General features: G+C 36.9%; 2 protein-coding genes, 1 long non-coding RNA gene and 1 other non-coding gene across 4 annotated transcripts; 1 reads left to right on the top strand and 3 right to left on the bottom strand.

Moving 5' to 3' along the window:
* Positions 1-17,796: 17,796 nt before the first annotated feature.
* On the bottom strand, positions 17,797-19,064 carry Rps20 (ribosomal protein S20). Its single transcript, XM_010611124.3, has 4 exons — positions 18,922-19,064; positions 18,622-18,721; positions 18,290-18,363; positions 17,797-18,017 (listed from the first exon to the last, which is right to left on the bottom strand). Exons 1-4 carry the CDS (start codon positions 18,922-18,924, stop codon positions 17,835-17,837), a joined length of 360 nt encoding a protein of 119 aa, XP_010609426.1. The 5' UTR covers positions 18,925-19,064; the 3' UTR covers positions 17,797-17,834.
* Positions 18,431-18,497, bottom strand: LOC117285069. The gene has a single exon (XR_004516078.1). It is a non-coding gene; the product is annotated as a small nucleolar RNA U54 (small nucleolar RNA).
* A 115-nt stretch (positions 19,065-19,179) lies between the features above and the next one.
* LOC104853223 lies at positions 19,180-20,000 on the top strand. Its single transcript, XR_777718.2, has 3 exons — positions 19,180-19,351; positions 19,590-19,683; positions 19,760-20,000. It is a non-coding gene; the product is annotated as an uncharacterized LOC104853223 (long non-coding RNA).
* A 31,469-nt stretch (positions 20,001-51,469) lies between these two features.
* Positions 51,470-52,543, bottom strand: Mos (MOS proto-oncogene, serine/threonine kinase). The gene has a single exon (XM_010611149.1). The coding sequence runs from the start codon at positions 52,541-52,543 to the stop codon at positions 51,470-51,472; it is 1,074 nt and encodes a 357-aa protein (XP_010609451.1).
* Positions 52,544-70,478: the final 17,935 nt, after the last annotated feature.

The following is a 70,478-nucleotide window of genomic DNA, read 5'->3' as shown; positions in this document are numbered from 1 at the left end:
AAACAAAAAAAAAAAAAAGAGAGATCCCTTAAGAATTGAGGGGCCAGGGATTTAGCTCAGTGGTGCTGCCACCTGCCTCACAAGTGCAAGGTCCTGTGTTTGATCCCCAGCCCCACCCAAAAAAAGAATTGAGTAAATGTATAGAGCTGGGGATTTAGTGCAGTGGTTCTGCTTGCCTCCCTTGCAAGCACAAGGACCCAAGTTCAATCCCTGGTACAAAACAAACAACTTTTAAAATGCTGTAATGACTTTCAGTGCCAAGTGTAGGCGAGTCAAGGTCACAGAGTTTTATAATTGAATGAGGTCTGGAGAGCACCTCACTGCAGGTGTGCTGCAGGTGTGATCCCACTATGACCAAATGCCCAAGCAGATTAATGACTACTGAGTTGTTTTATTCAATTTTCAAGGAAAACAGTCCCCCGCAGGGACCTCTTCAAACTTGAAATTAAATTATGTAATGATTTTACTTTCTTTAATAAATTTTATATCAATCCTGAATACTTGAGATTATTAAAAACATAGAAAGGTATGTTGTCAGCACTTGGGAAGCTGATACAGAAGGATCACTGGTTTGAGGACAGCCTGGGTAAGAGCCTGTATTAAACAAACAAAAATGCTGTGATGTAAGTGAAGTCTGGAACATAATAAATAGCTGCAGCATTCTTGAAGAAGCAGGGGAGGTGGACAGGGCAATAAGGGTCCTGTGGTCTGGTCTAATACACCACTCCCTACAAAGAGCCAGGAAATATGAGGATAGGATTCGTGTTCTTCCATCCCAACAAAGCAACAAATTGGAAGCAATGCTGTAACATTCTATTCAGGATTTAAAGGGATAGGACCTGGGGTTTGGGGTGTGAGACAAATTCACCTTCAGATTTTCTTATTATAATGTATTGTCAACTTCCACAGCAACATCAAACTTCAAGAAAAACAAGAAAAAAAGGAAGGAAGCAAAGCAGTCCTGCTCCATGCCAAAGGGCCTGTTCTCCTTGGCCAATGTGCAGGGTATCAATGGGTTCCCAATGAAGAAATTCAGACCTGAGGAGATGCAATAAATACATAATACAAGTGTCTTTAGTTATGTTGTCGCGGCTGCCTGGATGTCCTGAGTTGATTCAAAATGCTTCTTTCATGATTATTTTGATTTTGAAGATGTATTAGAGACTCTTGTAGTCTCTAGATTTTATCTGTTTAGTGCATGATGCAGGCCCAAGGAAAAAATATATTAAGAGACAGAACTAAGAAATCAGGGTGTCAGTACAACCATTGTCAGTGTAACCAACAAAGGTGCTGGCCAGTTTTAGGCACTGACTTTTATTGGTAATCAATTGGGGTAAACGCGACAAGTGGTTTTTATGGAAATTAATGTAAACAAGGCTCATAAAGGACAAGACAAAGCATTTTAAAATTAGGAACAGACTAGACAAAATATATGATTGTAATTAGAACATTGTCTTTTTAGGCTGAAGGTTTCAGCTGTGGGAATGGAATTTGGGTGTGAGTTATTTTGACCTTGGCATGTAAGCTTTAGCCAGACTCACTTCTATAAAAAAGCCAATTGTAGGGTTAATTCTTTATAGCCTGCCTTTGGCTTAATCAATAACATATTTCTCTACAAAGATGAGCCAGAAGTCACATAGTGCCAGACTCAGTCAATAATGTCAATGGGACACTCAGCCTGCCTTTCCAGTGGATGGTATTCAGCAATCACATTCACCATAATTTTTATTACCATCATAAAAATCCTAAAAAGGACTTCTAGAACTGCTTCAGAAGTGGCAAGAACAATGGGATAAGTGTTTCAAAGATGAGGGAAGTATTTTAAGGGGAAATAGTGGCAGTGTGTCTTTTATTGTAATTAATTTTTAACTTTTATGTATTTTTTTGTTCATTCCTAGTAGATGTAGCCAGTTTGATTTCCTGCCTTGGCTTTTCTGCCTATTTTAAGGAATGATGTCTTACACTGCTTTTTTAAAAAAACAGCTAATTGTTGAGCCAAAATTTTTAATTTCCAATGAATTGTAATGTGCCTGCCACCATGTAACCAGGAGCAAAGATGCAGAATGTGTTCATCATCTCCAAGATTCTCTGTGTTCCCACCTCTGCTCCAAGCAACAATTTATCTACCTTCTGTCAGTGTACTTTTATCAGTCCCAAAAGTCTGCCAAAAATGGAGTCCTGCAGCACAGATATGGCTTTTGGTAGTTAATTACCTCCTGGGCTTATTTGTCCACTCGTGGGTCCCTATTGGTCTCAGTCTGGCTGACAGCTGACCTCCTTCCAAAGTTAAAAATGAGCCCTTACTGTGCATCTAGAACAAACAGAGTGGGTTGAGAGACCTTGCATATTCCACAGAAGGGAATCACTCCCTTCTGGAAACAACTATGAGACTACCTGGAACAATTATAGGACAGCTGAACTTGAATGATTCTTCACACTAGCTGGCTTGTCAAAGATCTCCTTCCCAGCCAGGAATGAGGAGGCTGATGTGAGAAAAGACTGGTATGAGGCACAGAAAACCTCATCAAGACACAGTCATTCCCAAAGGCAGAAAGAGGTTCCACAAGCCATGATAGGGATTGTGTATGAAGAGGGGAGGGAAAAGCTCTGGCATGTGAGTTAGGTTTGTATGTTTTCCCAAAAATCTCACGTTAACCTTCAGTTCTTTTCAAGTAAAGCACTCTTTTAAAGATTTACCATGATGAAGGGTGGAACACAAATCTTCCGCAGGACTAAGTTCAGGAGGAGACTGAGGAGGTTGAGAAGAAAGGAATATTGCTGGCCAAAGGATAACACTTTGACACCCAGGCAAGTAGCCAGGCTGGGCCAAGAAGAAACTCCCTGGTCAGGGCTCCCACCCCTTCCTCTGAAAGTGAAGACATGCTGTGGGCTGAGATGGGGTAGCCCATGGGGGCCTGAGGTACCACACAAGGGTCTAGAGAGAACGACCCCTGACAAAGTCAGGTTATTCTTATTCTTACAGATCCCTCTTCTTTCAACAAGGAGTCCGTAGAGAGCCAAAACATAAGAAGATTGGCTTTTGCTTTTATTTTTTTATCTCCCTGTAAGGGAAGGGGATAGAAATCCACAATTGGCCCTCCACTCTCTATCAGAAACTATGTTAGCTATATTATAATGCATGCTGTCATCAAACAGAGAAAAACAAATAATAGACTTTTCGTTGTTGTTTGAGAAGAGCTGATACGGAAATGAAAAGGAACTTTAAAACATGTGAAAGAGTAAAGAAAGGGTGAGAAAACATAATAGTTTATCAGTGAAGCTAACCAAATTATATCAGGTGTGCTCTAGTGCTCTACTATCTTTTGGTCAAATCAATTCTATAGGATTAAATGATGAATAATATAATTTGTAGATCTAGCTAAGGAAGATGAAGGTTTTTCCAGGACCATTATAAGAAAAAGGGGTATTTAAGAGAGAGCCTTCCACAAAGGAAGATATTTGAGGCATTTGTGGGTGAGATAGAAAGGAGTATGGAGTGGGAACATCTATTGATATTATTTATTTCATGGAAATTAAAATTTATTGCAAACATTAGTGTTCTTGTACATAGAATAATGTTTATTATCTAGTATGTAAAATGGTAAGCCTCCTTACCAAACTCTCATTTGATGGGTTACTCATTTGTGGGCAGATCCACAGGATTCAGACTTGTGAAGGGTTAGGGAACCTGAGAGTTCTAAAATAAAAATTTCCCCTCTAGTAGTTTTCTTCCACAAGAAGGAAATATTTCTTCTTTGGCCCCTTCTTAGCCTAGTGAAGATCCCTTACTCCTGTCAAACAACATTTGAGCACAACTATTACATCACAAGAAAAAAGAATGCTGAACTCTGTTCTGTTTCCTTATTTGAATCGTTGTTGATGCAGATAATGAAAGGGGAACTGTCTTCCCCAGCTATTTCAGTGGGAACGTAAATTCCTTCCCTAAGCAATGCAGTGGGTCTTCCACTTGTTTGGAGGTCTCCGCTGTCATCCTTTTAACTCTCTGGAACATTAAGGTCATTTCTTCACTTTCACCTTTAATGATTTTATGCATCAGATCCAAATGCAAAATATAATCACATTTTTTTTTCCACTAAAGCCTGGTGCTGACAGGTGGGAAACAAGTTATACAGAATTAACTTTTTTCAGTCTAATATGTTATGCTAGTCAATCAGTAACATGAAATTACAAAGGATTCTTTTTTAATTGCAAAGGATTACAGAAATTTCACTGTATCACAATGCTACTGCAATAGCTTGGAACCCTTCTTTCTGCCTTAAAATAACTATAATTTGTCTAAAATTAATATAGTGACCCAGATTTTTTGATGAGTGTTAGCAAAGTGTATCTTTCTCTATCCTTTTACTTTTTATGTATTTGAAATGTTTTAAATAGTGTATTAATAGAAAATAGTAGGCACAACAAAGCCAATGCATTTGGGAGATGATTGCTGTTGACAAAATAGTGTATTAGTCACAGTTCTAAGAAGAAGGGTCATGCCATGCCATTGGAGGCCGTACAGGGAGGCAGTATGGTCAGTCAGGAGGCAGAGGGAGAGAAGGACTCTGGGGAGGCTTTACTTTTATTTCCATGAGAAAGAAAGAGTTAGGCATCTGGAGGACAGATTTCTCATAGCAGGTTATGTCCAATTCTTCTCCTCTACACCTTGGCACATTGCTGGCATTCATTTTGCACACCTACATGCTAAAAAGCACTGAACTCATTCTTACTATTTTTTTCAGAACATTTATCTTTTAGATCACTTAAGAAGAGAGTCCATTTTTTCCTTTTCTGATATTGCTCTTTGCTTTATATAGATGTTTTTAATCTACTTCTCTACCTGTAATCTATTTTCCTTCTTTCCTGACATTTTAATGTTTCCTTAGATTTTTCTTTAAAACGTCTTTTTCTGCTTTTTACTCCCCATTTCGCTTTTATAAACAAGGTCTCACTGTATATCGCAAGGTGAACTTGAACTCATGACTCTCCTGTCTCAGGCTTCTACATGTTGGGATTAAAGGCATGCACCACTAAGGAATAGAAAGCACTGCTTTCTACTGTATTTTTGGAAAATAATTTCACTGGCTATAAACTTCTGGGTTGATAGCTGTTTCTTGCAACAGTTTAAAGATTTCACTCCACTTGCCTGCAAAGTTTCTGAGATGTCAACTGTGATTCTTACCCTTATAAGTTATTACCCCTACTCCACCTCATTTTCCCCCAACTTCTTTGTTTTTTCTTTGTATTTCTACAGTGTATGATATGGTTAGCTATAGATTTCCTAGTATTTAATCTACTGGTTGCTCTCTGAAATTCATAGACTTACAGTTTGGTGCCCATCCCTAATTTTAGAAAATTTTCAAACGTTATTTCAACAATGTTTTGTGTTACATCCACATTATGCTTTTTATAATTATTCCATAGTGATTGAATGCCCTGGATTTTTTTTTTCATTTTGTAAAATTTTTTCCTCTTTGTACTTCAGTTTGAGAAATGCCTAAACATCTTCAAGTTCACGGATTCTTTTTTTAAATTACTTTTACATTTATTTATTTATTTATTTATTTATTTATTGATTGATTGATTGATTGATTGATTGGTTTTTGAGACAGGGTCTCACTATGTAGGTGAGACTGACCTGGAACTATGTAGCCTAGGCTGGTCTTGAACTCACAGCAATCCTCCTTCCTCTGACTCCCGAGTGCTGGGATTACAGGCATGCGCCACCATGCCGGGGTAAGCACACAGATTCTTTCCTCAATTGTCTAATGCACTGATGAACTCATCAAAGACAGTCTTCACTTACGTTACTGTGAATAAACTTCTGGCAATTCTGTTTCTTTTTAGAGTTACTTTCTACTATCTCCTTTTTTTTTTCATTAGAGAGTTTAACATATAAACTATAGTTATTTTTAATTTGCTCTCTGAAAACTCCATCTGTGATATATTGGATGACTTCGTCTTTATGTTTGTATTTCCTTGCTTTCTGGCATAACTAGCAATTTTTTGCTGAAATCTAGGAGTTTTATCAGGTAATAAGGTCTTGGGTGAATAAGCATTTGTATGAAGATTTATATTGTTTTTGCTAGGAGTTGAGCTCTTGCTGTTTAGTGTTTGTAACAGCTATAGATAGACAGTGGAAACTTCAAACTCTTCTGGTGTGTTCACCCCAGTTTTGAAGCTTCTCTTTGATCTGTTTTGCAGCTCTTTAAGCTCTGACCCATTATTACTGTTAATCTTGTGCTAGATTGCAATAGAGAAGGCATTCTCTAATTTTTAAATTAGGTAGGTCTGTCTTTTAGCTGTTGTCTAAGGTGTGGTCTTGAGAAGTGGTGAGCTTTCTGGGATCTTATTCTGAGAATCTGGTGGAGTTCCTCCAGGAAAAGGCTTCAGTGTGGGGTTCTCTCATGAGTGCAGCCCTGGCAGATTTTCAGAGACCCTAGAAAAACTGCCAAAGTTCTTAAATATTCCTATAAACTTGTGAAGCCTGTTACTCCAGGAATCTTTCTGGCTGCACTAACTCTTCAGATTTCAGGGTGATGGCTTGTCCAATGACTTAGTCCTCTGGTGAGTTCAAGAAAAATCTTTGATCCTCCATTTGTTCAGCTTTTTCTTGTTAGGAAAGGAGAACAGACTTTTAAGGTCCTACATGGAAGAGCAGAGAACTACTTTAAAATTGGCAAGATCACAACTACAAATTGGCTCTCAATTATATTAGGAAATAGAGAAAAACAATCAAAGTTTACTTTTCTGACTTCCATTGATTCTCATAAGAATTATCTGAAAGGGTAAAACATTTAAGAACTTGAGGAAAAATATCTATTAGAGGGCAGTCAATCCTCCAATAGCCTAGAAAGGGGGACAGCAAGGGTTAAAGGAAGAAAGACAACAGTCTTGCATAATTTCAAAGTACATGGGGGTCTGGGAGGTCAGTGCCTCAGAGCATGCAAAGGCAGAGACACTGAGCTAGTCATTATTTAGTGGTACACACAGTAATTGGAGAGAGCATCAGGTGATTTAGGGGGCAACAGTAATCCTATGTTGATGAGGATCTTATGTTATGAGAGCACTCTTACAATAGCAGGTGGGACAAGATGACTTACTAATAAGAAGTTCTTCATCCCCTAGGTGGAACTTTTTTATTACTTGTAGAGGCAGCAGGATGCCTTCAGTTGATGTACTCTTGCCCTCCAGCATCACAGTAGCAAGGGACCATTGAGGCCTCAACGTGTGACCAGAGGCAAAGTGGAATTATGCATCTACATGCCACAGCCAGCTCTCTGGCAAGGTGACATTGGGCCGTAGACATCTATAGTCATACTTTAATGATGAAATGATTTTCTCCAAAATTATATGGCTCTCAACAAATATATTAAAGCAGATTTAAGAATAAGGTAAAGGAGAAAAGAATTTACTAAGAGCAGTATAATCTTTGAATTGGCATCCAAAACTATGGAATTTTTCACAGCAAAAGAGATTTCACTTAATACTTGGAATAAAGAAATAAACATAAAATAGAATTGTCTCAGGCAAACCAGGACATGTGAGCAGCCTTACTGATAGCTAGATTCATATATAAAATAGAGGCCAAGATAAAATAAATCACACTGACTTTTAATGTTTTTGTAGTTTTGTGCATCTCGGATTGAAAATACTGTATACATTTATTTTAAAATGAAAAATACATTAGCATCTTTTATTTACTAGAACTTTCTAACATATCTCTAGTCAAAATTAAAACAAGAGGAAGATCTCTTATAATCTTATAACTACAGAGTATAACATCACTATTACTATCTTTTATATCCATAAGAGAAAGTTAGTATAAGTTATTGAATCATAGAATAACTCCTTTTCAATATAGTCACATAATTCTAGAATTTCAAATTTAAAAGGTAATTCAGAGATCATTTATACAACAGAATCTTAGTCCCAAAAAGGAAAAATTATTTCCTCAAAAATAAATACGAGGGAAGAATAGGCCTGGAACACATGTCTTGCAGCGCCAAGTCCTGCAACCTATGCAGCTGGCATTGAATAGATGTTTGTTGATAGACAGATTGCCAGAAATATACAGATGTAGATATAGGTATACAAAATCGCAACTTAAATGCTGCTCTTAAAAAACTTTTTCATTCATGCTGCCTTAGTGTAATGATCAAAATCTGCATTATTGTGCATATTTATTTTTCTATAAATAATACTAATAATTTATTTGAACAAATATAAACATGTTTTATAGAAAATAAGCGTATTTTATTAGGAATTAGAGAGATAACATCTCAGTCATCTTATGCTAAGAATCCAGTTAAAGTTTTCATTCTTCTCTACAGAAAAATCAGACATAAAAATATACCAAATTTTGGTCTCATTATTTTTTTTTTTTCTTCCAGTACCAGGGATGGAACTCAGGACCTTGTGGCTTGCCAGGCAGGCAGTGGAACCACTGAGCTAAATTCCCAGCCCCTTCTGTTTTCTTAGACAGGGTCTCACTGTGTAGCTCAGGCTGGCCTCTAACTCATGATGATCCTCCTGCCTCAGGCTCCTAAGTGCTGGGATTACAGGTGTGCACAACCATACCTGACTAAAACTTCAGGGTTTTGTTCTTGGTTTTCAATAGGATATTACCATATAGTCTGACTGCTGGGATTATAGGCATGAGTCACCTTACTGGACTCTCTAAATTAAAAGTGAATTTATTGGAGTTCATCAAAAGATTCTAGAGAAACTAAAATCCTGAGAGACCTTTGTAAATCTAGAACTTATGGTACAACAACATAAAAAATTGTAGAAAAGCATTATATGAGGAAGGTTGTGCACACTCTCTTTAGTAGGTATGTAGCCCCCCAGCTATCTTAGGGTACACATTCCAAGAATCCCCAGTGGATGAATGAAACCTTGTGTAGTACCAAACCCATACATACTATTCAGTATATATAGTTATATATATGATGCATATTATGTATATTGATTATATATAATTTTCTCTACAAATCCATAGTAAGATTTAAATTAGGCACAGTAAGAAATTTTAAAAATAACAATAGAGCACTTATAATAATATACTGTAATAACATTTTTGGTATCATTATTTTTGGACTTTGGGGCTATTAAGTAAAATGTAGGTCACTTGAACACAAACAATGCAATACCTCAACAGTAAATCTGGTACCTGAGAGGTATAAAGCAACTAACAGGAGGGTAGCACATACTGCATGGATTCCTTGTATCCACAAGGAATAAAGGGATGACTCAGATCCTGGGTAGAATGGAATGGGACAGCAAGAAATATTATCTTGCTATTCTGAAGGACACTCAACTTAAAAATTATGAGTTGTTTATTCCTGGAATTTTCTATTTAATATTTTTGGACTGCAGGTTACTCGACCACAAGAAAGAAATCATAGCTAAGGGATCCTTGGAAGGGCAGGTGGGCAAGTATGCATATATGATCTGAAAGGGACATAGATGGGTTCCTGTCCATGATAAATATACTGTTCTCTTCTATCCAGAGCTATACTAACCAGACCCTTGGCTTGCTTTTTCCAAAAAGTAGGTTTTCCACCCAGCACTGTGCCACTGGAGATGGTGGCTTTTAGGCTTTCCAGAGAGAAGAGAATATCTAGAACAGAATTTCTAGCTACTACATGAATAAAAGGTTTTTTCATGGTGTACAGTGAAATTAAGTGTGATCCTTTAACCCACAAAACTGTAACGAGTATACTTAATAAAGCAGGGAAGAGTATGATTAAACTTTAATTACTAAGGTTATTTTTCAGTATGTCCCTCATTGAGATATTTCTGTACTTAACTATTGTATATTCAGATAGTGCACATTAAACTTGTGAGATCACACTTAGAACTTGACCTATACAAATCACTATATCAATATATAGATGTTATAACATGCAAAGAACAATTGGAGATCAGAAAGGATGGGAAATGTTTGATTCTTCTTAGCTGCTTTTGTCTGGTATGAGCTTGCAGCCTGGCTCTAGCAATAGGTAGCTGTTTCTCCCTAGATTTCAGGCAAATTGGTTAAAGACCTCAGCTCCTTGATGAGTTCTAGAAAAATTGTGAACTTGCAGTTCATTCAAGTTTTCTTTTTTATGAGGGCACAAGGGACCCTTTCTGGCTCTTTATATCCCAAACTAGAAGTTTCTATTTAAATTTTTTAAATGGTATGACCTGATTTAAATATTTAAAAGATCACTTTACCTTCCCTGAAAAAAACAGAGTAAGCCTGGGAGCAGAGACAAGAGTTAAAACACAGAACAGAAAGGTGGCTACTGCAGTAGCCCACGTAGGAAGCGAAGCTGTTACAAAATCACAAAACTGTCTATCTTAAATGCTTTATGCAACAATTTCCTGATTTCATTTTCCAGTGTCAGCAAGATAGACTGAAATCCATTTTAAAAATGGAAACAAAGCTTTTATACATGGGGAGGGGACCTGACAAGAGGGGATGGGAAAAAAGGGGCAAGATATACCATGTACAGGTGTAAATTCCCTAAGATAACTGTTACCATTACATATGCCTAAAATGTACCAATAAATGTTTTGCTATATTACCTTTTGTTTTTCTGACACCAGGGATTGAATTCAGAACCTTGTACTTTTGAGACAGGTGAATGTTTTGCTATATTTAAAAAAATAATTTTTATGTACAAACACAAAATGTTTAAAACACTGAATTTTAATAATCATAGTCAAGCCAAGCATAGGACATGCTTATAATCCAAGCTACTTAGGAGGCTGAGGCAGGAGAATTGCAAGTTTCAGGCTAGCCTGGACAATTCAGTGAGATCCTATTTCAAGGCTTAAAAATGCATGATAGTGCATGCCTATAATCCTAGTACTTGGGAGGCTGAGGCAGGACTGTTATGAGTTCAAGGCCAGCCTAAACTATATAAGCAGACCTATCTTTAAAAAAAAAAGTAAACAATCAAAAACTGAAATAACATAAAAAGAGCTGGAGATACAGTTCAAAAGTAGTGTGCTTGTCTAACATGTGAGGTCTTTGGTTCAGTTCTCAGGAACACCTTCCCCAGGAGTCAAATATGATTCATTATAATACCCAAAAGTGTACTTGGGGATTCACAATATACTGTTTTTTAAGGTTTATAATTCTTTATAAAATGATTTCAAATCACCAACTGGCTTTAAGTCTTACCTGCTAACAACTCATATTTAGACAAATCCTAACCTCTATTTCTCAGATTTAAAGCTCTTCCATTTCCTCTTCTCCTTTCCCTTAAGAGTTCAGCCATTGGCACTGTTGCAGTGTCAGAGCCTGAGCTGGTAAGCAGGATGAGGCCCCTGGGCACACGCATAGGTACCTGCATGGGGAGGCACTGCAGGTTGAGGAGGTGCAGCTGTGATAGGTCGGAAGTGTGACCTGCAGTGACTCCAGACAGTGCTGCATCATAGGGTGTACAGCCCAGTGGGAAGGTTGGCTTTCGGGAGGGTGTTATGTGTAGGAGTCAGCCCTGAGAAAGGAGTTGGGATCTAAGTGGTGTGTGACATATGGAACATCATTTTGGCAACTTATACCTAAAAATTTGTAAAACTGTTCTGTTTTGGGGGATTTTTTTGTACTGCTCTTGAAACTTTTGTTAAGTTTGAGATTGTTGCAAAATTTAAAAATCTAAAAAGAACTCTTTAAGGAATGTGTTATTGTGATTTGGATCAAAAAACATCCCCCCAAAAGGCTGAGATATTCAGAGGTGGGGCTTTCAGATCATGTAAGCACTGTAGTTACCAACGGTTTCATGCTGAACCCTTGACTCAAATCATTTCTGCTTTAAGTTGTAGTCATATTTTCTCTGTGATGGAAAGGTGACATTTACAATGTGCTTTTCAACACTATTTTCTGATACTGTGCTAACAATTACTGAATTATGATAAATGAGACTTAAGACCTCTTACAGCACTGGTTTCAACAGGATTTTCTGATACTGTGGTAACAATTGACTGAATTATGATAAATTAAGACTTCTTACACCACTGGTTTTTCTTTTTTGTAGTTCTGGCCTCAAACTACTGGCCATCCTCTTGCCTCATTCTGTGGAGTGCTGGAATTACAGGTGTGAGCCACCATTCCCAGCTCTTTCCTCAATTTTTAAGAGGTAATATACTCTTTGCTCCTGCAGGCTACCCTTAATTTAAAGCAAAGTTAACGGTATTTATCTTTGAAAAACTCAAGCTGTGAGTGTTCTTTTGGAAGTGAAAACATCTGCGATGAGACAATGTACTACGTGCTAAATCATAAGGGAACAACAAGTAATGAAAGCTTCAGGATTTAAAAATACCTCACATAGCTCATAGAAAATGAACAGATTTTAAAAAAAATTTGTTAGAAGTGTATCTTTCATGGAATATTTTATTAAGGTCTTCTTGTTGAGACTCAAAGAGTTCTTGTTTTCCTCATGCTTTGACTGAAATACTGTGAGGATGAAATAATAAAAATAAAAGGAAATATTTAGAATTTGTTTCATTGGGTGTTACCTTTCCCATGTTGTCTCTCTTGCTTCTAGGAGTTGCATGGATGGTAAAGTACTTCAGTTGTTACTGATGCCTAAGTATCTTCCAGGGATTCGAAGGTATTGACAAATTTATTAACTACCTACTTAGGTGCAAAAACAGTCAGTCATTCATGAACCTGTTTAATTTCTAAGCAGAAAAAAAGAATTGCTTTTAACTTTGTGTTTAGGGAACACTGTACAAGACATAAGACAAGAAATTCAAACACACACACACACACACACACACACATGTTCTGTCCCAAGTACTGTCCTAAGTACAATTTAAATCATTTACTTTTCAGACAACTCAATGAGGCACTTTCTTATGCTACAGAAAGAAAGACTGAAATATACACGAGTGTAAGTAATGTACCGTCTCTGAGCAGAGTCAAATTTGGGATAGATGATCTATCAGTTAATTTGGCTCAGGAGCCCTGTTCTGAAGCATTAGGCTACACACTGTCTCTACCTAGTGAGAAGTGTCCCACCCAGGTAGGTTATCTGTAAGAAACAGATGTTTGAAGGACTTCAAGAATCAATTAAATTTGTTTAGAATTGCAGAATGAGTACACATACTTGTTTTTCTCTGCCTAAAGATATAAAGAAAAATCAAAGAATAAATCAATAATAAAAGAGAAAGGAAATGGATTTGTGAGTCCTGCTACTTTCTGAAATTCAGAAAGTGGATGGAGGATTGGCAAAAGAACAGAATGAAGGGGGATCCCACCCCCAGAATGTACTCCTGATAGGGTACAGTGGTGGGAACTGCTCTTCCCAGGATAGTGGCACCTTTGGATCAGAAGTCTGGTGCAGGATGCAGGAGTTAGGAGGAAGCTAAACAGAGATTAATTTAAAAATTAATGAAACACCTGTGAGCCAACCTGCTTCACAAGGGTAAAGGTGCCTATACCCGAATATATACTGTGATTCCTGAGAAGAGCTCAGCTCTTAATTATGAAGATTGCTGCTCTTGATTTTAGTTGTTGGAAGGTGTCCTCAGTAGGATCTAAGTCTCCCTACAGCCTGGTTCAATAAGCAAAAATCAGTTAATGTAATATACATCAACAGAAAAAAGGACAAAAGACACTTGACCATCTCAATTGATGCAGAAAAATAATTTGAAAAAAATTAATACTTTTTAATGATAGAATATTCAACAAACCAGGATAGAAGTTATTTGAATATAATAATGGCCATATATGAAAAGCTCAAGCCAACATGATATTCAAAGGTGAGACTGAAAGATTTTCCTCTAAGATTAGGAGCAAACAAGGAAAGGATACCTAGTTTTTCAACTTATTTACTATAGTACTGGAAGTCTTCACCAGAGCAATTACATTAAAAAAAAATCTGCATTGAAATTTCCATTTACAGATGACATCATATAAGACGTACTGACGATACCACACTCACACACACACCCATTAGAACTAGTAAGTTCAGCAAAGTTGTAGTATATCTGTATTAACACCAATATCAGGAATATTTCTATACACTTAACAATTTCAAAATGGCAGCTTGCGCCTATAGTCACAGTACTCAGGAGCCTGAGGCAGAGCTGTTTGAGGCCAGGTCAAGACAGGCTAGGGAACACAATGAGACCACATCTGAAAAAATAAAAATGTTGGTCACATAGAAACACAAGAGCAAAACAGAGGTCATTAGAGATTAAGAAAAGGGAAGGTTGTATAACCAGTACCAAAATATAGTTATATAGGAGGGAGAAGTTCTAATACTTTAGAATATTACAGTAAACTGTGACTCGCAACTTAGCTATTTTATAAAAGAGGAGTCCAAATGTTCTCAATGTAATGTTTACTACAATTTTTCTTTTTTTGGTACTGCAAATCAAATACAGGGCCTCACTTTCCAGGCAGGCGCTGTGCCACTGAGCTACATCCTCCAACCCCAATGTAATGTTTATGAACAGACATGATTTGATTATACACTGAATGTATGTATGAAACCACACTGTACCTCATATGTATAATTGTCAATTTTAAAACTCTTTAAGACAAAATTATAGTAATTTATTATTGTCTCATTTGTATTAATAAGTATCTCAAAGATTTTGATTAGATTTATTGTTTATACTAACATGTACATTAAAAGTTTTGAAAAATCTGGTATTAATTATATCATAGGTTTTGTAACTACAATATGTAAAGCAAAAATAAACTGGGATTCAGTTCTCTAGTTCTGAGAGTTTATTATACTAAAATATGCTATTTCTAGGATGAAGTATTAATTTAGCTCCTTATCTTTCAAAACAGAAAATTGGCTTTGCTAAGTTCTCTATACCATTAGATATGCTTGGTCACTTGTTTGTGGAGGATGAAGTTAGAAATGTCTCAGCTGGGTGTGGTAGCACACACCTGTAATCCGTTTTCTGGAGTACTATCAGAGGCAGATCAATGCTCCAACCACAGAGAAAAAGGGGGTGGTGAGGGCTAGAGAAAGACAGCAGAGACTTGCGTAATTTCAAAGTAAATGCGGGGCCAGGACGTCAGTGCCTCAAAGTGGGCAAAGACCCAGACTCTCCATATTAGCCATCACTTAAATGGATGCACACAATAATTGCAGAGTATAGGGTGAAGGGGGTGGGGGGTGGTCCTATGTCAATGCAAATCTCATGCTGATGAGAGGGGAAAGAAGAACATTCTCACAACAGTAGGTGGGATCAATTAAGCTGATAAAGAATTTGTCCCTCCCCAGGTGAAATCTTTTTGTTACAACTACATTCTCAAAGAACTAGGATGTCTTCAGGTGATGTAAACTTGTCACTGAGCACTACAACCTCATGGACCATTGAGGCCTCAACTGTGATTGGAGACAAAATAGACTTATGTTTCCACACGTCTTAGCCAGGTCATAGAGGACGCAACACTGGGCCTTAGATATAGTCATATTTTAATTATAAAATATTTCACCAAAATTTATGTAGAAATGCTCAACAAGATGGCAAATTGAAGCCGAGTGTGGGCAACTTAGTGAGACGGGTATCAAATTTAAAAAAAATAAAAGGGCTGTGGATGTAACTCTGTGCAAAGGCCCTACTGTGCTCTATTCCCCTTATAGGAAGAGAAAAGGGCATGCCCTGGGGGTTCAAATATGAGCTAGTGTACCACATCCTCTGGGAATCAAAGTCCGGGTGCATGAAATCCCTGCCCTTATCAAGCTAGTCTTGGTTTAATTACAAAATATTTCCCAGAGAGGCAATGGAACACCCAGATACACATTTGAGATAGTTACTATCACTATCCTTATTTGGCACATGAGCCCAAGCTTAAAGATGTTAACTCGATCAAGCCCTCATATCTAAGTATATCTGAACTATACCTGCGTGGCCAAACTTTCCACTCATACTTTCTCTTGTTCTCTCTAAATTTTCAGAGCATACACACAAGCAATTTAGTGAAGTCAGGTGAAGAAATCTGATCTAGCAATGAACAAATGCATAGTTCTAATTCACTTGCTAAATTAGCTAGGTCACATTTCTAAAATAGAAGCAAAGCAGTACTGTGAATCCAGAGATGACTGGAAAGGCTGTCACTGCAAACCTTTAATTTCCCATCCATAAAGATGGCCAACGTTTATAAAATCATTACCAGTTTAACCTGTCCTTCATTCTTTACATTCAAAGGTCAAAGGCAGGGACTGTTTTCAAATAGAAACTGAACCTTCGATTTGAAGCACTGTTATTTCAGGCACTTAAGGTTTTTGAAGTATTATTTCCTGCTTTAACACCATCTAGTGGTAAAAAAACTCAATTACTCAAACTCACAAGAAAAGTTCATTTTGGGATTTTTCACAGCATCTGCTCTTTGGTTTTAAGTAATTTTCATAGAATCTAGATCTTTTCCCTATTAGTTTTCTCAGGGTACTATATAATCCAGACTTTTACCTTTCAATACACTTCAGTATGCCACCCATCACCAGGCAACCTGACTGCTCTCTAGCACTCCCTAGTGTGCAGAATGCTTAAAACAGAGCTATAGGACATACAGGCCTTAATCTCTGGCTCTTGAGAATTCACTGAAGAATTAAAACAAAGCCAGTTTCCCTGACAAGAATGGATCATTAGCAGTGATCGTTAATTATCCCCTATCCTATAAACATTCTTAAAATACATTATAGTAGTAGCATATTCACAAAACCACCTTTTAAGTGTTCCCAAGCTAGTTTTATATAATTTTGGTAGAATGACAAAAAATGGCTTACCGCAAACATATTGTCCCAATTTATATTTTAAAATCCTTTCTTCTTGGTAGCGGAGATTGAATTCAGAACCTTTCCCTTGCAATGCAGGTGTGGTGCCACTGTGCTAAATCCCCAGTCCTAAAAATCCTTGAATCTTCCTGCAAATTTAGCAACTTGGTAGCTCAGTAGTTTCATTTGAATCTGATGTTAATCTAGCTCTTAAGAGATGCTAAAAGACATAAAAGTAAAGCTGTTCGAGAAGGCAACAGAAAGAGACGAGACTCCACCCTCAGGCCAATAGTTTGTACACCTATGTGGTGGAGCATGGGCTGAGACAGCTAACAGGGTTTCTGTGAGATGAATTTCAGGTATGTTCACTCGAAGTGTGAGTCAATGTATTCCTGTTGACCTTAAGACAGTATCAAAGTAATGTGAGTAAACTGGATAGTCTAGAAGCCCAAACCCAAAGGAAAAGCATTAATTACCCCAGGACTATAATTCTATTAAACAACAAAAACGGCTAAAATTCTTTTGACAGAATTTTACAAATTTGTAAAAATACTTAAATACCTTCTAAAGACACATTTCTGGAAATTTCTCCTCAGAGAAAAACTGGTATCTTGTTAATACATTTAATAGAAAAAACCTTTAAGTCACTAAAAGCAAATTTTGTTTTGGCAAACCAGTTTAAATTGCAAAGCCACTATAGTGCTAGAATAACCATCTTTAAACATCCTGACGTATAAAGACCTGCTTTGTAAGTTATTTCCAAGGAATTTATAAAAAAAGGTAGTCTACAGATATGACCTACTGATGCTAACATTTCCTTATTACCACTTTTGTCCACATTATGGAGTTTCAACACATGCCTAAAGTTACGAACTGCCATGCTACACTGAAAAATGGCATTTACATCAACGTGGCCCAATGCACTACTGTCTGAATTCAGTTTTGAATGATTTAAAGTCTATAAAGAATAAATTGGTTTCTTAAATATCAGTCTAGTTTTTACTTGAAAAGTGAAAACCCCTTTCTCTTCCCTAACAGACATGCCAAATGAAAGTCAAACACATTTTAACAATTGATTATCAATTTATTAAAACAGTTGCCTTAGGCATCTGCGATGGTGACTTCAACTTCCACTCCTGGCTCAATACTGATGGAAGTAATCTGCTTAACAATCTCAGAAGGACTGTGCAAATCAATCAGTCGCTTGTGGATTCTCATCTGGAAACGATCCCATGTCTTAGAACCTTCACCACAAGGCGTTTTTCTTGTAGTGATTCTCAAGGTCTGCAACAAAAGGCAAGAGAAACCTAGTGTTTAATGATTATCTGTGTAAAACTGTTACTCTGAAGTACAGAGTATATGAATTTGAGACCACCAATCCCTCACCCTGAAAGAACAGTACACCCAGAACTTGGGACTTTAAACAGCCACTTCAAAACATTAGGTACCCAATACAAGCAATACTAGCCATTTTTATTTGGGCTTGTACAGTTAACATGATTCAATTCTTTTGCCAGCCAGACTACTTCCCGTCCCCCCACCGCAAGACTATTTACCTTAGTAGGCATGCGAACGGGTCCTTTCACTTTGAGATTCTTTTCCTTTGCACCTCTGATCAAGTCAGCACACACTACGAGGAAATTAAAGAACCTCTCAATTCGTTCCAAACAATTAAAACTGGTTTAAGAAACCTTAGCTGTTGGCTCAGAATAGCGTATACAGTTATCACTGTAGTTCAACACAGTAGGGATATCCTCATCGCCAAACGTCTTAACTGCTGCTATATAATGAGAACTGAAAATAATCTTAACAATCTACCACTTCCAGTCAATTTCAAGCACTAACAAGTCAAATACATTGCTTTTCACTTCGAAATTACCCTACTGACCCTTCTCCAGGGATTTCACGTTGCGACTGGTGAGGGTAATCCTAATTCGGTGAATGGCCACCTCTGGCTCCACGGGTGTCTTTCCAGTATCTTTAAAAGCCTGAAACGGGCCGATAAGCACAATTTAAAAAGCAGTTTATCACAACCCGCGTGTGGCCTCCCCGGCCCCTCCACCTTCACCACCGCGGGAGCCCTTTGCTGGGAAGCTGAGTCCGCGCACGCTACACCGACTGTCGGGTCCCCAAAATCAGCCCCAGCAGCGCACGAGCCCGAGAGGCGCGGCGCTGCTCCAGTCCTCACCATGGCGGCGGCGCGGCGTCCTGACCGACTTGTTCCTCGCCAAGAGCGAACAGCGGTGAGTCAGGAACAGGAGCGAACAGAGCCAAAGAGCCCCGCACCACAGGAGCCTCTTCCTCAGAAAGAAAGCTGAAGCCCGGATCGGCAGTTATATAGCACAGTGGCATCCGGGTGTCTCACGCCCCGGAAAAGGAACTCTCCCGCGCGCGCTGAGGAGGCGGCTGCGTGGGGCCAGGCTGGAGCACCCGCGGGCTTGGCAAGAACGGCGCGGCTCAGGGCGCCCCCTTTCGTCTAGGCGGAGTCACAGCCCCTTGGGATGGGGTTTCCGCCGGCGCAGCTACCTCGGTTCTCTGGCCACTTGGCCAAGACGACAGGCAGCTGAGGCTGAAACCTGAGAAACTCCTCTGTCTGACGCACTGCCCTTTGTCCACCGGTAAAGTACAGCCTACCTTTGTAGTTTTCATAGTTCAAATTCTGCCTACCATACAAACCAAATCAACTCTCTTTCGTCTCAAGTGAGCGACTATTCTGAGTTTAATTAACACGCTTCTTGTTTAAAAAAAAAAAAAAAAATCCAACAAGCCTGATAATGTTACTTTTAAAATTAGTAGGCAGCAATTTACCCGCGCCTGAAATGTCCATTTGTGATAATTTGGTTTCTATCTCCCCAGACCGGCAGAAGCATCCTCGTCTCCTGCAAGAGACCTGACTGGCTTCTCCTTTTCCGGAGATGTGAGGGTGAACAACCTGGTTTCACACCATTGGGTGAGAGTGTGGTACCTCGAGGTCGGGCCTGGAACACGCTAGTTCCCCATTCTAAACATGATTTCCTCTCTTTCAGGTTACAGAAATATTGTATTGGATAAGACCTCCAAGATTTCCTTAACAGTGAACATCTGTTCATAATCAAATATGTGACAAATGGCCCTTGAAACCCAAGAATGGTCAGCTGACCAGGGAAGAGAGCATCAGACATAGACAAGATAGATAATTGGAAACAGGGAAATCTTTTACAAATGTGAAAGGGACCAAGAGATGGGGGGGCGGTTTAAGAGAGTTAAGATGTGTTATGTACCTGTACCAACTCCCCATGATGAATGTAATCTTTATGTACTACAAATGTAATCTTTATGTTGTATTACTAGTAAAAATAAAGAAGCTGAGGATGAGATTAAGTAGAACCAAATCCTTGAGATGGGTTTTAGCAGAGGGCAGAAGGAAAAAATAACCTCATTCTGTTTCACATTTGAAGCATAGAGTCAAATGAGATATTTGCACGTACTGAACTGGTGAAGGACAGAGCACTACTGACCCCTCAGCAGGGCTTATTCTTGAGGTGTTCTCCTCTGATCCTATGGGGAAATTATAGTTGAAATGATTTGGCTAATAACTGTCTTTGTCAGACTCATATACCAGATTTTACTGTCATTTAGCAGTTAATTTAGATGTTAAATCGGTATATTTTCTGGTTCAGTTGTTTTTAAATGTAATCCATTTAAATAATAAATACTAATAAATAAATAATAAATAATAATAAATACTTATTGACAGAACTTGCAGCAGAAGATCTAGAAACCTGCATTCTTATTTTAGTAGCTGTAACCCAAACAAGACTACATACCTTGGGACCTTAATTTATTGGAGTGGTTATCTGCATCAAGAAATACGCAGCTGTCCAACTCTCTGGATGTGATCAACCCACACTGGATTAGCACCAAGGGTGGTGAGTATCTTCAGGGAAAGTACTCGTCAGCCTTCATTTTTTTTTCCTTTCCTTCATATCTCACAGGACACCCAGAAACTCAAGGAGTGCTAGAGAAGTACAATTATAATTGTTTTCAACAACAAACCTTCCATATCTGTTATTGGTCTTATCTTATTGTCTTACTTTTCTAGTTGCTGAGACAAAATACCTGACACCCAAAGTTAAAGGAGAAAAAGTTTATTTGGCTTACAGTTAGTAGAGGTTTCAGTCGATAATCAGCTGGCTCTAAGGCAGACTGGCACATGGCTGAGGGGAATCACAGAGGAGAAACGGTTCACTGCAGGCACAAGACAGCAAAAGCAAGCAAGGGACAACCATGGAACTTTCTAGTTCTTATATCTTATCAAGCTACTTAGGGTTGGGAGCACTATATCCTTAATCTTAGTGCCCTTAATCCTAGCATTGCACCATGAATCAATTCCAGCATCACACTAGATCCATCAACCATGGAAAAAGCCCCACCTATGACTGCATGAGACTCTGGGGGACATTTAGACATAGTCATAACAGTTACTATTAAAGTGGTTGAGGAAATAGTGAATGTGTTAACTTTCTGGACAATTAAAAAAGGAATTTCAGTACAGAAAATATGCCCAACATGCATGGGAAAATGGCTGATGGAGCTGGACCTAAGTAAATGTCTGGGTAGCATAATATTAGACCACTGTAATTAACAACATCACTGTATTTTCAAAAAATAGTATGAATATTCATTAAAATATTAAAAGTAGAACCACCCATAATCCCAGAAATCCCATGTGAGGTACCTCTGCTAAGAAAATGAAATAATATCTCAGAGGCATCTACACCCCACCATTGTTCACTGCATTATTCATCGTAGCCTAGATATGAAAACAACCTAAGTGTTCATTAATGAATAAAGAAATGTAATAGAAACACAGTGGAATATTATTCACTCTATATAAAGGAAATCCTGATTTAATAGAGAGAAAACTAGAGGACATTGTGTTAAATGAAATAAGTCAAACACAGAAAGACAAATACTGTATGATATTACTGATGGGCAGAGCCTAAAAAGGTTGATCTCATAGAAATAGAGTAAAATTGTCTTTTCCAGAGGCTGGGGAGCAAGGGAAGGAAGTTAGTGGAGATAGTGGAAAGAGGGAACAGTCTTTTAAAGTTTATTAGTTTTATTTTCAAACATTTGTTGTATTTTATCTTGAAAATTAGCAGTTGCTGTGGCCCCAAATTTTTATTTAAAATATTATGTTCTAATATTAGATGTGAGATAGTATTGAAGAAATAATAGAAATTTGTAATAAGCAAAAAATGAACAAACTATACATAATTCCACCATTCCAAGATAAACATTATTTACATATACTCTCAGGTGATAAAATATATAAATAGACTCATAGTCTATGTACAATTTGATTATTTTATCAAAATATAGTATTTTGCAACCTACCTTTTAATAACTAAATAATCACGAATTGTACAGAAAATTATTTCACAATTTGGTATACCAATCTTCTATTTAGATATTTAAGTTTCTTTTCCCATCTTTAGCTCTTCTTTTTTTCCCCCAACTTTTACTCTTCTAAACAATATGTTTGTAGATCAGGTCTTCTCATGGTCAGAATAATTGACATTTTGGGGCTGAATATGGGGTGGGGTTGTCCTGTGGAAGTTTTTTGTTTGGTTGGTTGGATGATTTTTGAGAAAGGATCTTACTATGTAGTTCAGGCTGATCTTGAACTCACTATGTAGCCTAGGCTGGCTTCAAACTCATGGCAATCCTCCTGCCTCAGCCTCCTGAACGCTAGGATTACAGGTGTTCACCACAACACACATCTGTACTGTATTTTATGGGATGTTTGTTATCTCTGGACTGCACCCACTATCTGCTAATAGTAAGGTTTCTCATCCAGTCTTGACATTCAAGCATGTATCCAGACATTGTCATGGTCAAAGTTTCTCGTGGGGCACAATCACCATCTTTCCTCTTAAATACATATACGTATAAATATATATATAAATACATATATGTACATATATACATATATAATTCCTATATATACATATATATAGTGGTTAAGTAAAAGAATAAGACTGTTTAAACTACTTTGGTATAAAGTTGCATTCTCGAAGGTTGTACCCCAATAAATACCTCTATCAACAATGTAATGAGATTTTAAGTGTGAAAACAATTGAATTAAATATTCATTACATTTTACCTTTAAAAACATTCCTAAGGCCTAAACAAAATATGGTTTCAACATCTGTGTCCGTAGACTTTCTTACTCATTTTTGTAGTTCAAAACTATCTTGTGAAGACTTGTATTGTGTATGTATATTTTTGTGAGGCTATGGAAGCCACCTACTGGCCTTTCACTGCAATGGCAGTGTCATCCATTCCAAGAAGGAAATTCACAGCCGTTGAAAAACTACTTAGTACACATGCATGTACTAATAAACAAAATAATAAAGGAAAATTGTCACATGAATGTGGATGAGTCTCTTTATTTTGTTTTTGGGTGTGTGTGTGTGTGTGTGTGTGTGTGTGGTTTTTGTTTTGTTTTTTGGGTACCGGGGATCAAACTCAGGACCTTTCGCTTGCATGGTAGGTGGTGGCACCACTGAACTAAATCCCTGGGCCTGGACAAGTCTCTTTAGACACTTTTATTTGCAGAATTTTGTATACGAATCAAGCTTTCTTCATCCTGAAAGTTAAAAATAAAATATCAAGGAGAGCCAAGCATGGTGGCACACTCCTGTAATCCCAGCACTCAGAAGGCTGATGCAGTAGAATCACTGTGAGCTCAAGGCCAGCCTGGGCTACATAGTGAGTTTGAGGACTACCTAAATTTCACATAGCACTGTCTCAAAAAAAGGGAGAACTCAAAACTTTCTTTTGTATTTGCTCATGTTGCATTGGTCAGGGAGAGTACTCTAGAGGCAACTCCTCATGGCTTCCTGGGATTAACTCTGAAGACAGTGCAGTACTCAGCACCTGATAGTAGCCAGCACCATCACCAGTGCTCTGTCAATCTATTTGATCCTCATATTAACCCTAGAAAAGATCCACAGTTATTCATTTTCTACTTAGGAAGGCACTGAAGTTACATAATCTGCCCAAGGTCACAGGAGAAGCCAGAATTTGAACCCATGCAGTTTAATTCTAGTGTCTGTATGGTTAGATACCACACTGAGCTATCAGTATGCTAGTGCTCATCTTTACCATTAATAGCAGTAATACGCCTGAGAGATACAGGATCCTATTATATTAAAATAGCATGAATAGGCTCTCCATGCATCACTCTACAATAATTCCTCTGCAAAGGTCATAGAATTCTCTGTGGAGGTGGAGCTGAATGTCCTGCCCACCAAGCTCATCAGTGCCTTTTCTCTCTCTGGCTGTAGCACATGACCTGCAGAGGATTTCCATTACCATACCTTTGTGATCCAGCATCATTCAGGGAGGCTGGGAACATGTGTACCTGTTAGCCACTTTTCCCGGGCTTTGTGCTTTTATGTTGTGTAGGATTCACACAACTTTTTATAAAACACATCTACCACTTGTCCCCCGTATGAAAAGACTCTGCGGCTCTCCCCACTCACTGACTCTACTGTGTTGCTTTTGGTGGTTGACAGACTCAGTATAGCCCCAGTCCCACTACTTCCTATTGTTCAAGACACCATGGAATGTCCTCCCTTGGGTGTAGGAATTTTTTACTTGCTTCCAAATACTATAATTTGACAAAAGTTCTGGACTGCCATTCCATGAGTGTATTTTTAAAAGATTCTGGCTCCATCTTCCTAACAGATTCTTGCTTGATATTGTTAAGGAAGCAAGGGGCTGTGTTGGAGGCTGCTCTATGGAGACTCACGTGGAACTGAGACGTTCTGCTCCACCTAGAAAAAACTGAAATTCTACCAAAAAACATGACTGCAGAAACCTATCCCTTCTCAGCGGAGTCATCAGGTGGAACGCCAGAACTGACCTGATCCTTGATTGTGGCACTAATGAGAGACACTGAAGCCAAGGACCCTCCCAAGCCGTACCTGTATTCCTAATCCCCAGAAACTATGAGATGATAAATGCACATTGATTTTAACTGCTAGATGTGTAATTTGTTATTCCTCAATATGTAACTAACATATTGTATGTACACATATTTATACTGAAAACCTCAGGTTAGAATGGTTAGCTGTGACTCCTCAAAAAGGCATCTTGGTGGGCTGGGGATTTAGCTCAGTGTTGCCGTCGCTTGTCTTGCAAGCACAAGGACCTGAGTTTGATCCCTGGTACCAAAAAAAGAAAAAAAAAGGCATCTTGGGGCAATATATATATATATTTTTTAAAAATATATAAATGTATTTGTGTGTGTGTGTTTTGTGTGTGTGTGTGTGTGTGTGTGTGTACTGGGGATTGAACTCAGGTCCTTACACTTGTGAGGCAGGTGGTGGAACCACTGAGCCAAATCCCTGGCCTGGGACAATATATTAATAAATGGTATCTGACCACTTTGTCCATGTTGTTATGGGAATACAGAATTACAGGCTGCAGTGTAAGAAATTCTCGTTGTTCAAAGTTCCTTCTTGCTTTTGTGAAAGACTGCCAACCTGCCATACTATGGTGGCCGAGCTTCTTCAAAAAACAAGAGGTGCAGAATGGGCCTCTGGTTGTCTCCAGTGGTTGCTGATGAATGACCTCAATGTGGTCTGAAAACTTCCTTTATTGTCTATAAAGCCAAATTCATCATTATACTTTAGAGAATTCTCTGCTGTGAACTTCTTGGTCATTTGAAATCATTTTAAACTTTAGCAATTGTCCTTTTTTCTACTTGCATACAAAGGTTCTCCATTACACAGATGCTTAAGTCCAGGTGTGTTCTAGTGCTGAGTATAAATTGGAAAGTAAGACACTTTACTCCTGCCCTATGGAATGTGAGTTTTAGTGTAAAGAGACGGATAACTGGCTAAGAAACAAATAAAGTAGATTTCAGACAGTGATAAATTCTATAACGAAAGCAACATAAGCTAAGTGGGGCAGAACTGTGTTGCATGAACAAGGGAGGCACCAGAAAGCTTGGGAGAAGACCAGGCTCCTGGTAGCACGCTATAGAAATTCATTCTGAATTACATTAGGCAGATTACTGTGTAGTAAAAGGACATGTGTTAAGACAAGGGCACTAGTCTTAAGAGAGTACACTGCAGGAGCAATGCCTTGATCATCATATAGATTGTGCATGTAATCCCTAATCCAAAAATCTAAACACAATGCTCCAAGATCCAAAACTTCTACAGCACTAAATGAAAATGTTTTGTGTGGAAAATATTGGGTAAACTTGCTTTTAGGTTATGTATAACGAGGGTATGAAACATAGATCAATTTTGTGCTTAGATCTGTGTCCCTTCCCCAAAGGTGTCAATTATATATAGACAAATATTCCAAAATGTGAAAAAAATCCCAAGCATTTTGGACAAAGCATTTCTACCTGTACAGGGCTGAGTCTCAATGATACAGGAGGCTCTTCTGGTCACCGAGCATTATGCTGAAGCCATTGCCTCTGCTGCCACTGGAGGCCAGACTCTCTCTCCAGAGGGATTCTGTGTGCTTTCCCTGTTCCTTCATACCAACATCTGACAGGCATTTCCTAACTCATGAGGTCAAGACCAGGCTGCAAGAGAGCCTGGGAAAGTGAAGATCTCGCCTTTCTAGCTGAGTCGCCAAAAAGAATAACAGGTCAGTGAAAGGAGCAGAGGCAGAGAAGTCAAAGACAGGTGATGTTACCATAGAAAGAAGAATTAGGAGCTTGGGTTTTATTCTAAATGCAATAAGAAGCTGTTTCCTGGAGTTACTGTAAAAAATTTACTGCAGACTGGGGTTGTACCTTGCTGGTAGAGTGCTTATCTAGCATGCATAAAGCCCCGTGTTCTATCCCCAGTAGCACAAATAAACACCATGAACTTGGTCTCTTGAAACAACATAAACGTATTGTTTCATTAGTTCTGGGGGCCAGACATACAAAATCAAGATGTTAGCAGGGCTGTTCAGTTCCTTCTGGAGACTCTGAGGAGTAATCCATTATATGCCTGTTTCTTGGCCTCTGCTGGCTGTTGGCAAATCGTTGGTGTTTCTTCCCATGTAAACACATCACTCCAATCTCTGCTTCCATCTTTGCATGGCCTTCTCTTTGTGTCTCTGTGTCAAATCCTACTCTTTTCTAAGGACACTACTCTCATTCTGAGATTCTTAATTACATCTGAACAACCCCTTTTCCAAGTATTCATGGATACAGGGTGTCAGGACTTGGACATATCATTTTTGGGACACTATTCTGTTCACTACACTGCTGAAGGATTTTTGTAGGGAAGAGATTTAATTATAGGAGGGTAACAGTGAAACAAGAAGTTAGGAAGATACACAAGATGGCTTTTGTCTTCTCTATCTCTCTTTCCTGCTCCCCAACACTAGAAGAGTGAGGTCTAGAATCCATAGGCAGAGAAGCTGGAAACAGCAGAGGATGGTTAAAAAGAGCTTCTCAATGTTGATATTTTTAAAAACAGTCCGTGATTTTTCCAGTAATTTTATGATTTCATTTTAGAACAAAATTTAGATTTTTGTTAAATGACTTTTCAATAATTAAGCAAGCATTTGTATGATTTTTCTTTATTGATCAATGAATACAGCAAATAGCTTTCTTGATATTGAGCCATTTTTGCATTCCTAGAGTAAATATTTCTTTGCAAAGAATAATATAAATAAGTTTTTAAAAATATGTGTGATTGTGTGGATGTGCTGGTGTTACAGAAACAAATCTTATCTTAATGCTCTGTAAAGACTTACATAGTTATATGTAAAAGATTTTTTTTAAGTTTATTAGTACATTTTAGGTATACAATACAGTTACATTCATCGTTGGGATCTTGTCCCTTTACATGATGTATCTTGGTTCTTATTTTTTACCCATTCCCCTGCCCTCCTTTCACCCGCTCCTTAAAGATTTGGTAGAATACATACTTTATAGAAGGATAAATATATACTGTCTTAATTTATTCTGTGACAGTTGAGTTGCCTTGATATCTCTTTTGTGGTCAGTTTGAGCAATTAACTACAACAGCAATTCACAATCTTTATCTTTTAGGAACTCTTTACTCACTTAAAAATTATTGAAAACTACAACAAAAAAGGCTTTTACTTTACTATTGATATTTACTACCTTAGAAAAAAGTAAATATTTATGAATTTATTTTAAAATAAGTTAGCATTAAAAAAATGAAAAATAGCCATATTTTTTCTATAACAGAAATGTTAGTAGGGACTGGGGATTTAGCTCAGTGGTTCTACTGCCCACTTTGCAAGTGCAAGGTCCTAAGTTTGATCCCCTGTATCAAAAAACAAACAAACAAACAAAACAAAAGAAATGTTAGTGTAAAGAGTGCTACAGATTTTACTTTTAAAAAATTTTTAATTTATTTAGTTACTTTGTTTGGTATCAGGGAACTTGGGTCCTTGCACATGCAAGGTAGATGGCCCCTGCTCCTGGGTAGGAAGAATCAACATAGTGAGCTAAATCCTCAGCCCCTCTGATTTTACATTTTTGCAAGACTATTTATATCTGGCTCTTATATCTGCTTCTGCATTTAATATAACCTAGCATGTTGTTTCAGTTGAAGTATATTTTTTTCAAACATCTGTGTAAGCACAGATACATTGTTGGAAAAGGAAGACTTGATAACCTATTCCAATTTTTGTGGATATTCTTTGATATTACACAAAAATTGTCAAAGTAATAGTTTCTTAAGGATTAGTTAAAATAGGAATGTGGAAGTTCATATCAGTGAAATTTTTATACTGTTGTATTAAAAGCTACTTGCCTCTTGTACTTTTGATGGATCTTTCACCCACGCATTATTCTGTAATATTATTCTGTAATATCATTGGGAAAATGTTGGCTCACTGACATATACAGATCTTTGAAACGTTAACATATTTCATCACTTAAGATCCAACAATCACATTTTTTAACATCACTACTGATCTTGTCAGAAAAGTCTCTAAACACCTGATTAGGAAACCATTAAGCTCAAGGTGGCAGATATATTTTCCAAAATTATAATTTTAGCTTGAAATCTCAAATTTTATCATTGGTGATTGGCTGGTAGTTATCTTCAGAATGGTGATACTAGTTTCTATTTTTGTATATGTTGGAAAATATTTCTTTTCAACAATTTTGAGATGATTATAACAGTTGCATCAGGAAATGATGAAGACCCGACAGTGAGGCAAATTTGTGTTCCCAAAGACTAGCAAAATGCCTGATTTGTGCTTGATACTCAGAACTCTTAATGCATGATGAATATACATGTTCTTTTCTATAAATTATTTCTGCAAAAATATTATTTTTACTTTGTCTTTCACATATACTACTTATTCTTCGAGAAATATTAATTGTGCATCTACCATGTGTCAGATACCATTTGGAGTCAGATACCAGCGAGGTCACAGATTCTTTTGTGGAACTTACTGTACGCATAAGGAAAGGAGATGCATAATTTTTAGAAAGATAAACAAATATATAGAATCACTTCATATCATTAGAACTATTATTCTAAGGAAAAGAAAGGTAATTAATGATATGGAATGAAGAGTGAGTGGAGAATGAGCTGTGTTACTCGTAAAGATAGAATTCAGGGTAGAAAACATCTAAACTGAATTGTGAATGAGAAGAAGCCAGGCGTTCCTTGAAGCAGGGAGAAGCTTGTCATGTTACAGGATGAAATGAAAGGAATTGTTTGTAGGCATGGAGAATGGGGGGGGGGAGGAGAGCTCAGATCTGAGGTGTAGTCATGCCCAGATATCAGATTTTTATGTCATAGTAAGTGGGTTAAGGTTTACTGTGATGTAATAAGAAGACATTGGAAATTTTATTTTAAAATCCCATCTTCCCATTTCCTCTACCTCTCCTGTCTAAGTCATCTTTCTGCTTTCTTTTTCTGTGTTTGAGAGCTACTATTTTTTAGATCCCACATAGAAGTTATATCATGCAGTACTTTTTTCCCCCCGAATCTGGCTTGTTTCACCCAGCATAATGTCCTCTAGTTTTATCCATGTTGTCAGAAATGGCAGGGTCTATTCCTTTTATAAGGGTGGATAATGGCCAGCAGTGGAAACTTTTAAGCACCTGGCATGATATAGCTTAGTTTTTCAAAACCTAAACTGGGCGGTTGCATAGAGAACTAAAAACAGGGAAACACTTCTTATTAATTAATATGAAACAGCTCTTAAAGTCATCCAGAGAAGAGATGTTAGTGCCTTGGATGCTTCATCAGTACAGATGATGATAAGTCATTGACTTTGAAATATAAATAATAGGACTGGATTTGGAGGATGAAGGAAAAAGCATTAAGGTGATTTTTAGTTTCTGTCTAAAAAAAAAAGATGGATTTGGGGGACATTAACTGAGATAAAGAGGTCTTGCAAAGGAATGGAAAACAATCATTTTGTTTTGAACAGTTTGAGTTATCTTATAAAATGCAGATACTGAGAAGGAAGCAGGACATGCTCAACTCAAAGAGACTACGGCTAGAAATATAAATGTGGGGTCCATCTGAAGGAAATGATGCTAGGATTAGATGAGATCACTAAGGAGAGTGCAGAGGAGAGGAGAAGAGGCCGCAGGACCTCCTCAGAACCAAGGAGGTAGGAGAACAATAGAGTAATAGAAGCCAAAAGAAAAAAAGTAAAGTAGTTTTAAACAGATAGATTGGTCAAACTGTGAGAAGTAAGGTCAGAATACAGACAATTAGAGAGTCAATTAATATAGTACACAAGGTCAATTTTTAGAAGACAAAAACCATATGATCATTTCAATAAGCAATGAAAAACAATGGAAAAAATTCAATACCTCTTCATGATAAAAACACACAACAAACTAGAAGTAGAAGGGAACGTCCTCAGCTGAATAAAAGGATTCTAAGAAAAACCTACAGCTAACATCCTATTTATAGGTAAAAGTGTGAAAGCTTTTCTCTTAAGATTAGAACTAAGAGAAGGTTTTCTATCGTCACTTTATCAACATTGCAGTGGAGGCCTGGGATTTAGCTCAGTGGTTCTGCCACCTACTTTGCAAGCACAAAGTCCTGAGTTTGATCCCTCATATGAAAAACAAACAAACAAGACATTGCTGTGGAGGTTCTAATCAGGGCAATTAGGCAAGAAAACAAAACAAAAGAGATCTCTACTTGTACAGGAGATTTATCTTTATATATAGACGATCCTAAAGAATACACTAAAAATGCCTATTATAATAAATTAATATATTATACATAATTATACTATAAATATTAATAAATTAATATATTATAATAAATAAAAAGTCAATTGTAATTCTGTACACAGCAATGAACAATCCAAAAATAAAATTAAGAATATAATTGCATTATAGTAGCATCAAAAAGAATAAAATACTTCAGAGTAAATTTCACTGGTAGTTTATAATTTATACTCTGTAAATTACAAGACATTGTTGAAACAAATCAAAGAGAATGTAAATAAATAGACATATTTCTTATGTTCTTGAATTGAAAGACTCAATATTGTTAAGATGGTAACACTCCCAAACTGATGTACAGGTTCAACACAATCCTTATCAAAATCCTAGCAGAAATTATCAAGAGATTCTAATCCTCATGTGGAAATGGTTAAGCAATATTGGCAAAGCAAAATATTTGGAAGACTCATAGATTTTTAGGATGATTTAAAGTCTAGATGCATCCGTTAACAATCAAGACTGTGTGATACTGTCGGTAGGACTAACCTACGGCTAGTTTCATGTAATACACTGATAGTGTTTACCTTTTTTTTTTTTCAGTACTGGGGATTGAGCACAAGGCCTTCACAGTAAACTACATCCCCAGCCCTTTTATTTTTTATTTTATTTTATTTTTAATATTTTTCCGGTACCAGGGATTGAATTCAGGACTTTGTGTTTGCAAGACAGGCATGGTGCCACTGAGCTAAATCCCCAACCCTATTTTTTTTTATTTTTGATTCAGGATCTCACTAAGTTGCATGGGTTTGGCTTGAACTTAGAATCTTTCTGTTTAGCTTCCCAGAGTGCTGAGATTACAGTTGAGACTGACCTGGAACTCACTATGTAGCCCAGGCTGCTCTCGAACTCACAGAGGTCCACCTGCCTCAGCCTCCCAAGTGCTGGGATTTTAAATTTTATTCTTAAATAACATTTTATTGTATAAATGTTACAATGCATGTTACAATAGGGTTGAACTTTGAAGATATTAGGCTAAGTCAAACAAGCCACTTACAAAAAAAAAACATATACATTTATATGATTCCATTTATATGAACTGCCAAGATTAGGCAATTCTATAGAGACAGAAAAAACAAAGTGGATGAGTGGTTGCCTAAGGGCAGTGGGAGTGAAAGTGGAGTGACTGTCACAGAGAACTTGGGGTTCTTTGTTGGATATACCGACATCTGTTTGTGATGACAACTGTACAGCCGTATGAATACACTAAAACTATTGAATTGCATAATTTAAATAGATGAATGATATGGTATGTGGATCATAACCCAATAGGTTGTTACTAAAATATAAGTAGGAAAACAGACGATTCAGCATTGATTTCATAGAATTTCAGCAGTGGTGTAATCTTTATATAAGATGTTTCATCCTTTAACGAAGCTTTCTGGAGACAACGCTTTAAAGGTTTTTAAATGAAAATTAATATGTGCCCGATAGACTTTTATTTTTGACTTCTTAACTTTCTTATTATGATACAAACAGCATAAAATATATCATCTTAACCATTTTTAGGTATTCAGTTCAGTAGTATTAAGTATATGCACTAGTTTTGTGAAACAAATCTGGAGAACATTTTTATCTTGCAGATCTGAAACTCTATACTCATTAAATAACAACTTCCTTTCCCTCTTCCCAACTCTTATCAACCACCATTGTATTTCCTGTTGTTAGGAGTTACACTAATCACATAAATGGAATTGTATAGTGTCTTTGTATGACTAGCTTATTTCACTTAACACAACATTCTCAACGTTCATCAGCTTTGTAGCATGTGACAGGATTCCCTTATTTTTAAGGCTGAACAATATTCCATTTTACGTATATACCATATTTCTTTATTCATTCGTCCCTGGAAATTTGGGTTACTTCCACTTCTTGGCTATTGTGAATACTACTGCAATGAATACTAGTATGTAAATATCTCTCTAAGACACTGCTTTAAATTTTCTTTGGCTACATGCCCGGAAGCAGGATTTCTGGATCATATGGTAACACTATTTGTAATTTTGTGAGAAACTGCCATACTGATTTTTACAGTGGCTGCATCATTTTACATTCTCGTCAATAGTGCAAGGATTCCAGTTTCTCCAAATCCTTATTAAACTTATTTTCTGTTCTTTTAATCATGGTTACCATAATGAAGTAAAGTGATAACTCCTTAAGGTTTTGATTTGTTTCTGATAGATGACATCTTTCTTTTTTTTAAATTGAGTTTATTGGTACAATCTAGGTATACAATACAGTTACATTCATTATTGGGATCCTGTACCTTTATATGACAGGTCTTGATTCTCATTTTTTCCCCTTGTCCCTGCCCTCCCTTCACCCCCACCTCCCTTCCCCATTTATAAACACTTTATTTCCATTTTTTCATTTTCTCATATTTTTTTCCTCACCTTTATTACCTTTCCCCCACCCTACCTACTTTCCTTACACCTTTAGCCCTTTACTTCCTATTTCACATTATTAATCATCTCATTAGGATATATATTTATATAAAAAGACCAATAATAGCAGTATGTTATGCATCAATAGCAGCAACAGCTTTTCCAGGTTCTGCAGTCATCTGAACAAAATTATAGACATTCAGCACATTCCATTAAAAAAACAAAACAAAGAAAAGAATAATACCCAGAAAACAACAAAGTTCTGTTGCTGTTGTGGTACCTGGCACCATTTTTTTTTTATTAGCATCTTAATCATCATCTGGAAAGAGAACATTCTAGAGTAACATCATTAAACACAGCTCTGATAAAGCACAGTCACTATTACATATCATAAAGCAGGTACAAGATATTTTACATTCACAGAGGTATGATATGGTACTGTCCTACATCTATAATACTAGAATCAGTTTTGGTTTGAAATTTACTTTATCTGCAAATAAGTTTGCCCCCCCTGCTTTTTTCTGGGCTCATGTCACATGGAGAATTGTTTTCCATCCTTTCACTTTCAGTCTATGGGCTTTTTATTTTATTTTATTTTTTTTGGCACCAGGGATTGAATTCGGGTCCTTGCACTTGCAAGGCAGGCCACCGAACGAACCGCTGAGCTAAATCCCCGGCTCCCTATGGGCTTCTTTTTCCACTAGGTGTGTTTCTTGTAAACCACATATTGTTGGATTTTGCTTCTTAATCCATTCTGCCAGTCTATTTATCTTGATTGGTGAGTTGATGCCATTGACATTGATGGTTATAACTGATATGTAATGATTTATTATTGTCCTGTTATTGGTTGACTCTTTTTACTTTTTTACCATCTCCTTTTAGTTTCTTGCCTTACCTATTTGATTTGCTCTGCTGGGCCTCATGGTGATGTTATCTTCATTGTCTTTTTCTAGGATCTTGTTTAGAATTGCTTGTAGTGCTGGTTTGGTATTCATGTAGTTCTTTGTCTTAGAAGTATCTTATTTCCCCATCCATTTTGTAAAAGAGTTTTGCAGGATACGTTAGTCTAGGTTGGAGGTTGTTCTCTTTTAGGACTTGAAATACCTTTCTCCAGGCTCTCCTTGCCCTAAGGGTTTGTGTTGAAAAGTCTGCTGTGATTCTGATGGGTTTTCCTTTGCATGTGATTTGTTTTTTTTCCTCTTGCTGCTTGTAGTATTTTGTTCTTCTGTTGGGTTTCTGGGATCTTGATTATTATATGTCTACTTGTAGTTTTTTTTTGATTGTGGCTAGTTGGGGTCCTATATGCTTCACTTATCTGAATGTCAAATTCTTCCCCTTTGGGAAGTTTTCTGTTATTAATTCTGTGAACAGCTATTTAAAGTCATTTTTATTTTCTCCTACTTCATGGATTCCTATCACTCTTATATTATTCTTTTTTGCATCATCTAGGAGTTGTTGGATCGATTTCTCATGATCACCTACTGTTTTTACGGTCACTGACTGCAATCTTATCTTCTATATCTGAGATTCTATCTTCACATTCTTTTATTCTGTTGTGTACATTTTCAGGGGCATGTTTAATCTCCTAGATATCTGTTTGAATCTGTTTTATGGATTCCATTTCTTTCCTATGTTGGGTGTTTATTGTTTCCATTTCTTTCTTATGCTGGGACTTCATGGCTTCTATCGTGGTCCTGAGCTCATCTATTTTTTTGGCAGTTTCTGTTCTAGAGTCTCAAATCACGACTTTCATTTTGCTCACCATCTCTATGGTTATCTGGGAAATTTTCTGTTTTGAATTTTTCTAGAGCCTGATTGATTTGTTTTGTTACTTCCTGTGCTTTGAGTTCAGGGTGTCCTGGTGGTTCACTATCGGCCTTTTAATCCTTGTTTGCCCTACTGTTTGCCATTGGTGAACTGGTAGTCTGTCTTTGCTTAAGTGTTTTCTCATTTTTATTTTTGTTGTCGGGCTGTCCTTGGTTTAATCTCTGGGTTATCACCCAAATATTCCTGATATATTTTTGCCCTAGCTTCTGGGTCTCTGACGATCCACAGACATTCTCATCTTCATAACATCAGAGAAAACAGCTCATCAAATCAACCACAATCCTTTATCCCAACTGATACAATCAGCAACACAATATGATCAAGCACAATCTGGAAACTGACCACCTGTGGTAGTCACTAGTCTATCACCCTTAAACCATTTGAATTAAATGGAAATCAAGAAGCAGTCCAAAACAGATCTACAGTAAACAAACTTTTCAATATAGTATATTTACCATTTAGGATGGGGGCTCAGACAGAGCTAGGATGCAAGTGCCCTGATCTCAGTTAGCTGATGGCAGAACCCCATGATGCAGACTGACCTGAGGTTGCAAGGCCCAGACTGAGTTCCCCAACCTTCTGAATGGTTGAATTCCACACCGTTCTACCACAGGTTTCCCACACCCTTTCTTTAAAGATGTTCAAAGTTAGGAACTCAGAAAAATACCCTTTATGACCACCTGTGCCTCTGCAGAGTGGGTCCAAAGACTGGCACAATCAGGAGGTAGAGGACATCTTTCAAAAGATCTTGAAATTTTTTTCATATACTTGTTGACTATTTGTATATGTTCTTATGTAAAAAATGTCCTTTGCACCCCCCGCCTTTTTTGTACTGGGGATTGCACTTGGTACCTTGCACTTGCAAGGCAAGCAGTAGCACCACTGAGCTAAATTCCTTTGCCCAATTTTAAACCAACCTACTATACAAATACATTGTTGGGTTAGTTATACATATTCTGGATTTTTTTCTTATTGAGGATATAATATGTAAACACACCATATGCTGCCCTTTTATTCCATCCTTTAATGCACAAATATTTCAAGTTCAATGTAATCTCCTTTCTCTGTTTTGGTGTCATGTCCAAGAAATAAATGCCAAATCCCATGTTATGATGTTTTTGCCTTCTGTTTTTTCTAGGAGCTTTATATTTTTATGGCTTTCAATTGGTTCATTAAATAACTAAGTTATTTGATAAAGTAAGTGTTTCACTTCCTTCTTTTGCATACTCATATATAGTTATACCCAACACCATTCCTAAAGAGATCACTCTTTGCTCAGTGGTGTTGGTGCCCTTGTTTTGACCACATACATGAAGGTTTATTTCTGTGCTCTCTATTCTATTCATGGATCTACTTGTCTGTTTTGTCTACTTGTCTCTTTGCCAGCACCACACTGTTTTAATTAGCCTGGCTTTGAAATATGTTTTGAAATCAGGAAATGTGAGTCCTCCCACTTTGCTCTCCTTTTTGACTATTCAAGATCTCTTGAGATTCCCCTTGGATTTTAGAATGCATATATTTCATTTTTTGTTTTTTTTCTCTTTTAATTGAGTTTATTGGTACAACCTAGGTATACAATACAGTTATATTCATCATTGGGATTCTGTACCTTTACATAATAGATCTTGAGTCTCAATTTTTCCCCTTGTCCCTGCCCTCCCTTCACCCCCTCCTCTCCTCCCCATTTACAAACACTTTATTTCCATTTTTTTCAGTTTCTCATATTTTTTTCCTCTCCCTTATTACCTTTCCCCCACCCTTCCTACTTTCCCTACACCTTTAGCCCTTTACTTCCTATTTCACATTATTAATTATCTCATTAGGATCCTGTGTGCTATTATAGTTTTTCACCCCAAAGAAACTATTCGGTATTTCAGTTAAAGAAATCTCTGTATGAGCATTAAAAATAGGGAATCCAAAAATAAAACTAAAAAGGAAAGTAAAAGAGAAAAGGCAATGATGTAACATTAAAATAATCCTTAATTCTGGAGATGAAAATGGTCCCTGAACATATTTAAATTGCTTCTTGCTCTTATAGTCTTATCTTATAGAATGCATATATTTCTATTATTGCAAAAAGATGCCATTAGAATTTTTATAGAGTCTATGGCCATACCACTCTGAGTGTGCCTGATCTTATCTGATCTTGGAAGCTAAGCAGTGTTGGGCTCAGCTAGTACTTGGATGTGAAGATTTTGATAGAAATTGTATTGAATCCATATATTTCTCTGGGCTGTATAGTCTTCTTTATAATACCATTACCCAATCCATAAACATGCAATGTCTTTCCATTTATTTGTGTCTACTTTAACCTCTCTCAGCAATGTTTTATAGTGTTGTACAAGTCTGTCACTTCTTCAGTTAGGTTCATTCTTAAATATTTTATTCTTTCTGATGCTATTGTGAATGAAACTGCTTTCCTATTTTTTCAGATTATTTATTACTAATGTATAGGGATACAAGTTATTTTGTGTGGCCATTTATTTTTCAATAAGTGTTCATAACAAATTCTAGAAAGTACAAAATAAGAAATTTTTTGAAAATAAATATATCCACAATCTTCCAGGCAACTAGCCTCAGAAAAACAAAACTGTCTTCAGCCTTTTTTTCTATATGTTTTAAGGAAATTTTTGTTGAATTTAAAAAGATGCAGTTATAATCACACCAAACAGATAATTTTATATTTTGCTTCATTTGACATCATGGAATGGCCATTTCTATGTCATCCAACTGTTCCAATCTAATTTATTTAACCAATAAGTAAATTAGAAATCATTCTATTCTAATTTTGGACATTTATGTTGTTTCAAATTTTTTCCATAATAAATAGTTTTTAGTGAATATTTCATCAGTTAAAATTCTTATTGTTTAATGTTTCATAGGATAGGTTTCCAGAAGCTTAACTACAGAGTTGATGAATATAAACATTTTTGAGGTTCCTGATGCATTGCCAAACTGTAGCTGCCTTGCAAAATGTTGCAGTAATCTCTGTTGTTACTATCAGTGAATGGAAGATCTTGTTTTACCACAACTTCATTAGCATCAAGAATTATTTGCACACATGGGTATTTTTTAAGACACATTTTTTTAAAGATACCTTCTTTTTCTTTTTCTTTCTTTTTTTTTTTTTTTTCTTTTTTTGGTACCAGGGATTCAACTCTAGACCTTATGGTTACAAGGCAGGCAGTAGAACCACTGAGATAAATCCCCAGCCCTAAGACACCTTATTTTTAATATGCAAATTTTCAAGTACTTGTGGTGTAACATTTTCTTGTTTTTCATGTTTCTTTTCTAACTGTATTTTCTTGACTGTAAAGTGACTTTTCAAGATTTTTGTCCATTTCTCTTCTGGGGCATGATAATTTTTCTTTTCTACTTATTTATGTTCTTCCTATAATAAAAATATGAACCTGTTGTCATATTTCACTAAATATTTTTCTCAGTCCATTGTCTGTATTTTGTTCATATTTTAGTATCCAAAAGTTATCTTTCTTTTTTTGTAATTAAATCTGGCAATTTCTTCTAGTTTTTCCACTGCTTTTTTACTTAGAGTTTCTCTCTTCAATTTTATAATAACTTTTCAATTCTATTTTCTTCCATTTTTACATATGCTCTCTGATCCATCTGGAAATGATTTTGGTGTGTGGTATGTAAAGTATTTATTGAAAAAATATAGTTTTAGTAAAACTAATGGTGGTAGGCTGGAAGTCCTTTGAAAACAGGAAGCATGTTTTATTCACTTGGGTTTCCTTGACTTTCCCAGACAGAAGTGTGAATACACCCCTCCTTGGCTACTGCAGCCCAAGCTGCATTCTAGAAAGATGGGTCCCCACTCTTTCTCTCTGTGCCCTCGCCAACAGGCACAAACCACTGTGACACCTTGCTGGTATGGTGACATCTCTCTCCTTGTCTCTATTTGATACCACCTACCCCTAAGTCTGCGCAATTAGGGGACAAGCTGCTCTTGAGGCTTTTGGCCCCAGCAGCATCCCCTACTGCCTCTTTTATCTTAATGGTTCATACCTACCTCACTTTCCCCATGAATCATTTGTCCTGGAAGGTGCCTCAAAAGATCCCTCCTTCACCCTGAGGGTATTGTGGGATACTTTTGCTGACATTTTCTCCATTTGAATAATTCCTCAGTCAAACAGAAGCCACTGTTTTCTGGTTGCCTTTTAGTGGAGGCATCTGGTGGTGGGGGTGACTATTATTCCAACTTTTTAAGGGTCTGTCCATGAAAATCTTTGAGGGCTTGTACAAATAAAATTCTAATGAGGTCTTTCTGCTGCCCATTCTAATCCCTAAAGTTGTGAGTTCTATTGTAGGCCTGACTCTGGGGCTCTTTTTTTTAAGTTCACAAAAGATGTGAAAATTGAATTTTTATTGCCTAGAGAGCAATCTATACAACAAGGAGAATAATGAATTTAAAGGAAAAAAATTAGAAGCAGTCTCCAAATCTAATTAAAACTTACGCTGGATTGTGGTCCTATTAGAAAACAGAAAAATAAATTGTTGAATGAATCTGTATCCTTTTCACTTGTGGGTGCTAACAAGTATTAAAATAGCCAAAACATGGACAGCAAGGCTAAAAGGGTCAATCCTGAACAACCCACCAATTGCATAATGAAGCCTCAATTAATGTTATATACAAAATTTTCCTACTGATGAATTGTTCTAGCTCAAGTTGTAATAGCAGGAAACTGTGAAATAATTATGAGAAATTATACTCCAGTAGGCTATTCATGATAGTTATACAACCTACCATATAATCTAGCATAACATTGGAGAAGTATGAGAAAAAAAGATTGTTTTGTTTGGACAGGATCTCGATGTGGACAGTCTGGCCTTGAACTCACAGCAGTCCTTCTGCCTCTGCCTCCCAAGTGCTTGGATTACAGGTATGCACCACCATGTCTGGCTTGTATAAAAATTTCTGACGACTTATTCATATTATTTTGTAGTGGAATCCAAAATTTCTCAAGAACTTAAAGATTACTCAGTGTTTGACAAATGTTTGGTCAGGTTGACTGTACAATGTGTTCTAACATGTTTCGCTGTTTCTGAAAGTGGGAAAAATCCACTTTCAGTTCTTAAGTCAGGGAAATTCTGTAACTTGATTCCTCTGTGAGGGGACATGCTTCTGGCACTGGCTGTCATTATTCCCTCAGATTTTTCCTCCTTTCTCTTTACATTTCTTCTGGCTGTGCTCTATTATTCCATAGACTTTTAGGTTTCACTCTTTGTAATATGATGCCCCATTCAGCAGTGTGCAAGAACCTGTCTCACTTTATTTTAGCTTTTCTCAGCTGCTCTGCTTTCTTTAGCTGAATGTGTGGCTTGTTCATCATTTAGGTTTTCCTCTTCTGAGGGAATATGTTTTATAATGATGTGCTTCTAAAGAATGTGTGGGGGGAAAAAGAATGTGTGGGTTTCATGTAATGAATATTTGGTTTAATTTCTTGGATATTATTTGCTTCTTAAAACTCATGTTTCATAGAAAAAGCACACTGAAATGTATTACCTATCTCGTAAGATAGACTCACTTTTTTATTTTTTAATTTTCATCAGTTATACATAATGATTAAAGAGTCAAATAGTTACAACTAGAATCACTTCATTAAAAAGTAAGGCTTTAGGATCCCTCACCAGCTGTTCTGCTTCCTAAACACTTTAAACTCCCTTTGTCTTCTGGTTTTCTAATTCTATCTCAAAACAGTACTTCTTTCTGGATGCTTCTTGCTTTTTTAAAGCATAATTTATTGGCTTCCTTCTTTGGAAAATGAAGATTTAATTTTTTCTTTACTCTTGTCCCTAGTACATCCAGTCATAATTCTCCATTCATCCTTTCTTCATAGCTATGTCATAACTTTGTTTAGAACAGCAAATGTTGCATTATTACGTCAATATAAGGATTTTTTGAATTGTACTATTTCCTAAACTTTTCGCTTGTTTCCCAAGCTGCTTATTTCTCCCAATGTTATTAAATGTTTTATTTCTTTTGTTTTCTTTGTGCTCATTAAGTTAACTTCAAAGTGATTTCAAATTGTGGAAATGTTCTTTCAATCCACTGGAACATAGGCATTTATCCTTTAAGTTTTACTACCTGCTTGAATCTGTGCTGGTACATACTTAACAACTCCTGATCTTCATTCGCTATCACCTTTGGGGGTTCACTTTGTCTCTCTGTTGAGTTGTACCTATTTTTTGGCTCCTGTATCTTCTTTCTTGGCTAATGCTTCTGCTCTACAGAAATATACCCTCAAGTAACTTCCTGAGAAGAGGTGCTTAGGACTAAATTTTTGAGATCATGCTTGTCTGAAAAATTCTTTAGTCAACCTATACATACAATTGATAGTTTGGCTGGGTATAGAATTCTAAATTGGAAATTAATTTCCCTCATAATTCTGGATGTGGTGGCATCCATTTTCTCATACCATCTTTATCTTTTGCATGTAACTTTTTTTTTAATTTCTGGAAGGCTTTAGGACTTTGCCATTGTCCTCAGATTTTAAAGCCTCATGATGATATGCTGCTGTGGTTTAGGTATGATTTCATTATATCTCCAAATGGCCTATTGTAATTGAAGGCTTGACCCACAGTGTAACATGTTGGGAGGTGATGAAACCTTTGGGTGGTAGATACTGGTAGAAGGCTCTTAAGTTATTTGTGTATGTGCCTTTGGAAAGGACTGTGGGGCCTCAGCTTCTCTATCTGATTTCTTACTTGGTGGTGAAAGCTTTTCTTGCACATGTGTGCCTCTCCCATGATGTGATACAAATGAGAAATAAATTGATGCCCGTGCCAAGCTCCTAAACCTTTAAAAATGTGAGCTAAGAAAACCTCTGTACTTCATAAGGAGCCCATCTTAGCTGTTTCTTCATTGTAATGCAATGTTGACTAATATGTATGCCTTCTTAGCATCTGCTTTAATTTACCCTCTCAGCAATCAATACATCCCTTAAAAATTGAAAACTTTTGTTTCTTAAGTGATTCTTTGTTTTTCATTTTTTTTCTTCAGCTTCTACTGTTTGAATATTGGACTTAAACTGACACTTCAAATGTCTTCTCTTTGCTATTTCCAATCACTTTAACTTTTCCTCTGCCTTCTGAAAAATTTCCTTATCTTTACATAATATTTTTAAAATAAAATTTTAATTTATGCAAATGTTTAACTTCTGGGTTTTTGTTGATACAGTTATTATTTTTAAGTAAAATAGAACCTTGCTTTTGTTTTATATAGCCAGCATCGGGTTTTATATATTTCTATTTTATTTATTTATTTATTTATGGTACTGTGGATTGAACTCGGGTCCTTGCACTTGCAAGGCAGGCCACCAAACTGCTGAGCTAAATCCCCAGCTGGGTTTTATATATTTCTGAGGATGATCAAATTTTTTTAAATGTTTTTTTTCATATTTAAGGTTTTATTCTAAAACAAAGTAAGCCTCTGCTTCTATTTAAGAGTATACCACTAAATAGCTGATTGCTTACTCTGAATGTGTGGATGGACATTTCAGAATGAAAAAGTCACTGTAAATTCTTCTGGTGTTTTACTAGGGAACTTCCATTGTCAGTACCTTTAGGTCCGTTTTCTTGGAGTATTCATATTTTCTTGACTGGAGGGTATCTGCTCAGTTGCAAGAGCAAACCAATGCCAAGACTTTGAGCACCTAAGGTTGAACTTCAGTTTCCCCTGCTGTTGGCATAATGAACTTACCAATATCCAAATTTGGGTCCTATATTTTCTGTCATCCTTGTTGTCTTTGTGAGTTAATGCCATAAAATATTAATTTACTGTTAATATTGGGGATTTTAGGAGGGAGCAAAGATAATTTCACCCTTCATAATTCAGTGGAAATGTCAATATTTTCTAAGATTCTTTGTCTGGCAACTTAAGATTTTGAAAATCACTATATCAATATAATGAAATTAGTGCAGATGTCTCTGACTTATGTTTTGACTTTACACTGATGTGAAGGTGAAATTCTATGTTCAGTTAAAATTTGTACTTAAAATCTGAATTTGGATCTTTTCCAGGGCTAATTATATGCAGTACCATATTCTCTCATAATACTAGGGTGGTAGGACATACAGCTCCTAGTCAGCCAGGGACTTTAAGAGGAAACTACCAACTACAGTTTATTGTGCTGCTAAGCTCCAATGGTAAGTAAATGAGATATATTAAATGCATTTTCAACATATGAAAATCTCTCTCTCTCTCTCTCTCTCTCTCTCTCTCTCTCTCTCTCTGGAGATGGAGGAGCAGTGCTGAAGATGGAACCAGGGCCTTGCCTATATTATGCTAGTGAGTTGCATCCCCAATTCAATATACTGTATTTTCAATTTATGGTGAGTTTACTTGGATGTAACCTATCAGGGTATCTGTATCTACAAAATCTTAAAGTTAGTATTGCATGATTGTTCATTGTTTGTGCTGTTGCTTTCCTTTGCTGTGTCTGGTGTTGTCATGAGGATATAATGGATGATGTATGATTTTAAATATACGGATAAGAATTATTTTATGATCAGGCTTATATGAAAGAAAGGAATAAAAACACACTATATTTCTGTTTGCCAGGATGTGACCAATCACGTCTCGGCCTTTTGGCTAAGATTAAGTGATAGGATGTGATCCACATTATATTTCTCACATATCTTTTCCTTTTCAATTACATTATTATAATAAGTAATGTGTTCTATAATAATTTTCTTAATTTTTATGGATTAGATAAAGTAGTTTAAATATTGAAGTAATGAAGCTAAAATTGGGGTATTTCCTGCCACTATCATTATCCCAGGTGGTGGAATGCACATAAAGTGTGGTGGAACCATAGAGGTTCCCCATTACTTCTCTGTGTGACTCTAGGTGAGTTATGTACCCTTCCTGGGCCTGAGATTGCAAAATGAAATAATAATAATTGTTTGTTAGGTTAGTTGTGAATATTTAATTGGATTATATATGCAAAACACAATTCTTGGCACAGAATATTCTCAGTAAATTTCAGCTATGATGATGATGATAAAAATATTTTTTTTTTCTGAGCAGTGAAGAAAGTAATCACAAGAGGGATGAATACTGTAAAGAAGTACAGTACAAGAGGAAAGTTTACTAGAGGGGTGTAATTTAAACTGGGTATGTTTTAGTCTTTCCCTACAAGATCATGACCCTGTCAGCTGCATTCTGCTTTGAACTTGAGAAACTAATCAGTGAGAAACAAGTTTCCTGACACAGCTCAAAGCACATTTACCATGATTCAGTTGAGGGAACTGGATGAAGGGAATGGTTGGTAGTGTGATATGCAGGCTAAAGGAACAGTAGGAAAGTAAATTCAAGTGTGATAAGGCCAACTTGCAGATTGAGGATTCACTTTATGCTTAATGTTTGTTACTATTAATTTTTTGATTAAGCAATACACTGATATGGTTCAAAACTCATGTGAATTACAAGAACATGCAGTGAAAACTCTCATTCATATCCTTCCTTCATGCACATTTTTTTTTACTTACTAGGGATAATAACTTTTATTTTATTTTTGCTTTTCCTTCTAGAGTTCTTAGGCAAATACAAACAAATGCAAACAAATTATTTCCCTTGTTTCACAAAAGAAAACATAGTGTAGCCTAATTAATTACATTAATTACATCTTAATTTTAACTAACTAAAAATAAATCATAAGGATTTTTCATTAACAGTAAAAAGCTTATTCTTTTTGTTCATTTACATAGTGTCTTTTTATATAGATATATCATAATCTAACCTTTTCTTATTAATGGGTATTTATTTACTTTTAATCTTTTGTTCTTACAAAAAATATTGCAATGCACAAACTTGTTCATTTGCCTGTGAGTATATGGACAGGATAAGTTTTCAGAAGTAGAATTATTGCGGCACAAGGCAAGTGATTTTGTAATTTTAATAGATATTACCAAATTATTTTTCTTATAGTTTATTCCAATATGGACTTCTATTAGCAATATCTGAAAGGCCATTTCTCCAGGACTCACCATTTATATTTGCCAAAATTTTAGATTTTTGTCCATCTGTTTTTTGTTTAGAAAGGTAAAACAGGGCAGTTTTAATGATCAGTTCTCATATATACTTTCCCTTATTTCCTTCCATTTTTTTCCTTCCTTCCTTGCTTCCTTCCTTCCTTCTTCCTCAGAGTGGGGTGGAGGTTAGAAATTGAACATTTTACCACTTGAAAAATTTTGTTTTTATATCCTGATCTAAACATGTAGCAATGGACAGATGCAATTAGCCTTGATAGTTTAAACATACCTTTGAATTACCATCAGTATTTCAATATTTGCTTCATGCGCCAGAATTCTGATATATACTAATGGATCATTTCTATTTCTATTTCTATTTCTATTTCTATTTCTATTTCTATTTCTATTTCTGTGAACTAATGATTCATCATTTGGTCTTTTTCTTACCAAATTCTGGGAATTTTTTCTTATATCAGGGAGATTAGCCTTTAAAATTTTTAAAAATTAATTTTATTGGTACATTCAATGTCTACAAATAGTAACTTGCATTGTTGGAAATTTGTACCTTTAGAGATTAGCCTTTTGCTGTGATGTGATGTGAAGTACAAATTCTTGCCTTCAGTTTGTTATTTCTCTTTTGACCATATGTTATGATATGATTATTTTTGTTTCCATGAAGGTTTGTCCCTTTTTGTATTGAAACTGTCAATTGTATCCTGTATAGCTTCATGAAGACTCCCATTGTGATGTTATAAAGAAATTAATTCTTTTCTTCTGCTATGTACTTCTTGTGATTTCATTTTGACATTAAAATCTTTGACCCAAAATATATTCTAATTGTTTGGTGTGATTGTTTGGTGTGAGGTGATGTTTGGTATGACGTGGGGGTTTAACTTTGGTTCCAGTTTGCCACAAAGGTGTTCCAACATAGTATTTTAAATCTATCTTTTCTCTACTTTCTTAAGCCACCTCTAAGACATGTTTACCATATAAAAATTTCCTTTATGTATTTGAGTCTTTCTTTTTACATTCACTTTTGTTTCAGTGGTCCATCTCATCATACATCGTGCTCAGTATTTTCACAATTTAAGTTTTATAATACATACTAACATCTTCTAGAACTAGTGCTTCCTGATTGCTTATCTTTCTGAATTTCCCTGCCTCTTTGTTTTCCATGTAAATTTTACATTCAGCTTGTTTTGTTTCTAACTTAAACCTATTGATAATTTGTAGATTAATTGGAATTGTTTTAAATCTCTAAGTTATTTAAAGAGAATAGCCATGTTTATGGAGAGACTATTTACTTAAGAATATAGTCTTTTCATTTGCTTGAGTCCTCTTCTATATTTTGTAAGAATATTTAAAAATTTTCCCCATAAGCCTTTACACATTTTTTATTAGGCTTTGCCTACTTTCTTTTAATTTTGTAGTTTTTTAATTTTGTAGCTTGAAATAATTTAAATTTAGAGAAATGCTGCAAGAATGATACAAAGATCTCCAAAGTTTTCTTTATTCCACAAAGATATTCCAGTTGTTAAAGTTGACATTGATTTTTCTTATTAAATATAATATAATATGACATAAAATAATATAATTCCTTAGTCTTTCCTCATCTTTTACTACCTTGCTAGTTTTGAAGTATAGAGGCCAGTTTGGGTTGCACATTGTTTCCTCATGATCTGAGATAGGTTGTCCACTGTTCAAAGACCTGCCAGAGAAGGGGTGCTGTGTCCTTCATAGTACATCCTCTCGGGGAGGCACATGATGTCAATTTGTCTTGTGTCTGATGATATTAAGCGTGACTAAAGTATCTATCCATTATCTAGCTACATCACTTGTAAGATAATGTTGGCAATTATCATTATCTTTATTTCTAATTTCATGTATATGTGATTTAAATTCCTGTCAGTCAGCTAGTTGTTTTTTTTAATATTTAACAAACTATTTTATTTATTCATTTGCTAACATGTTCTACTGTGTGTGTGTGTGTGTGTGTGTGTGTGTGTGTGTGTGTGTGTGTTTCTGGAGATTAAACCCCAGGGTGTTCTATCACTGAGCCACATTCCAAGCTCTTTTTATTACTTGCTATGTTGCCCAGGCTGGCCTAGAAATAGTAAAGCTCTTGCCTTAGCCTCCCAAATAGCTCGGATTGCAGGCATAGGGAAACATATCTAGCGTATTCTACTTCTGTCAACTCATTACATCTGCTTTAATTCCTGTTTTTAAATTTCCTGTAGCTTGTGCTCACTCTGGCACCACATATACTAAATATCCTGTAGCTTATTTTTTGTTCTTTCCTTACTTCAGTAAATATGCTAAATTTGTTTTCATTCTTTTTTAAAATTCATATTACTTATACTTGAGACTATGTCTTTGTACCTCCTTTATTTTTATCCCCTTGGTAATAATTCATTAATACTATTAGTAATAATGAAACTAATCATTTTCATTATTCTTAAGAATTCCCCCCGGGGATTTAGCTCAGTGGCTCTGCACCTGCCTCACAAGTGCAAGGTCCTGAGTTGGATCCCCAGTAACACACACACAAAAAGAATTCCTACAGTTTTGATTAGTATTTTCTTTGGACACATACCATAGTTACTTAAGAGTTCTAAAATTTCCACGTAAATTGGCTTTTTATTTTCTAATTTTGTCCAAATTTCAATTTTGTCTCTTTTGTTTTAGATTTAGAATATCGTATTTTTGTTCTATTATTTGCCTGGGTATAATTCCCTTAATTCTAGACAATATCTGTTCACTACTTCTCTGAGCATTGACAGCCTGTATCAATTCACCTCTCCCCTTCCTTCTCTTTTCCACCATAACTTAAGTCAGGGGTATTATTTTTCCTAATATTTATCTGTGAACTATTAAATACACCTTCATCTCTCACTTGATTTGTCAGTCTTGAGTAATGTCCTTTGACTCTTGGCTCTTATTGAGGGAGGAGTCCATGCAATTATTCCACCTTCCATCACAGTGGTCTTTCTACAATTCAAAGATTTCTTTCATCTGCTAATTCCCTTCAAATACGGTGTTTTTGTGGGTTTCTGCTTATAGCCACACCTTCTCCCCCAAAGTAAACTGAGCTCAGGAGGCTTCTAAGCCTCTCTTATATTCCTGATCCACCCACAGCATGACCCTCTCATGTTCCAGAGCTTAGCTTTGCTGCCATTTGCCTGGACCCTCTGTAACATCTTCTCTTCCCTCTTCCTCTACTCATTCTGGGAAGCTCAGCTCTGATGTCGGTCCAGGTGTCTCAGGAGTCCCCCTCCCCCAACTTTTGTACCTCCCATTCTTCTGTTCTCCACTGTAGCCATTTCTGTGGGCCTGAGTCCTGTCAGTGATGGGTCCTTTGTGCCTCCCCATAAGCTTCCCCAAGTATACCGTGCTCTCTTCCCATGGGCTCAGTACAGTCTCTACACATTACTTTATATATTCTAAAGTTTGATTTCTGATTATAAAGTTGACATGTTTTATTCTCCCTGTTTATTTTGTCACTTAGCATGGTTTTCAGGAGAGGGGAAGATATTTGAACCTGAGTTATGACTATTTATTCTGGAATAGATTTTTTCACACCCTTAGTAGGACATCTTTATGCAGCTAGCTCACTGACAGTCTGCTGATGAAGTGTTCAGCATATTTTGAATATCGTCTTTACACATTCAATGGAACCAAACTGACAAATTACATATTTATAAATGTATTTTATTTGAAACTTACCAACACTATGTGGATCACAATCACTATTGCAATAAACAGAGGAGGAATGTTCCTCACCTTGCAATGACATTAGGTCTGATAAGCCTAGCATAAGTCACGAATATGTTTAAAGTGCATTTAATACACCTAACCTACTGAACATTATAGTTTAGCCTCATCTACACTACTCAGAGCACTTACATTAACTTATATTTGGACAAACTCATCTAACCAACACAAGCCTATTTTCTAGTAGTGTTGACTCTCTCCTAATTTACTGAATCAGTTGTCTTTCAGTGTCTACAGGGGATTGGTTCTAGGAACCTCTACAGATACCAGAATCTGTATTTAAGGATGCTCAAGTCTGTTATATAAAATGGCAGAATATATGCGTATAACTTATGCACATTCTCCTATGTTCCTTAAATTATTTGTAGGTTACTTATATGTGATACCATACACAAAGTAAATGCTGGGCAAATAGTGGTTACACCATACTATGTAAGGAACAATGGCAAGAACAAAAGTCTGTACAGATTCAGTACAGATGCAATTTTTTTTCTTGAATAAACTTTTTCTGATCCATGATTGGTTGAATACATAGCTATGAAACTCCTCAGAGGTAGAGAGCTGACTTTAGCAGTATCAAGAAAGCACTGACAACACAGAACACTGCAGAGCATTGATTGTTTCTCTCATGGTCTCCAGGAGGATTGAGGGATGCAGCTCATTGCTGCTACCCATCACAGATAGGGGATATTCCCAGCTAGGGAAAAGATCTAAATTCAAAATTCAAGGTATGGCTTTTCCTGAATACCCATTGCTTTTACACCATCACAAAGTAAACAACTGTAAAAAATCATTGTAAGTCAGAGATTGTATTTATGGGTTTATGGACAGTTTGTTCCTCAAGCTACCTGGTCAGAGTTGGCAGCACTGTGAGTACCATATGGCCATAGACGGCTCCTCTGTTTTCCTTCAGGAACAGTTCTAAGCCATCTTTCACTCTGTGTATCCCTACTCTCAACCACTCTAAACAGAAAAAAGAGAGTTCCCTATATATGAGCTTCCCCAGCCTCCATTTACCTACCACGAGAGTACCTATCATGGCAGTTGTGTTCCATGGTTCCCATCCTGGGAAGAGATGCTCTTTCTCTCCAAGACTAGTCTTTCCAGAATTACTATTTTGCCCCTTCCCTCCTTCCCTTTTAGACATTTACAATTATCTTTGACTTCTTACACAAATAAACTCCCTTCCTTCATTCTAAAACTAAACCAAACATCCAGACACATTTCTGCTTCTCTTGCCTCCTTTTAAGAATTCTGCCTCTCCCTCTTTCCTTCACAATCACATGCACCCTCCACTTGAAGCCTCGCCATGAGCTCTCCTGAGCATTGCACTGGCTTGGTCTGGCCTCCCCACGCACTGACACTGCTGTCACTAAAGAAATTAAAGCTGTCCTCACAACAAGAACCATCTCTTTCTCTAATGCCTCTGCACAGCACCCATTTTTCTTGATAGCTAGAAGAAATAATCTGATTCCATTTATCTGCTGTCCTTTGTCAATTATTTTTTTTTTTTTTTTTTTTTTTTTTTTTTTTTTTTGTACCAGGGATTGAACTCAGGACCTTGCACTTGTGAGACAGGCTGCAACACCACTGTGGTAAATTACAGGTCCCCCCTCCTTTTGTCAAATGTAAATTTCACTATTCCTCAGTGTTACAATTTTTTCCTCATGTCGTATCATCTTTATTTTCTCATCTACTTGTTAGTCCAAATAAATAGGTAAAAGATACCCAGTTTAGATGTATTTTAGCAGCTGGGTTTGGTGGCTCCTGCCTGTAATCCCAATACTCTGGGAGGCTAAAGCAGGAGTATTACAAATTTGAGACCAGCTTGAACAATTTAACAACTTAGTGAGGCCCTATCTTCAAATGAATATAAATAAATAGGACTGGCGATGAAGTTCAGCAAGAAGGCCCTGAGTTTGATCTCCAGTACTCTGAAAAACAAAACAACCCCAAAATGCTTTAGCAAAAATTTCCTACTCCTGACAATGCACACATTTAAAATATTACAAGACATTTAAGGTATTTCTTAAAAAATAAATTTAGTTCAATTTTTGAATTTTATCTGTGAATGTCAATCCCGAAAGAAATTTTCATGGGGGAAGGAGTAGGGGAAAAAAACTAATTTTAAAAAAGATTTTTGTGGATTTATAATTGGATTAAGTAAACTGTTACTGATCTCAATTAAGATAACCAGATATATGCACATATATAGACAATTTTAGCATTTCTGCAAGGCATTCTGTTATGGACAAATTGCTTTTGTTAATATTAAATTTAAACAAGTGCAATACTATAGAACTGTCAAATTAAGCAGATAAGTATAAAGCTGTATTATGGAATAAATTTAGTTACTAACAGTACTACAATTATGAGACTTACCACTCTGCTATCTCTTTTAAAAAGCATTTGCAACAAAAGGAGCTTTTAGCAACTTTATTTTCTAAGAATCCTACAAATATGTTTTCTTCTGCATTTCCACTTCTTTTAAAACAAATAGAAATAAAGACAAAAGCTTATCTGGATACAGGCTTGGAGTCGACTGCAATGAGCTTGTTCAGAGAGCTCAGGTCCTTCAGAAGGAGCTCTGCACTGGGTCGCTGCACAGCCAGGGCCCTCCAGCAGCAATCAATGATACTCTCCAGCCTTTGGCCAAGGACAGAGTCAGTGAAGACAGCTGCTGCCAGGGAGGGACGGAGATTGTGAGCCACCACTGCATAGAGCACGTACTGCTGCTCCCCGGAGTAGGGCACTTCCCGGGTGGTCATTTGCCAGAGAGTGATAGCAAAAGAATAGATGTCGGCTTTTGTCGTTACAGGCTCTCCTTTCAGGAGCTCTGGCGCTTGGTGGGTGTATGTGCCTCCTAGGTGGTAAGGAGGAGTTTGGAAGCATCGCAGATCTTCTAGCTTCTCAGAGCAGCCAAAGTCACCAATTTTACAGACATCCTGCTCACTGATCAAAATGTTCGCCGGCTTCAGGTCCAAGTGCACGATGCTCTGTGAGTGAAGGAAAAGCAGGCCATTTACAACATCTAGGGAATACTTTAGACATTTCCCCAAACATAACTGCTTTCTTTCGCAGTGGTGAGGCTCCCTTGCCTCCTCCTCAAGGTAGCTGGTGGCACCATAGATGACTTGGTGTAAAGTGATGTTGCCCCCAAACTCCATGATTATGGTACCCAGACTATTGGAACCTGTGGGCGTTCGGGTGCTGGCAGCCACAACCCTCACTATGTTGTCGTGATGCAGCCTGGCGATGTTGAGCTCAGCCCAGAAACTCCGCTGGGATGCTCGTAGGTTCTTGGTTTGCTTGCTCACTTGCTTTATGGCCACAGGAACACCATGGTAAGTTGCCTTGTACACTGAACCAAACCCTCCAGTTCCCAACCTGTGTAGCAAGCGCACCTGTTCCCAGTCAATGCAACACCAGGCCAGCCGGCGTGGCAGCCGGGGGGCCCGAGGAGGAGTGTTCCCCAGAAAGAGCTTCCCTGCCTTCCCTGGGAGCTCAGAGGGGCTGCTGCAGGGCCGAGAGTCCACTGATGGGGACAACTCCCTAGGGAGGTAGCGGCCCAGGGCCAGTGGTGAAGGCATCGCACTCCCCACGGGTCAGACAGGGAGAATCTGGTGAGTAAAAGGACCAGGAAATCCTCGGGGGTTTGGAAGCATGGCGGATTACCCCTTCCTCATGCTAGCCCTTTTCTCTTCTTCCTTGTTTTCTCCAAATGAGCTACATCTGTGCTGTCACTCAGCAAGGGTTATCAGATGGGGGAAAATCTGAATGACCTAGACAATCCCTTTCAGATGAAGAATTTCACACATTAAATCACTCTCTCACTATAAACAGCACTGAGCTGTCCCAAGATTCACCCCTTTTACACTATTTCTTTAATCATAATAAATTTTTTTCAAGTCTCATCGAATGAACATTATCAAGCCATTCACTGAAGAGACTACAAAGTACAATGAAATTGTTGCCCATTTTGTAGGCTATAATGATTGTTAATGCTATTCTCCAGCTTCATTAAATCACTCCCAGCAGTTATTGGCTGCAAGAGTCAAAATACAATCAGCAGACATTTGTTAAACCATTTACTTAGATAATTAGGCGCAAGCTTCATATGAATTAACAATTGAAACCTTACAGCAATTTATCCAAATAAAATCACTGATTCAGGTCAAAACATACACCACCAAAGTTCATCAGGGGTAAGGAGAATTCCCACTCTTCTATTTATTCAGCAAATTTATAAGACCTTTTAGCAATATAATGATTTCCTAAAAATCCTTCTTCTCCAAGGCAACTCAGCACACCCAGTGGACTTATTTGCAAGAGAAATTCTAGATAATGAGCTATGGAAGTTTTGAAGCACTGTAGGGGGAGGAAAAAAAAAAGAAGCAAAATAATTGAAGTGATAATCAGAGCTTCAAATAATAACAAATATGGGAGAATTGTAAAAGACAAAAATTCTGAAGAAATAAAAATGGAACAAAATCACACACACATATTAGAAAATAAGAAGTTGAAATTAAAGGAGCTAGTCATCAAACCATAACTTCTTCCTGACATTTATAATAAAATTAATTTTGCACCAAATCTTTGGATAAAAGACCAACATTACCCTATTTTTTAAAAAAACCACAATTGCTAAGATCTGCATTTTTAATCAAATCCATATAGATGATACCACATTTCCCCCCCATGGAAAAACTTATTTATTTGATTAAACAAAAATAAAATAAGCTGCATAGGAACAATTTCAAAGTCCAAAGAGACACCAACTTTGTTTCAAGGCTGTAGTCGCGGATACAGCATCTCCTTGCTACCTTCTGCAGCCTTCTCTGTGGACCACAGTGATACATCCAGAAGCCTGTTATCTAACACAGGAGTTTTGAACACTTTTCCATTGCTTCTTCACCTGCTCATTACCTGTCATGCCTGTGGCCTACACTATTAACATTTAAGATTTAAAAGCAATAACCAAGAGGGGAAATACATAGTCTAAACAAACAAAAACCCACTTTTGCCTAAAGGTCGGGAGTAAAAAATCTACTTCCCTACCCATCCACTGAAATGATGGGATGGGACACGCACTAGAAGTTAACGCCCATGTAAAAGGTGGCACGAGGCAGCCAGCACCCAGACAGGCTTGCAGCATTGCTTCTGTGGCCAGGGAGATACCACATTTTTATAGCAATTTGTAACTATATGCTCTGAAGTGTATTGCTTTTGAAAAGGTAAGTTAATGACCATGAGTCATTTGCATAAGCAATTTTAAGTCTCTGTAGTCCTAGAAGTTTTCTATTCTATGTTCTGTGGCTTAGACTGTCATTTTATGTATATTTAACCTATTTGAGCCTCAATCAATGTGTTGGCTATACCTATACTCCCTGCTGGTTTCAGCCCACAAGTTCAAGACCAACTTGAGCAAAACAGTAAGACCTTGCTCATCTCAAAGGGAAAAACTAGTACCCTATTTAACATTTCAGTAGAAATACAGTTCTGTGCAATTGTATCAAGCCTGAGTTATAAAAGCATGATAATGAATAGAGAAAATTTTAAAAAGTAAAGAAAAAATTTTATAAATCTGTATCGCAAAATTCATCTTATTATTTGTTATTTTCTTTGTAATAAATTCATATTATGTTATTGCTTAAGTTTAAAATTTTATCCTGATTTTGCTACCATGATATATGCACTATATCATACTTGGTTCTCAGAAATAAAAAACCCTGAGCATAATGGAAAAGAACAGAGGCTCTAGAGCCAGATAGCCTCAGTTTTCTCTTTTGCAAAATAAGGTAAATGTGCGGCCTCAGGATTGTTGGATTAAGAGAGCTTCTAGTTCTATTCAGGTCAGAATTTACAGGTGATAACACCTGAATGCTAATTATTATTTATGACATTCATAAAAAAACAATGTGTATGGCTTATACCAGTAAGAAATACAAATTTGTTATGTAACATGGGTTTCACAATATCTTACAGGGGCTGAAGTAATTCATTTCATTGTAAGTTAAAAGTCTGAGTATTTCTCTGGTCTTACATTTTAAAGTAAAAGGCAAAATGTTGTCGTATTATTAGTATGTACCCAAACCACGGAGTTTCAATCAAATGTAGTAAGTCTTTGTGATTCCCCAAAGGCTAAGAGCAAAAACTGTTGGTAGCAGTGCAGGCACTACCTGGAAGTATGAAAGGGACAAACCAGAGGAAGTAAAGGGATTGCGGGAATCTCCCAACAAGCCTTTTAGCTTAAAGACTTCACATTTCTGCTTTTAGTAACATGTTTCTGCATCAAGCAAACAATAGGGTACTTATCACGAGAGGTGACAACAGACTGCAAAATTAATAGTTCAATTCATTGTATTCTAAAGAGGCCGAGGAACGTCGGGTGCGGGCGTCCCCTCTGGGAGTGCAGAGCGGAGGTGGAGCACAGGTCCCGGGAACTGAGCGCTGCTCTTCAGGCACCGGGGAGCCCCCTGTGCTGTCAGGTCCCCGCGCGTCCCCTCGCCCACCCACTCGTCGGCGCTGGGGAGGGGGGCAGGAAGCACATGGTCGACGCCGTCATCCCGCGCAAAGACCACCGAGGCTGCTCTCAGCTCCCCTTCTGGGTACACAGTAACTTTTCTTTTCAGCTCAGGGTCACCACATAATCTTTCGGGAGACATTTTAAAAAGGCCGCGCGACTCTACCGGCGCGCAGCGTTGCATTGCACCCGCGCAGGACTGCGGCGCGGGAAGGGTGCGTTTGCGCGTGCGCACTGGCAAGCGACGAGGGTGGAGGCTGCTTCAGGGATCTCGGGTTACAGCCCTATTTCAGAACCGGGAAAAGTGAGAGGAAGACTATTGTGATCGTGGATGTGTTGTATTTACAAACGTGAATTAAGCTGAAAAACTCACTTCTGCTTTTTGAGAACAACAACAAAAAAAAAAAAAAGAAGAAGAAAAAGAAAGAAAGAAAATGTAGATGAATAGTACGTTTTAGTAATAGCTCCAATGCAGATTATAGTCAATCTTGAATTTGTTATTGATTTTATTTAATCAAGTAGCATTATGCTATTGATATTCTGAAGTTTGAGTTTTATACCTAGCAGTACAACATAGACTTGCTTCCGTGTCAGTTAAGTCCATATAGAGCTACTTATCTTTTCTAATGTCAGACACAGATCCTGTGGGACCGTGGGTCGCGTGAAGCTCGTCCCTGGGTGTAACCTCTGCACACTGCCAGGTTCTGTCTCTTCATGTAGCTTGGTCCCTACCATCTGTGCTGACCACTTCCATTTTGTATTTTGACTTTTAAGTACATAAATACATTTCCTACTTTTCTAAAATATCTTGTAACTTGACAGGATTTTAAGGCAGGCAAATATCTTTCAAACTATTTTCAGAAATCTTTGAGTTTAATGATATCTTACATTTTTCTCATATTTTTGACCATAAAATGCTCGTGGATATTTGAGTGTATCTAATTGAAATTTGGCAGTCCTAAATGACTTGTGTTCACAACTTATAGGATCATCTTGTCAGCATCCTCCCTTAAACCAGGAAGTGCTCCCTGTATATTTAATATTTACTAAATTCTACATTTTCACGAGTAATAAACGAGTCCAAAATAGCATGTTTGATTGAAAGATTCAAAAGTAACATGACCTATTCAGTTGTCAGTTTTACTAAACTTTATGCAAAAATTTCTCCTTGGTATCATGGCAGACTCATGGCTTTTTATCAATTCCATAAACTACAATAATTATTGTATTTTATTGCTCAAACTAACCCACTTTGGCCAGTGTAGCGCCCTGTTGTGTTCTTTTGACGTGGTCCCATTTGATCTCAATCATTTCTTGTCTCTTGTACAGCAGATTGCCACAGACTCCTAATGGCTTTTGGAAAGCCATCCTTCTCCTGGAAGGATGGCAGTAGAAATCATGATGGCAGCATTAAATTCACCCATTAGATGCATGGTTCATTTGTCTTAAGTTTTTAAATTCATTTTAGCAACAGATTTGGATTCTGTCTTTTAAAAATATTTCTTCCCTTCCTTGCTTCCTTCCTTCCTTCCTTATATCGGGGATTGAACTCAGGACCTTGTGCCTGTGAGGCAGGCACCAGCACCACTGAACTAAATCCCCAGCCCCATATAGTCTTGATTCAAACAAAATAAATGTAATTACTTATTTGTTATCAAAAAGCTTATTAAATAAAGTTTCAGGGTTTTTCTATTATTTTTATCCTTAAGGTACGCTAAAAATGTGTAGTTACATTATTTACTTGCATTGCAGAGTTTTAATTCCTCATTCTACAAGTCTTTTATATTACACATTTTGTATCATTCATTACTTTTCAGTTCTGGTAGGTTGTCAGTATACCTAGTAGGAAGTTTTCGCAGAAGATACTGGTTTTCAGATAAGAGATTTTTAAGTTTTGTGATACTCAAATTCTGGAGCATGATAAAAAAAAAACTGTTTTCAGAGTCTATCCTATTGAGATGGGAGTTGAAGGAAAAAACAAGAAAATTAATTTTACAGGTTCTTTATTAAAATTACATTCAGTCATTATCTGATCCACTTTATTTACCAATTGTCATATGATATTTATAAAATTCATATGTGCAAACTGAATGGGAAATGTCCTGTCTTTTACTATACAATTTTTTGTAATATTAGGACCCACATAGTTTCATGTTCCCTTATTATTAGTAAATATTAAATGGTATTAAAGCTTTTAAGATTTACTATTTTCTCTCTGAATTTTCTCTATAATACATATAATTTTCTTTAATATCATACTATATCGAAGCCTACAATGTATAAACCCAAATGATTCTCTAAATTGATTTATCATAATCCTGTATCAAAGTCTTTACTTTTCTTTTTTATAATTTGTCTGTCTGTATATAGAGAGAATATATTAAAATACTATATATATATATAGTAACTTCTCAATGGACAAAGTTTTTTTTAATACCAAAAAAATCCTTTCTAACCTGGTCTTCTGGTATCTAGACTTAGCTGAGGAAAGATTTACCTCATTTTTTGTGTGTTCTAAAACACTCAAAATTCTGCCTTTACTAGACAGAAAATAGTCTATTTCTAGGGAACACCTTCTTAATGGCTTGAGGATTTTAGTGCTAATGCTTTGAGACTTAAACTTATGTGAGAGTAGGAGGCACTTTAATCTTGTGAGATTAAGAGGCACTTCACAGCAAAGCTCCTGGCATTGCTGGCTGGCATCTTTGCAAATGTAACATCACAAAATTTAGAGGTCCACACAGGTGAGTTTAGGTGATTCTGGTAGTAGGGGAGAAGGCGGAACTCCATTATTAGAAGGTGTTTAGTTCTTGCAGTGAAGAATTTGTCTCTTCTCGTTCCAAATCAATTTTTGGACTATTTTCTCTAGTTCTGTGAGATATAGCATTGGAATTTCAATTGGGATTGCATTGAATCTGTATAGCAGTTTTGGTAGTATGGCCATTTTCACTATGTTGATTCTTCCTATCCAGGAGCAGGGGCCATCTTTCCATTTTCTTATGTCCTTCTTTGATCTGTTTTTTCAGAGTGCTGCAGTTTTCAGTGTAGAGGTCTTTTGCTTCTTTTGTTAGATTGATTCCCAGATATTTCATTTTTTTGGATGCTTATTGTGAAAGGAATTGTTTCCCTAATTTCTTTCTCAGTGAGCCTGTTATTTGTGTACAAGAAGCCTATTGATTTTTGACTGTTGACCTTGAATCCAGCTACTCTGCTGAAATTGTCAATTAAGTCTAGAAGTCTTTTGGCAGAGTTTTTTTGGGTCTTCTATGTAAAGTATCATATCATCAGCAAATAATGACAGTTATACTTCTTCCTTTCCTATCTTTATTGCTTTAATTTCTTTCTCATGTGCAATTGCTGTGGCTACTCTTTCCAGAACTATATTGAACTGGAGTGGTGACAGTGGACATCTTTGTCTTGTTCCTGATTTTAGTGTGAAGGTTTTCAGTTTTGGGCCATTTAATATGATGTTGGCTGTTGGTTTTTCATAGATATCCTTTGAGTTGAGATAGAACAATCTATTCCAATTTTCTGCAGGTTTTTTTTAAATCATGAGTTGATGTTGAATTTTGTTGAATGCTTTTTCTGCATCTATTGAGATGATCATGTGGCTTTTGTCCTTAACTCTGTTAATATGATGTATTACATTTATTGATTTATGTATGTTGAACCATCCTTGCATCCCTGGGATAAATCCATCTCTGTCGGGGTGTATGATCTTCTTTATGACATTCTGTATTCTGTTTACCTGTATCTTATTGAGGATTTTTGCATCTATGTTCATTAAGGAGATTGGCCTGTAGTTCTCTTTTTTAGTTGCATCTTTCCCTGGTTATGGAATCAAAGTAACACTTGTTTCCAGGAATAAATTTGGAAGTATTGCTTCCCTTTCAATTTCATTGAAAAGTTTAAAGAGTAGTGGCAGTAGTTTTTCTCTAAATGTTTTGTGCAATTCAGCAGTAAAGCCATCGGGGCCTGGGCTTTTCTTCATTGGTAAACTTTTAATTGTGTTTTCAATTTCACTGATTGTAATTGGGATGTTTGGAATTTTTTTATCTTCTTCGTTTACTTGGTAATTCATAAGTATCAAGAAATCTGTCTACTTCTTCTGTATTTCCCATTTTCTTAGAATACAGGTTCTTGAAGTAGGTATTGATGACCCTCTGGATTTCTGGTGGATCTGTTGTGGCTTCACCTTTTTCATTCCTAATTGAATGCATCTGAGTCTTTCCTTTCCTTTTTTTGACAAGGTTGTCTAAGGGTTTATCAATTTCATTTATTCTTTTGAAAAACAATTTATTGATTTTTTTTGGTATTATTCTCTTAGTTTCCATTGCATTGATTTCTGCTTTGATCTTTATAATTTCCTCCCTTGTATGATCTTTGGGTTTTTCTTGCTCTTCTTTTTCTAGGAGCCTAAGATTCATCATTAGGTTGTTTATTTGAGCTTGCTCTGTTTTCCTAGTGTGGGCCTTCATTGCTATAAATTTTCCACATAGAACTACTTTCATTGTGTCCCATAGATTCCTGTATGTTGTACTGGCATTATCATTTATTTGTAAAAACTAATTTCTTCTTTAATTTCCTCTGTGGCCCATTGATTGTTCTGGAGAGTGTTATTCAATTTCCATATGTTTGTGGAGTTCTTACAGTTTCTTATGCTGTTGATGTCCAGCTTAATTGCACTATGGTCTGATAATATACATGGGATAACTTCAATTCCTTTGCATTTATTTAAACATGTTCTATGAGCTAGTGTGTGGTCTATTTTGGAGAATGACTAACGTGCAGCTGAAAAGAATGCATATTCTGATTTTGTGGGGTGGAACACACTATAGAGATCCATTAAGTCCATTTGTTCAAAAGCTTGGTTCAGTTCTAGTATTTCGTTGTTGATTTTTTGTCTACATGAACTATTTGTGACAGTGGGATATTTCAGTCCCTCACTACAATTGTATTTGTGCTTATTTGGTTTTTCAGATCCCTTAATATTTGTTTTGTATAGTTGCAGGCATTAATATTCAGTGCATATATATGTATTATGATCACCTCTTCCTCGTAGATTGTTCCCTTTACAAGGATGTAGTGGCCTTCTTTGTCTCTCTTAATCAGTTTTGGTTTGAAATTTACTTTGAGCATATGATAGCTACCCCTGCTTTTTTCTGGGCTCCTGTCACATGGAGAACTGTTTTCCATCCTTTCACTTTCAGTCTATGAGTTTCTTTTTGAACTAGGTGTGTTTATTGTATACAGCATATTGTTGGATTTTGCTTCTTAATCCATTCTGCCAGTCTATTTCCTTTGATTGGTGAATTGAGGCCATTGACATTGATGGTCATAACTGATACATATTGACTTATCATTGTCATGTTATTGTCCTGTTCTTGACTGTTTTTAATTTATTCCCCTCTCCCTTTAGTTTCTTGCCTTGGCTAATTGATTTGCTCTGTTGGGCCTCATGGTGTTGTGACCTTCATTGTCTTTTTCTAGGGTGTTATTTAGAATTGTTTGGAGTGTTGGTTTGATATTCATGAAGTTTCTCAGGTATTCTTTGTCATGGAAGTATTTTATTTTCCCATCCATTTTATAAGAGAGCTTTTCGGGATACATCAGTCTAGGTTGGAGGTTGTTTTCTTCTAGGGCTGAAATACCTCACTCCAGACTATCCTTGACCCGGGGGTTTGTGCTGAAAAGTCTACTGTGATTATGATGGCTTTCCTTTGCATGTGATTTGTTTCTTTTCTCTAACTGCTTGCAGTATTTTGTTCTTCTGTTGGGTTTCTGGGATCTTGACTATTATATGTCTAGGGGTAGTTTTTTTGTTTTTTGTTTTTTGTTTTTATCATGGCTAAATGGAGTCTTATATGCCTCACTATCTCTATGTCAAATTCTTCCCTTCTGTTTGGGAAATTTTCTGTCATTAATTCTGTGAACAGATTTTTTAAGCCTTTTGTAGTTTCTGTTGCTTCTTCATGGATTCCTGTCAGTCTTATATTATTCTTCTTTGCATCATCTAGTAGTTGTTGGATTGATTTCTCATGATGCCTTACTGTTTTTAAGAGATCTCTCTTTTCATGGTCACTGACCACAATCCTATCTTCTATATCTGAAATTCTATCTTCACATTTGTTCCCTTCATCTTTTTTTGAGAAATCATCTGCTAAATACCCAATTCTTATTAAACATTAGTCTGTTCTTTCAAGTAAAATAATGTTTAATGAAAAAAGAGTTTCATCTTGAAACTTTTTAACAACTACACAAATGCTGTTCCTTGGGAAAAGAATCATTCATTGGTATGCAGCAGATGCACCTTTCACACACACATCCTATTTAATCACAGAGAACATTAAAATAATATGCATTCAAGTTGAAATTTCATAAAAGTAAAATTTTTTAATACATCCATTAGTGAAGCTTCTCTATGTGGTAGGCATGGGGCTGAGGATGAAGAAAACAATAGATATGGGTACAGTTTTGTCCTATGGGCTTGATTTGTATTTGTTTGTTTGTTTTTTGGTACCAGGGATTGAACTCAGGACCTTGCACTTGCAAGGCAGGCACAGCACCACTGAGCTAAATCCCTAGCCCACTATGAGTTTGATTTGAGCTAAGGCATCTGCAGTTCTATCCAACTTTGCTTTGGTATAATAGGTGCAAATATTTGCACAGTGAAAAGGACAAGTGCAGTTTGGATTTTGTGGAGTTCCTGAAAGGGATTTTCATAGACCCAATAGGCCATGTACCACAATTGTGTTACTGGTGCAGACAGAGAAAAGAAGAGTTTTAAGCCCAGGAGTATTTCAATTGTTAGAAGTGAATCAGGAGACACTAATGAAGTAAAAAGAGAAATAGGAGTTCCTTACTAGCATAATGGCATCAATATTGGTAGGGAGATATGCCTGATTTGAGTGTATTAAAAACAGATGATGAGTGAGACAACACTTGTACCAAGCATGTCCTTTGTGGATTCTGATGCTTTGACATGTGGGCTTTGCTGACTTTGGAAATACAGCTAATCCAAGGGCCAACCAATGCTAAACTTTTCAAATACAGACCAACCTATTCAGAGCCCATGCCCCCAACTGCCACACCAGGCCACTGTCTCCTAATAACCCAGAGCCAGGTAGCAGAAGACCCAAAACAGTCATGTACCCAAGAACTTGCTAAAATGATTAAAGTAGCCAACCTCTGCTTTTTCTTCCCTGTTCTTTTCTGTAGTGACCATATACAGGATATCATCCTCAGTTGTCTCCTTCCCTCTGCCTCCCGATAATCCCCTGGTGGCTCTCTGTGACATGACTTGCCTCACCTCTTGGGAACTATAAGCAATGAACCATCTTTTTAATGGTGATTGCTTTCTGATATGTTGGCTTTATCTTACCTCAAAATTTCTACAAATATACTAGTTCTTAAAACAATGGTGATGCTGAGTATAGACAAGTCTTTGGAGTATTTTGTCCTCTTTATGAGGAACAGAAAAATGGGGGAAAGTTGGAGGGAAATATGAAATCAAGACATTACAATGTGTGTTGTATGCTGATGGTTATGATCTTACCAAATGGGGAATAGTAATGATTCATAGTGGATATGACCCAGTGTGAAAATGGAGCAGCTTATCTTAGACAAGTGTGACATTCATTAATCTATTTTAAAAGGAAGGAGACAGCATGTAGATGTAGATTGATTGCTAGATATAGTGGTTGAAAGAGTTGGAAATTCTCTTCAATTTTGATTTCATTTTCTCAGTCAAATCAGAACCAACACCAGAACCTGGGACCAGGCAGGGGATCACCAATTCCCAGATACTAAAACCCTGAAAGTTGAAATACGGAAAGCAAAAATTCTGAAAGCAATATTTTCTATGAAGAAAAGGCTGAGAGGGGTAAGAAGCTAAATTCTGAGGAAAGGTTTGGCCATGTAATATGGCAATGATGAAAATGTCAGTTTAAATATGTGTATTTTGTCTGATTTGGAATTCCTTCCAATCATAAAACTCCAGGAGCTTTTAATGAATTAAAACTGAATAATTTACTAATTTCAAAGTTATTATGTGCACAGTATGATAATAAGACACTCCGTGCTATTGCTGGTTAGTCACCAATATTGTTGCCTTTAAATTTGTGGTCTTTTCATGAATCGTTGTATTAGTTACTTTTCTTGTTGCTCAGACAAAATGGAAAGATTTATTTGGCTTACAGTCCACTGAGGTTTCAGTCTGTAATTGGCTGGCTGCTAGGCAAGATTGCTTAGCAGAGGAGAAGCAGTTTATGGTAGCCAGAAGGCAGCAAAGCAATAAGGGAGCCTTAACAGAGTCTTTCTGCTCCTTTTATCTTATCCAGACTACCAGGATTAGGGAAGTGCCAAACCAGTGTACTGGCTCAGTTATCACATGCCCTTAATTCCAACATCCCTCTGTCCAGACTCATACACCTATGACCACATGAGGCTTTGCGGGGACATCTGGACCCAAACCACAACACACGTGAAATGGATTTCCAAGTCGCCCAAACAAAACAGAAACAAAGAAATGTAATAGGGAATGCTCATGTCAGTGTATACTGAATCACAGATTAATTTCAAAAACAGTAGTGCTACACAGAAAATAAACGAGAACCTATTTTCCAAGGAAAAGTCACACACTGAAAGAAAAGTGAAGTATTAGTTATGATGCAAGGCCTCAAAATATAGTTAATGATCATGCAAGTTGACCAACTCTTAAGGAGCACCTCTGTGTAACTGCCTGTAATCTATCCCTGTAATGTACTTTTTAATTTGTCAAAATTGTTCTTTTTTATTTTATTTTAAAAGTTTTTCTCCACTGTTTTATATTGCCAGCATCATATTTTACAACTTGCTGATATGTGTTTCATTCTTACATAATTTCCAATAAAGGAGGTATAATTTTTATAAAGCTCTTTAGAGAGTTCTAACTTATTTTTTTTAGTTTTTGCATTTGACTGTGAACATGCATTATTACAATATTGACTTGGTGTGTAAGCATCATGCATGTGTGTAAAATCACTCTCACTTTCTCAATGCATGAAGAGATGTCCCTGCTTTTGTGAAAGAAAGTTTCTTAAGATCTTAGCTTTTGGGGCAATGGCACATGCAGTGGTGACCCACCATGGTTTCTGATCAATCGCCTTCAAAGACTTAGGTTGTCTGTCACTGTATTTCAGATATCCAGTTATATAGCTGAGTATACACAGCTACCAACCACAGTAATATGCACCTAAACATTTTGCTGTTAGATGCTTTTCTTATGAATGTGGTATTCACATTCATTAAGAATTCAAATTTGTATGAATTCATATTCATATAAATAGGGTATTCATAATTGACATATCTGTATTACTGTCCTTAGAATATGAGTGTTTATGCTCGCAAAAGTCTGTACATTGTTATTGCCTGTTTTATTGCGTGAGGTAGGCCGTGATGTGTTCTGTTCTTTTTATGTTTCTTAAATAAATCTCTCTTAGAGTATAAATAAGTGTCTTTTCAGAATTTTAAATTGTTTTCTCCAGAATTATATTTTGGGGATTTTAGACTTTAGGGATTTTGATTTTTTGGGACTTCAACATTCAAGATTATGGCATTTAAGAATGTGTCTTTGGAATTACCATCTAAATCCAGCTGTATGATATTTTGTAGAAGGAAAAGGCAATCTAGACCCTCAGAACTAAATTATGATGGAGGACCAGAGAGTTGACACACCCTTGAAGTATGACAGTGAAGGTACATTGCAGCCAAGAACAAACTGTTTCTGGTGATGTTTACTACTGATAGGTGGTAAGAGAAAAACTGAACCCATCAATAATTTAAAACTAGGTATCAAGGTTGTATCAATTTGCTTGGGCAATGTAACCATATCTGTTGTAGCAGCTGAAATCACAGTCATCACCTAGTTAAGTTTATAGTAATCCACTGTCATTCTCCTTATTTATTTATTAGTATATACTTGCAATAAAAAATGAATACATTCATTGTGGGGAGTTGGTACATGTACATATCACATTTTTTCCTTCCCCTTCTCCTCCCATTTTCTCATCGTCCTCACTCACTAGATTCCTGTGTCATCTGCAAAAGGGATACTAAGATCTAACTATCTTCTAAGCAGGACACATAGGTGAATTAATGAAGACATAACATTAATTTCTACCCCCACTGCTATTTTCCTGTCCTTGCTGGTGGCATTAATCTCTGGGCTCCCTCCAGATATACAATATTGCTTTTAGATTGCTACTTTCCTAGGTAGAGGAAAATCTAATGATTCTCACTTAATATTTCCACCATAATATCCCTCCATTTCAAGGTTTGGGAACCATGGTGAGGATTCTGTCTAGTTCAATGTTGCATTCCCCAACTGAAAAAATAGCTACAGGACGAGTTGAGGCACACTGGGCCCATGGTGAGCCACATCTGGGCTAAAATTCCATTGCTTACTTTAGTTCTGTAACTACTCTGACTGATAAACCATAGTAACATATTCGATCTCCTGGAATTAACATCAGTTTAGAGCTAGTGTTCAATATTTTTTCAAAGTTCTGATTATTTCCTTTCCCCAGTGCATAGTTATTCTGATAAAAAGGCTAGCAGTCCCTTTAGGGAAGGCTGGACGAATGATTAACAATATAAATATTTTGGCGGTATCTTGGGTCCTTTCTCAGGGGGACAAAATCTTCCTTTAATTCTCACTCTTCTGGATCTTCAAATTGGCTCAAGTCTGTGAATTGATTGAGGGCCATGACTCTGTTTTTTTTTTGTTGTTGTTGTTGTTTTATACGGGTTAGACTTTTATTCATTCACTTAGAACTTTTCTGTTATGCAGATCAAGTAATAATTTTGTAGGCTTCCTGTTTTAATTCATTTTCTGTCACTATAGCTAAATACAGCAGACTGGGTAATTTACAAAGAATAAAAGTTTATTCTGCTAACATTACTGGAGGCTGGGAAGACCAAGGTTAAGAGGCCACATGTGGTGAAGCACTTCTTGCTGGTGGGAACTGTGTGCAGTTTCAAGCCCCGAATCACTTTGGCAAGAAGGGCACATACAAGAGACAGATCAAATTGGTTTTTACAACAGACTCTGCCTTGAGATAACCTATTAATCCATGAATCCATGAAGAGATGAATCTGTTCATGAAGTCAAAGCTATCACAATTTAATCACATCTTATATATCTCTCTTTTTCTTACCTTTACATCTCAGAGTGGAGATTAAATTTCAACATGACTTTTGGTGGGGACATTCAAAACAGAGCTATTTTATTTCTAGGTTTGTGAGGAGATACTTTAATATTATAATATCCTGCTTCTTGTTATAGGTTTGCCTATCAGAATACATCCATTGATAATTCTTGCTCAAAGTAATTTGTACTATCATAGTTGCCAGTTTCTAGTTTTCTAAGCATTATTCTAATTATTAGTTGGAATGCTACTTCTCTACTTATATTTGTCCATTTTATTTTATCATCATGGCCTGATATACTCTTGCTTTATTTTATGCATTATATCCATTACTATCACTATATTTGCCAAATTAAGCCAGTGAGTGTCCTTTCAAGTTGCTTCTGTGTCCTTTTCCAAATGTTTCCATGATTTCCTTACTTCCTGCTTCAAAAAGATGTTCCAGGATCATCTTATACTTTACTTGTCCTTGCTCCAGAAGTAACCCTGAGCCCTTTAGTGGAGAATAGTTCTTAGCTATCAGGATCTGGATATTGAGTGAGCTCATGGCTACTGGGTATCACAGCTCCTAAGCCCTCTTAGAAGTTACAGTTAGGAAATGCACACACGTGTGTATGTGGTGTTTACATATATATGTGTCATATATGACACTACTTGTATGTCACATATATGTTAACTTTTTTAAAGTTTTGTTTACTTGTGTCATTTTGCTATGTAGACAAAGTATCCTTTCTTGTATTTCTGAGAAAATTAATTAGAAGATTTAAAAAATATTTTCTAATCCTTATTACCATTGTTTTTCTTCTTTTCTATTTTTGTTGTCTCTGGATTCAATCTTCTGCACTGGAAAAAAAAAAGCAAGGGTAGTACTGTAACCCTTTAAGCAAATGAGGTTCATGCTAGGAATGCAAGGTTGGTTCAACATTTAAAATCAATTAGTGCAATTCACCATATGAATAGATGAAATGAGAAAAAATACAGAATTAGTGACGCATAAAATGCGCTCAGTAGAATTCAACATCTACTTGTGATTTAGAGAAAATTCAGACAAACTAGGATAGAAGATTTTCTTAACTTAATAAAGGATGGTTATATTTCAAAAGTTACATCTATTTTGGAAGACAGTATGAAAGTTTGTTACAAAGTTGGTCATAGAGTTATCATCTGACCATCACACAGAATCTTTGCTGTCAGGATAGATTACACAGAAAAAAGGAATAGCTCTTCATTCATATTGTAGTTAAACAATAAACTAATAAAACACATCCATAAAAGCTGAGGAAACTTTGGTAAGATTTGACATATTTCATAGCTTTTCCAGATACAGGTAACATAATTAAGCAAATAAAAATCACTTTCCAATTTATTATGCTCCTAGGGACAACTAAAACTTAGACAAAGCTGCTGTTTCACAGATATGAAAAACCAGACGGCAAAGAGTCGAGGGGAAAATAGCTAAAAATCGAGGGGAGGAAATCCCAGAAAAGTGAGAGCCACAGACCAGGAAGCAAATTCTGTATATAACTATGTGGCTGACTCCTGACATATCCATCTGTTGACTGGACTCCAAATAGTTATACTTAGGTCAAAAGGACTTATGTCAGCTGCAGCCCACCAGAGTGCAGAGAAGTAAAAAACAAACAAACCTTCACTCTTCAGAGAAACCTACCCAAATTACAGAGTTGGACTAGTAGGAGGACCAGTACGTAATGGACCTGTGAGCCACTGACTAGCAGAAAGGTGACCTGTGGAGGAGCAACTACTCGAATTAGCAGAAAAGTATCTAAAAACTATGCTGAAAGACATGAAAGTAAAATGTGTTTATTGAGTGAACAAATATGGAATTTCAGTAGAGAAAAAAATTATGTGAAAAAGAACTTAAAATACACTATTAGAATAAAATCAGGTAGTCACTCAGAGTTATGCAAAATAATAAATGTTGAACTATGCTAGCAAATCATTGGAGCTCCTGGGTAGGTGGTAGTGGTGTACAAAAGGGGATTGAAAAAGGACCATTTTGTGAGGAACAGGGTAGGGAAGTGAAAAGGGAAGAATTTGTAATGTTATGGGAATGACTCAGTGGGCGAAAATAATTGACCTGTTTTGTCTACCAATAAAGAGGAGAGTCATGTGAGCAGTGATAAAAGCTAGGGGAAAGGGGACCATAGTTACCAGTGGAAAGAAACTGTACAAAGGTGAACAAGAGGAAGGAGATGATTAGCAGTTTTATCAAATTCACAAAAATAGGTAAAAGAAAAAGAAACAACCCTGAAAAGTAAATGATAAGCAGTAAGAAGAATGAAATCACACTTAATAGTCTAAACGTGAGTGAAGTGAATAACCTATTAAAAGATAAGGTAAAATATTAAACCAACAGTAATTGATTCTGGTGTGAATAAACTGTAATAGTGCATAAGATCCTAATGAGATAACTGACATTGTGAAATGGGAAGAAAAGGACTAAAGGTGTAAGAAAGGTGGGATGGGTAGGGGAAGGTTAATAAGGGAAAAGAAAAAAATGTGAGAAAATGAAAAGATGGAAATAAAGTGTTTGTAATGGGGAGGGGAGGAGGGGGTGAAGGGAGGGCAGGGACAAGAGGGGAAAAATGAGAACCAAGACCTGTCATGTAGAGGTACAAGTTCCCAATAATGAATGTAACTGTACTGTATACCTAAAGTGTACCAATAAACTCAATTAAAAAAGTCAAAACAAGCAAAGGTTTATATAGACGCACAGGATGTTTTGACTATGAGGGTGGCAGACATAGGTGGTACTACTGTAGACAGAAGGCATCATAAGAGAACCACAATATGCAAACTTGTAGGACAAATCATCATGAGAATCTACAGGGAACTGATGGTTTCTTTTCTTTTTTCATGGGTGGTTTTTTTGCAATTCCTACTCCTCAACTTGATCCAAGGACAGGAGCACCGGAAAAGACTAGTAGGTACTACCTAGAGGTAAGGGCTCCTCAAGCACCACCTACTCTTTAGAGAGAAATCTTGAATTTCTGATTGTTAAGGTATTACTGAATGGCAGGATCCTGAGTCCCTATTCTCCTCCAGTCTGAGGCCAGAATAAATTGAGTTCCACAAGCTAGTAAATAGAGTAAAAAAGAAACTATGTCCCAATCATATGTTAATGTGGAGCAAAAGTTTAAACAAAATATTAGCAAATAGAATCCAGTAGTGTATCAGTTAGAAGCAGGGATTACTGTAGGCATACCAAAGTGTTTCAATGTAAAATGAAAATATTTTTATCAATAAAGTACAAAACCCATAGGGACATAGCCACAGATGCTGAAAAGGGACTTCCCACAAGTCAGCGGCCAGACTCGTTAATTCCCTGAATGGCACACAGGCCTTAGTGCTTCTTTCTACAGCAGGAGTGAGCTGCGGAAGACGTCTCATCTATGCTGATTCCCAGTTTTGCGATGTCGTCTCACCCACACAGGAAACCTTGGCCTCCTGGCGGTCCCAGAGCCCCCGGCTTTATCCAAGTGCAGAGAAGCCCCTCCGCTCCTGCGGATTGAACCTTACCCCACAGCCCTGGGAGGGAAGGGAGCCCTCCGGCTCCGCCCCGGCCACGCCCACACCTTCCTAGTGGGTCTGTGCGCCCGGCGCCTGGGTGAAGTCCCCGGAGAGCAGCGAAGGGTGTGGGCGCTGCTGCCTTGAGGTACTCATGCGGCTGGAGGCCCCTGCTTGTCCTAAAACGAGAGGCTGTAAGCCCTTCTTCTTCTTCTTCTTCTTCTTCTTCTTCTTCTTCTTCTTCTTCTTCTTCTTCTTCTTCTTCTTCTTCTTCTTCTTCTTCTTCTT

Source organism: Fukomys damarensis, unplaced genomic scaffold, assembly GCF_012274545.1.
Source record: "Fukomys damarensis isolate Sample0158 unplaced genomic scaffold, DMR_v1.0_HiC HiC_scaffold_5, whole genome shotgun sequence".
Classification (NCBI taxonomy): Eukaryota; Metazoa; Chordata; class Mammalia; order Rodentia; family Bathyergidae; genus Fukomys; species Fukomys damarensis.
This window is presented reverse-complemented; position numbering and strand designations above follow the sequence as displayed.

Bases quoted from the DNA above. Each gene is read 5' to 3' on its own strand.
- Rps20 (XM_010611124.3), bottom strand. The intron at 18,364-18,621 runs GTCAGTAGGGTA...ATTTCCTCGTAG, and splicing joins CGTGAAATCCCTGGAGAAGG to TGTGTGCTGACTTGATCAGA. The intron at 18,018-18,289 runs GTAAATAGTCTT...CTTTTGTTGCAG, and splicing joins CCGTTCGCATGCCTACTAAG to ACCTTGAGAATCACTACAAG.
- Mos (XM_010611149.1), bottom strand. From the start codon at position 52,543: ATGCCTTCACCACTGGCCCTGGGCCGCTACCTCCCTAGGGAGTTGTCC.